The 60,948-nt window shown below is 38.5% G+C and overlaps 1 protein-coding gene and 1 pseudogene across 2 annotated transcripts; one reads left to right on the plus strand and one right to left on the minus strand.

Moving 5' to 3' along the window:
• Nucleotides 1-18,625: 18,625 nt before the first annotated feature.
• On the minus strand, nt 18,626-19,666 carry LOC143583547 (ribonuclease MRP protein subunit POP4-like). Its single transcript, XM_077065829.1, has 5 exons — nt 19,419-19,666; nt 19,267-19,335; nt 19,121-19,179; nt 18,923-19,024; nt 18,626-18,838 (listed from the first exon to the last, which is right to left on the minus strand). The coding sequence occupies exons 1-5, from the start codon at nt 19,664-19,666 to the stop codon at nt 18,741-18,743; spliced, it is 576 nt and encodes a 191-aa protein (XP_076921944.1). The 3' UTR covers nt 18,626-18,740.
• Nucleotides 19,667-52,286: 32,620 nt separating this feature from the next.
• Nucleotides 52,287-54,579, plus strand: LOC143583555 (pectinesterase-like; annotated as a pseudogene). Its single transcript, XR_013144193.1, has 2 exons — nt 52,287-53,288; nt 53,790-54,579. The product of XR_013144193.1 is annotated as a pectinesterase-like (transcript).
• Nucleotides 54,580-60,948: the final 6,369 nt, after the last annotated feature.

Here is a 60,948-nt window from a genome sequence, read left to right on the forward strand (position 1 = left end):
ACCAGATTCCACCAACCACTGCTGAACCAAGTCAAAAACCAAAAATGAGGGTTACAATGCCCCATGAAAAGATAACTTTTCAAGCACCAATCAAGAATCCTTATGAATCAGAAGAGGATCCTGAAAAAGAGGAGGATCCCGAGGAAGAGGAGAACGAGAATCCTGATTTTCCACCATACTTAGGACCAAGACCTTCAATCTCCCAACAAGCAAAAGAGATCCGAGAAGAAGCAAATCTCATCGAGGAGTTTTATACCAACAATATTCCTGATGAAGAAATGCATGCATATGTTGCTAATCTGCATCTCTATCCAAGGGAAAACACTTATCTCTTCCCAGCCGCATCCGCACCAACGGGATATCCGAACCCGCCAAATTCAGTGATGGACGAGCTGAGGAACGAGAAAGTGGACAAAAATAAAATAGGGAAAAAGATAGCTAGGAAATGTGACAAGATGAAAAATCTTGTTACAAAATGGATTAAGGACTAGAAATTGTAGTTGTGTACTGTTGTTAGTTGTTGTGATCTTTTTCTTGTAAGATAAATAATGTAATATAGAGTGTGTCTTTTCTGAATCTTGTTTTATTCATGTTACAGCATGTCTAAAGCAAACAGTAAACAAGAAACTCAATTGAACAATAAAGGAAAGACTATTGAGAAAATCATGCAAGAAAAAGCGACTGCGGAAAATATACAAGCCATACAACAAAATTATGTGCTTGGTATCCGCGATCTGATAAAAGAGGCTGTGCATCCAATATATGAAATATTGAAAAATGACCAAATTCGTATCGCCTCTCATTCTAATAAAAGAGTAAGCCAAATCGAATCCGCTACTTCGAAAAGAGAATCGGAGAAAGAATCCAAAAAGGAATCGGAAAAGAAAGAAAGTAAGAAAAAGGAAAAAGAAACTGAAAGAAAGAAAGAAGCGAGTGATGAAAGCTCGACTGTTGAAAATGATCTCCGTGAGAAAACAAAGAAGCTCAAAATACATGAAGGTTGTGATTTCAAGGTATTCAAGGTGTATAATCCCAAGTAATTTCACCGGGATAAAGGAGCGATACATACCCTTCGATGGCTGGAAGAAATGGAATCAATTGTATTGATCAGTAAGTGTACGAAGAGTGAGAAAGTTCAGTACACCTCTCAGATGTTCAAAGGAGAGGCATTAGAATGGTAGAGCACTCTGATTGGAGTCAAAGGAAGGGAAAATTTGTACAACCTAGATTGGGAAACTTTTAAAGCAATGATCTTAAAGAAATTTTGTCCGATAAACGAAATGGATCAAATTCAGACTAAACTATGGAACCACAAGGTTGTGGGAACAAATCTCAAAGAATATAACACCAAGTTTCTTGAGTATTGTAGAATCGTGCCTCATCTGGTCACTCTTGAAATCAATAAAGTGACACGATACATATACGGATTGCCAATCGAAATCCGTGACTTAGTTCGGTCACATATGCCGTCCTCGACGGAATCTGCTAAGGAGTTGGCCGGATATTTGATTGACGGGATACTAAGAAACAGGGATGAGAAGAAGAAAGATGATGGAAAAGCAAGTGTTGGTGGAAAGATGAAAAAGACGGAAAGGAAAAGAGAAGAGGGATTTGTGTATAGTCGCCCCGTTTGCAAAACTTGCGATAGGAGACATTTCGGTAGATGTCTTCGATCAACCAATACCGTGACATGCAATTTCTGTAAGAAACCAGGTCATGCAGAAACATATTATAAAAGGAAAATGGTAGAATGTTTTGTGTGTGGTGAGAAGGGACATTACAGTAATGAGTGTTCAAAGAAGAAGCCGATGACAAATACGACTGGTGCAGGTGGTAGCAGTACCAAGACTGAGGTTAAGAAGGGAAACGCTCGTGTCTTTATGTTAGACACTCAAAAGGCAGCAGAAATACCGGACTTGATCACCGGTACGTTCCCTATAAATAATGTTTATGCTAGAATATTATTTGACTCGGGTGCAAATCAAAGCTTTATAGATTATAAATTTTGTAGTCTATTAAATGAGTCCTTAGTTAAATTAAATAAACATTATGAAGTAGAAACTGCTGATGGAAGAGTAAGTAAAATAACCGAGGCTTTAGATAATGCCACAATTTCTTTAGCCAATCACGTCATACCTGTACGACTGTTACCCATGACATTAGCAGGTTTTGATGCAGTATTAGGTATGGACTGGTTATCATTTAATCAGGCCCGTATCCTATGTAATGATAGAGCCATTGATATTCGAAGACCTAATAACAAAACCATTCGTATAACCGGAGATAAAGAAGGAGGAAAGGTAGGAATCATTTCCAAGATCAAAGCAAGTCATTGTATAGCTAAGGGATGCCTCGCATTCATGGCCTATGTAACCAAGGAACCCGAACCAAAGAAAATGGAGGAAGTACCGATCATGTCTGAATTTCAAGATGTATTTCCTGATGAGCTACCAGGAGCCCCGCCTGATAGAGAAGTAGAATTTAGAATCGACCTCATGCCAGGAACGTCACCAATAGCAAAATCTCCTTATCGTCTAGCACCAACGAAAATGAAAGAGCTGAAGAAGCAGTTATATGAATTATTAGAGAAAGGATTCATACGGCCGAGTTCGTCACCGTGGGGAGCTCCAATTCTGTTTGTAAATAAGAAGGACGGGTCGATGAGAATGTGTATAGATTACCGAGAACTAAACAAAGTTACAATTAAGAACAAGTATCCACTACCAAGAATCGACGACTTGTTTGATCAGCTTTAGGGAGCTTGTTGTTTTTCCAAGATTGACCTAAGGTCGGGTTACCATCAATTGAAGGTGCAAGATGATGATATAACTAAAACAGCCTTTAGAACCCGATACGGACATTATGAGTTCACTGTTATGCCTTTCGGACTCACTAACGCCCCAGCAGCTTTCATGGACATGATGAATCAGATTTGCAAGCCATACTTGGACAAGTTTGTTATTGTTTTCATCGATGACATTCTTGTTTACTCAAAATCCAAAGACGATCATCAGGTTCATCTTAAGATTATACTTGAAACCCTAACCAAGTGTGAATTTTGGTTGTCCGAAGTATAATTTCTTGGACATGTTTGTAGGTTCCTAGCCGGATCTACACAGGAGTATCTCGTAACACGAGGGTGCGGAATCCCCACGTATACGATACGAGTGTCGAGATAATTAATACGTTGAATATGTATCTAAAAAACACAAGATAATACTGTAAAACTTGATATATTGCAAGAGCCAACACGTGATACTAAAGATCAACAAAACACGTCGTTCAGAAAAACTTAAATAAAATGGCCGAAGTTAAGGGTTTTATAAACCTCGACAACTTCGCCTAACATACTAGGCGAAGTTGTCATAACTTCGCTAATCCCCAAGTTCGCCTAAACATACTAGTGAACATACAATAAACAGTATTCGAACAAACAAACTAAACGATTACAGACACAGACAAACACAAGATACTGAACTACTGACATCATGCACCAACAGACTCCCCCTTGGCAGTAGCTTCATATCTCTATCTTCTTTCTCGTGTCTTGTAATCCCAAAAATCTCGTACCCCTCGTCTTCAAGCATGGACGCCTTGCCTTACACAGACAGAGACCACCCTCTGGTACTTCTTGGCTTCATCCTTCCACGCAGGAATGTAGAATATCTTCTTATCATTTAGTACCTGCAAATCAGCTTGAGACAAATTAACCAAATGCATGGGATCATACACTCTCAGGATCTCTTGTTCATCCTCATCTTCCATAACAGCTTCAGCTGTCTGGAAATCAACGTACCACCACTTGAGATCCTTTAACACGTCCTTGGGCATCATCTTCATCGGCACCTCTTTCAAACAACGAATCGGCTTATACTTCATCACCATCCAGGGCTTACCATCAGCCCTCATTCCTCTTTCCTTGTCTTCAACTAACTTCCCTTTCTGTGGCTATAGCAACTCAAACTTCTTCTCTTTCACACTTTCTTTCCACACAATCCTTCCAACCCATCTAGCAAAATTGTCATCACTTCGATTAATCAACTTCAAATGAGCTAAATCTTTCACCTCACACTCAGGTAAGGTGTTAAGTGATCTCAAGGCCTTCTTAAAATACTGAATCCCATCATAACGCTTAATCACAAACAACTTCAACTGTTCGTCATACAACCAGCAAATGATACCTTTCTTTGACTCAGCGTACCCCTTGATGTTGTAACTCTTCTTAAACATTGTTGGCACCGCGGGCTTCTTTGTCTTGAAAAACCACTGAGCACAGCCTTCTTTCCATCTCGGCTGTTCTTCCCACTCAGACTCATCTGACACATTTGCATCTTGACTCAAGTTCACCTTGTCAACATTTGGAATATCATGCTCTACACCATCATCAACAATCTCCCCTTCTTTTAAATCTCTATCAATCTCTATCTGTTCCCCAATCTTTTCAATCTCATCAATCGTTAACACATCATCAACTAACTCATCATCGTTTCCCAACACTTCCTCATTATCCACAACCACCACATTCTCACCACCTGTACTGCCTGAAGGACCAGCAGACTCCCCCTGAAATGTGAAAGTTCCAAGAGTTTGTTCAGTTCTTGGAAACTCACCACCTGCACCTTTCGATGCATTGGGATCATCGTCTCTGTCTTGCCTCTTCTTGGTTCTCAATTCATCACCCTTGCAGCTCGTCTCCCTCTGAGATGCTAAGAACTGTTTAAGAGCATCAAAGAGTTTACCGTGTTCAAAGAGGAAGGACGATTGTATCTGGTTCTCTGCCACAAGTCGCTGGATAGCTTGAGTCTGGATGAGATTGATTCTTGACTGTTCAGCAACTACCCGTTCAAGAGCCGCTATCCTTTCAGAGTCAGACAAAGTAGCATCAAAATCAAACCGCATGTGAGAAATATCTTGAGCATACGGTGGAGGAATTCCCAAACTAGCTGGTATATCTGAGGTAAGCTGAATAGTAACTGCGGGTGGTATTGAGACAGGTAACCCCGCAGTAGCAACCAACGTCGAGTCAACAAATCTAGCAACAACCTCCGATGGAGTAAGAGTAGGAGGTGGCAAGGAAACTACCTCTGGAGAAGTAAACTGAAACGTGGTTGGAGGAGTACCAAAATATGACGACGTGGTCACCAAAGGAACATTTGTGGTTATCGGCAGTGTTACAGTCGAAGAAGCTGGAAACAAAGTCATACCGGACAAGGATGGTGGAGAAAAACGAACAACTCTTGAACTTTCACCCACTCTTGAACTTTCACCAGCCCTTGCCTTCTTTGATCTTCGTACCATCCGATACAAATCCACCTCATAATCAGATTTACTATCATCTGAATCTTTCTTTCGCTTGCCAAGAATTCTTTCTTGTCTGGCAAGAATTTGTTGAGCTTCAACGATATCATCAGTAGAGGAGTCAGAGTCAATTCTCTCAGAATCTGCCACAGATGTAGTGACTATGGAAACATTTACCCCAGACGCCTCAGCTACTGAGGCTTGAATTTCAACAGCTGGATCAACCCGGTCCATGTCAAAGAACCCTTTCCCTCCAAAGGCAACTTCAAGATCAACCTGTTGCTCTGGAGCGACAACAGGATCTGCCGGCGGTGCTTGCTGTACCACAGGTGGTGGTTGAACCACAGGAGGTGGTTGAGGAACATTGGCCTGTTGCGGTGCCGGATCAAGAAATTCATCTCCTGGAGGAGCGACATAAGCATGATTCACTTAGTAACCAAACAAGTCCGTGTGCCTCGGGCGTAACGCTTCCCTGCTACGTGCACTCGAAGATTTACATTGAGCAAAAATTCTCTTGGAAACACTTTCTACAAAGGAAATGGGACGTCGTTGTGGCAGATTTGGAGCCACATTATTGAGTATCATCTGTAAGAATCTCGGATACATCAAAAACATTTCCCGAGCAACCGCACGCCTCTGACGATCAATCTCATAAAATATCATCTGGCTGAAACTATAGGGCTTGCTGTAGGTTAAAGCAGTCATAGCCGATTGCATCGTCGCACCCATACCATCTGTACCAACTTTACGACCAGACATGCACACTATCATCACGTGCATCAGAAACCTCCACTGATCTAACAAAAATCCCTTCCTTCTCTGAGAATCCGCCAAAAGTCCTGAATACCCCATTCGAACGAACGCACCATTACGCAAAGTGGCAGAAAATTCAGTAGGACCGTCAGTAGTTTCTACCCCAAACTGTAAAGCTACCCTTATTTGTTCGGCCGAGAACTGTACCACTTGATTGTTAACTGTAGCGCGCATAAACGGAGGATCAACTCTACAGTCATATTCAACGGTTCTCCAAAAGTCTTCAATGTTTGGTAATGAAATGGGAAGAGTAGCCGTGATGGCGTGAAAAATACGTGAGCGAACGAGAAATGAAATGATATCACGATAGTCGTCAATTCCTCGAGCATCCGGATCTAAGGTAATATACATGTTGTGACCCGGAAAGTACTGTCTGTTATTATCTCCACCTTCATCACCACCAGCGCCTCCAGCACCTGCACAGCAGCCATATTTGCAAAACAAACGAGCCAAGTCAGTTTTTTGCACCAACAGACTACAACTTCGCCCTGCATAGTACAGGAAAAGTTATAGCCTCGGCGTAGTTAAGTGACTGGCGAAGTTGTATCAACTTCTCCTGAAACCCTAACTTCGCTATACGAATCGGCGCAAGATTGACACCCAGATATAGCAATGAACGGTCGATCCGATAGAAGCACTAGTATTAAGGTAGTGCGATTTAGGTATTAAGAAGCTTAATATGACCGAAATTTCATTCAAATCGGACCGACATTGTGGGAAGGGTTTGGTACAAAAAGAGGATTATAAAAGATAACTATGAACACGATTAATCTTAAAGAGTAAGGATCATAAGTTTCTTCGATCAGACCAACCTGCTTTATGGAACAAATTAACAAACGAGAGGTTCGATTGCACTAGTAACTTCGCCGAGGGTTTAGTAGTATAAAGGTTTTGACAATATTTTGACCATGTATTCCCTTTTATAGTTCGAAAACCCAGTAGCGAAGTTATGATTAACTTCGCCCCTGTTTAACTTCGCCCTAGTCAACTTTAAGGTCAACTTCGCCCTCTTTTATAACTTCGCTTAAACCAAAATTAACTACGCTTTTAAAAGAACAACGTAGTCCGTCGTTATTGTAACAACATTTAAATTAAAAGTGATCAAAGACCAGTAACCAAGAAGTTATGAAGTCCAAACAAAGGTAAAAGACATAAATAAAATACAGATAACTATACGGGATCAAATTTCAGTCTTGACAAGAACCTCGAGAACCTGCATGTTTTAGAAAAGATCCGAATAGGAATCATACTGATTAAGCAGCTGTCACTCAGATCCATGTTCAGCGGTATTATGACATAAAGAAGCAGGTTGTAGGCAGGTATAAAACTTAGTATGGTTTTCATTGCTTCTGTGATACGGATTAGGTTCAATTAAGCTCAAAATTTAGATGGACATCACATGAGAGACTGTGATGCCTCCTATCTATTCTCAAAGCGTATTTGGCTTTCCCCAAGTCACCCCGAGTTGACTTCGACCCGTAGTGTCTGATTAATCAATAAGCACACGTCGATCTTCGGAGTCTTCTTCCGTTTCTTTCTCATACTTTGAAATATTCGTTCTTGCCTCTTTCTAGATGTTTGTAATAAAATAAGCTTCAGAAGGCTTAATAATAATAACTAGAGTTTATTTTTTTTTGTGTTACAAATAAAGACATTAATACAACTTCAAATTGAAGACAACTGCAAGTCCCGAATCTGGATCACTGCAGGTACTTAACACTATCTTCGCGAGAATCAGATGACTCACAGGCTCGTGTATGACTGGGTAATCACTTTTCTGCCTATCATTCGGAAAGATGTATATGGAGACATGCATAACTCAGAATGATTCTCCACATTAAATCGAGAAGATTTAGTTTGTATCACTTCTACTTTTACGCACCATAGAAAGCTACCATAACATACAATGACTGTTCTAGAGTCTTTTAGGCCTAATAACTTCACCAGTTAAGCACACAAAATCAGTTTATCTATCACTTTCCAAGGTTGGATCAATTTTCATTTTAAACACCGTATTGAAACTTCTTACGAAGTTATAGACTTGAAAAATTATATCATCTCCCAAAAAAAATTTAAAATTCTAGCGCCCCGATCAAGTCAAAGTCTTTAGGTAAACGGCTATCCTGAAGATCCAATGGATCAGCCGGACCGACCACATACAAGTATGTGTCCTTCTAACTAAGTATGAACGACTAATTTTAAGAGAAAGAATAAAAACCCACCATAAACCGCCCCGGTCACTTTCAGTCATCTGGTTAATGGCTATCCTTATAATCTACACGTAGAAGTAAGGACCAAACATATCCTAGGATATGTCCTTCAAACTTGAGCAACCGACATAATTTTAAGCGATAGTGATGTTTTTTTTTTGAATAAAAAAAAACAAGGTTACTCGGGATTGATCATCCCTTCAAGCTCAACAAGATTTTGAAAACGGGATCGGTCAAACGCTTTAGTAAAAAGATCGGCAAAATTATCCAGTGAATCAACCTTTTCAAGCACAATTAATTTCTACTCAGCAGAATCTCGTATAAAATGATGACGAATGTCAATATGTTTAGTTTTACTGTGTTTAACGGGATTGTTAGTTACTGAGATAGCAGCAGTGCTATCAATGCAAATAGGAGTTTGAGTGAAATTCAGACCATAATCGCGCAATTGTTGTTGTATCCATAAAACCTGGGAGCAGCAGTTTGATGCTGCCATGTACTCTGCTTCGCAGGTGGAAATGGCTACAGAGGTCTGCTTCTTGCACTGCCACGACACCAATCTTCCTCCGAGAAATTGACATCCACCGGTTGTTGACTTCCTGTTCTGATTGCAACCTCCATAGTCCAAATCGGTGTAAGCAACCAAATCCAGTTCTCCCCCTTTCGTGTACCATAGTCCCAACTTAGGCTTTCCTTTGAGATACCGCAAGATTCTTTTCACTCTCTTCATGTGTGATTCCTTTGGGTTTGCCTGAAAACGAGCACAAAGACAAACTGCAAACATAATGTCAGGTCTAGACGCAGTAAGATACATTAAAGAACCTATGATTGCCCAATATTGAGTGGGATCCACATCTTCATCACTGTCGGAATCAGCACCCAGTTTGTGGTTGACGCAGATTGGAGTGTCAAATGGGGTACTATCATCCATCTTGAAGCGTTTGAGCACATCATGGACATATTTCGTTTGATGAATAAACATGCCATATTTCTTCTGATCTACCTGCAATCCCAAAAAGAAAGTTAATTCACCCATGGCGCTCATCTCAAACCTCTTCTTCATGACTGTTTCAAATTCCTGACACATAGCAACTCTTGAGGCAGCAAAAATGATGTCGTCCACATAAACCTGAACGAGGAGAAAATCTCCCCCTTTTCTCTTTACAAACAACGTACTATCAATCTTTCCTCTCTCGAACCCATTCTCTAGCAAGTAATCTAACAGTGTTGCGTACCAGGCACGAGGTGCCTGATGTAACCCATATAATGCTTTGCTCAGTTTGTACACGTGATCAAGAAAATCTGGGTACCCGTAGGTTGTTCAACATACACCACCTCATCGACTTTACCATTAAGAAAGGCACTTTTCACATCTAACTGGAACACCTTCATCTCTTTGTGTGCAGCAAATGCCAAAAACAATCGGATTGTCTCCAATATCGCCACAGGAGCAAATACTTCATTGTAATCGATTCATTCCTGCTGATTAAACCCTTTCACTACCAATCTTGCCTTGTTGCGTATGATTATTCCCTTTTCATCTCTCTTACATTTAAAAACCCACTTTGTACCGATAGCGTTCACTTCTTGCGGTTTTTCAACCAATTGCCATACTTCCATCATCTCAAACTGTGCCAGTTCTTCCTGCATGGCTTCAACCCATGAGTTATCCTTCAGAGCCATTTCATAATTCTTTGGTTCAATCTGGCTGATGAAGCAGGTGTGCATGCATTCATTTATAATACCCGTGTCTTTAATGCTTGCGTAAACGCATGTGTGTTCATCCAAACTTCTTCTTGTACGTACACCATCAGAAGGATTACCGATCACATTCTCCAAATGATGATTCTTGTGAATTTTGGTGGACTGTACCGGACCGACTTCCAGATTATTCTCAAGACTTGAAGAAAGTTCATCAGTGTGAGACTGAGGTTGAGTGTGAAATGGATTGTAGAATTCATCTTCAATCGAGACAGCAGGAGTTTCAACTGCACTTGACAAGGTTGGTTGATTTTCATCATATTGTGGACGTTGCACAATGGTCTCCTCGTCGTCATACAGTATCTGTGAGGCCATTTTCTCATCAATGTTTGCAAAATCCAAGTAGGGCGTATTAAAAGATTTGAATAGCTTATCATAGTCGAAAGCCTCTGCCGGTCCCATGCTAGGCCTTGGTGGTTTGTAACTAGTAATGTCAGTGTTACAGACCACCTCAACCTTGTTGTTCGATAGATTAAAGACTCTTCCGTTGGGTGTCCCAACATCATAGCCAACTAAGATACCTCCGTCAGCTTTCTCACCAAATTTAGAGTTAGTCTTTAATATCGAACAATGGGACCCGAAAGGTTCAAGACCCTTCAAGTTTGGCTTTCTACCATGCATAAGTTCATAACATGTTTTATTTAATCTTTTAACAATTAAAACACGATTAAGGATATAACAGGCTGTAGCAAAAGCCTCAGCCCAGAACACCACGGAAAGTTTAGCATCTGCCAGCATGGTCCGGGTGCCTTCGATTAGAGTTCTATTCTTCCTTTCAGCTACTCGATTTTGATGTGGGGTATATGGGGCATTGTACTGATGCTCTATCCCTTTCTGTAAGCAGAACATCTCCATCTGATAGTTCTTGAACTCTGTACCATTATCACTCCTGATGTACTTAACCTTTCTCCAAACAATATTTTCCACTTTGGTAATCAAGTTAATTACCAACTGAACTGTCTCATCTTTTTCCTTCAGAAAATAGACCCAAGAGTATCGAGAGTAATCATCGGTTACCACCAAACAATATGAAGTTCCTTCTAGACTCTTTACATTCACAGGACCAAAGAGATCTATGTGAAGTAGGTCCAAGGTGCTGACAATTGAGTTAACTTTCTTGGAGTGATGAGGCTTCTTGTGCTGTTTTCCTTTCTTGCATGATACACATTGGTCTTCAAAATTGAAGTTCTTCAAAGGAACCCCTAGTACCAACCTATTCTTGACTATGTAGTTCATCTTACGAAAATGTATATGACCCATTCTTCGGTGCCACAGTTCTGACTCAGATTCTGTTGCTTTTGACAGGAGACATGATTCTTCTGTCGTTATCTCGGTTGATCTCATATCCATCACACACGTGTTCTTCTCTCTTGGAGCTCTCATTACAACTCATGTCTCTGGTATCTTGAAACCAGGATAAAGTACGAGTGCCTCATCTTTAGTAAAATGAACAGTGTATTCTTTATTACAAATCTGAGATACACTTAACAAGTTATGCTTCAACTCTTCCACAAAATTCACCTTTTCCAACTTTATTCTTCCATTCGTCACAGTCCCAATACCACTAATTCTTCCTCCACTTTGCCCTGCGAAACTAACCCTTCCTCCTTGAACAGATTTCCAGTCACGTAACAATTTCTTGTTACCAGTCATGTGCCGGGAACAACCACTGTCAACAACCCACATATTATTTACAGCCCTGTTTGACTGTTCCTACACAATTAAAGAAATAGATTAAAATCTGGGGACCTAAGACCTTCTGGTCTTGGGTTGATTAAATCTGTTATCCGGCATCCAGTATCTTGGTTGCCCAAAGTTAGTTTGAGGAGAGTTTCTATAAGTTCTGTAGGAAAAAAATTCTAGATGACTGGCTATGAGGCCATCCAAACCTTCGTGAGTTAATTGAATTATAATTATTGGTTTGGTAATTTACTGGGAAAAAACGAGACTGATTTCTTTGAAATCTTGGATTAGACCAATGATTGAAATTTGGTGTGTTAGTGTTCTTACAGCATCATAATTAGTACTCGTTTTATACTCAGTGTTAGTAGGCCTCATATTTCTAGGTTTTCTTTGTTTCAGAGGACAATCAGCGACAAGATGTCCTATTCTGTTGCATCTAAAACAACTTATGTTCGAACTATTCTGGTGGTTTTGAACTTTCGTTTCAAAAGTTGTTGCAGATGTCGAGGTTGCCTTACTATCCGTTTCTCTCACATATAGTGGGACGAACAGATTTAGGGAAGATTTCTTCTCATCAAACTTATAGTCCTCCCCTTGTTTTAGTAACACAACCTCTTCTTTTATCTCACCCGATTCGGACGTCTTGTCCGAATTTGACGAGACAGAACTAGAGATAGTACTTGTGACATTTGAACTTGTCTTACTTGTTTCACTCTCATTAACTTCAATTTCTTTAGCAGAAACTTTTATTGGAACTGTCTGACTAATCTCAACATTCGCAGATTGCTGATTACTAGGATCATAAGTATAGTTGTTATTGTATGGTGGTGGAACTTCCGAAAATCCAATCCCCCCTTTGTTAACCGGGGAACGTTGAACACTTATGATATGATCTAACATAGCAGAAGAATTTCTAAATTGTTCAATTTTTCTGTTCAGTTCCACCACTTTTACCTGGTAATCAGCTATCTGTTTATCTTTTTCAGCAATTAGTTTGGTCTTTTCTTCTAACACTTCATAACTAAGATCAATCACTTGTATTTTTTTTAGCTAGAGTGGCTTTAAGACTTCTGATATCCTTTCCACTAGCTTTATTTTTACCGAGTAGCTATTTTCTTTAGTTTTAGAATAGTGATGTTCTTCTTTTAAGTTTTTAAATTGAGTGTCCAAACTAACAAACTGATCAGTTAATGTTTTCAATTGATCAGACAGGTTTTCACATCGTTCACAATGAAGTTCAGAACTTACCTCAGAGAGCTGATTGTTCACTTTTGCCATGTATGCTTGATCTTCCCCCGTCTCTCTCTCTCACTTCCTCCAGTTTCAATGTTTACCAGATTTTCCTGTTTCGAACACCTCCTCAACTTGTATATTCCAGTTGTATCCACCGTTCTGTTGAGATACCATAGCCCTATTTTCACTACCACCCCCATTCTATTGAGAAGGCTTGTTCTGACTTCGTTCGACTCTTTCATTTGTACTTTCCTTAGCAAAGTGACCATTTTGTTGACAGTTATAACAGCGAACCTTTGACTTATCAAACCCTGGTCTTTCTCCAACGAACTTTCTACCCGTTTTCTTCATAAATCTCTTTACCCTTCTTACTATCATAGCCATCTGCCACTGCAGATCCATCTCTTCCAGATCATCAGCATCGATCTGATCATAGTCTTCATCCAAAGTTGCAGGGTCGACTATTTTACCTTTGATATAATTCTCATAAGATACGATGAAGGATGCATAGAGGGCAAACTGCTGTTCAGCTGATTTTACACTCATTGGCATCTGTGAGTAGTTATTGCTTGGAGCATTGGATGAGAAATTACCAGTTGTAGTTTGAGGTTTTGAGGAATTACTACCTCCTGCTACGAAACATACGTCACCATCCATATTGAGAATCACATGACCATCTGGAGTGGAGTTTGATTCCCCCTTTGAGTAGTAGGCAGTGGATTCTGATTTTGAACTTGAGTTTGGAGTGACTTTCGCACCATACATTCCTGGATCCTGAACCTGATCATTCGGTGTCTCCTTTCGAACTATGTTAAGTTTAAAATTTCGTAACTTATTTACCACTGTTTCCAAATCAATCTTGTCAAAGTCCTTATCTTCTCTCATCAGAACAGTGTACATCTCCCATTTTGGTGGGAGAGCATCAAGAAGTTTCTCTACTATCTCTTCTTCCTTGTATTCAATGGAGTAGTTATTTAGCTCGGTCATCAGATGATAATATCGTGTGATGATATCATCAAGTGATTCGTTTTTCAGATACTTGAATACGGAGAATTGGGTTTTTAGCAGCTTTGTCTTGGAGGTACGTATCCCAACATTACCTTCATATCTATTCTCTAGTGCTTCCCATAGTTCTCTAGCGGTTTTGTATTTTTTTGAAGGTATGGAGAATCTCTTGTGGAAGTGCCATTGTTATAGCTGCATGCGCTTTACTCTCTGCCTCATACATTTTCTTTTCATCATCTTCCATCTTACTGTACTTCTTAATCTGTTCACGACCTTCAAACATGGACGTTGGTGAAATGTACACGTCTTGAATGCAAACCCACATATTTGCGTCTTGATACTTCACATACTGTTCAAACCGATCTTTCCATGCAACGAAATCAGTACCTTTCGGTAGTTTCGGAGCTTTAGTTGCAGAACCAGCCTCAACCTCCATCTTTACCAGTTCTGTGATGTTTATCGAAGTCATACTTGAACGAAACGAGACTTAGAATTTAAAATTAGGATTCTGGGTGCAGTAGGTAGCGAAGTTACTACAACGTCGATAGTAACTTAACTTCGCAGCTGATCAACTTCGCCAAACACTTATATATTCGCTTAAACCCTACTTTTTGTGACGGCAAGTTCGCCAGAAGAATAAAGAGTTTTGCAGGTTTAGTTAGGTCGATTGCGAGAGACGCGAGGGTGATTTGAAGGTATATTTGATGAGGGAAGATGGGCAAAAGACAATAACGAGGTATTTCAACGTAAACTCGTTCCACGAATGGTCAAACGGAACGATCTTAACACCAGTGTGATAATCCTGAACCACACAATCACGAGCAAAATGCTCTGATACCAATTGTAGGTTCCCAGCCGGATCTACACAGGAGTATCTCGTAACACAAGGGTGCGGAATCCCCACGTATGCGATACGAGTGTCGAGATAATTAATACGTTGAATATGTATCTAAAAAACACAAGATAATACTGTAAAACTTGATATATTGCAAGAGCCAACACGTGATACTAAAGATCACCAAAACACGTCGTTCAGAAAAACTTAAACAAAATGGCCGAAGTTAAGGGTTTTATAAACCTCGACAACTTCGCCTAACATACTAGGCGAAGTTGTCATAACTTCGCTAATCCCCAAGTTCGCCTAAACATACTAGAGAACATACAATAAACATTATTCAAACAAACGAACTAAACGATTACAGACACAGACAAACACAAGATACTGAACTACTGACATCATGCACCAACAATGTTATAAATGAAAAGGGTATTCAAGTAGATCCAGCAAAGATTGAGGCTATAACCAAATGGGAGAAACCCAAAACGCCGACTGAAGTCCGAAGCTTTCTAGGCTTAGCCGGATATTACCGAAGATTCATTCAAGACTTCTTCCGAATAGCTATCCCATTAACTTCACTCACAAGAAAGACAATTAAGTTTGAATGGGGACCGCAACAAGAGGAAGCATTTGAAAAACTCAAACAAAAGTTAACTAATGCTCCTATCCTGGCCTTTCCAGATGGATTAGAAAACTTTACCATTTACTGTGATGCTTTGCACACGGGAATGGGAAGTGTTTTAATGAAAGGGAAGAAAGTGATTGCCTATGCTTCGAGACAATTGAAAGTTCATGAAAAGAATTACACCACGCACGATCTTGAACTAGGCGCTATAATTTTTGCGTTGAAGTTATGGCGACATTATTTATACGGTGTAAAGTTCACAGTATATACTGATCACAAAAGTCTGAAGAATATATTTGATCAAAAAGAGTTAAACATGAGACAAAGACGTTGGATGGAAACGCTCAATGATTACGACTGCAAAATTGTATATCATGAAGGAAAAGCCAACGTTGTGGCTGATGCTTTAAGCAGAAAAAAAACATGAAAAGCCAAAGAGAGTACGAGCTCTTAGATTGGAACTCAAAGTTGACTTAGCTGGTCTGATTAAAGAAGCTTAGAAGTTGGCACTGGAAGAAGAGAATATTAAAGCCGAAAAGGAAAATGGTACTATTGACCAACTAATCAAAGGAAATGACGAAATCCTTAGACTTGGTACAAGAATTTGGGTACAAATGGTCGGAAATCTAAGAGACAAAATCCTTGAAGAAGCACACAAATCAAAATACATGATGCATCCAGGAAGCGATAAGATGTATCATAATTTAAAGGAATATTATTGGTGGATTGGTATGAAGAAAGATATTGCTTTGTATGTAGCCAAATGCCTAACCTGTTCTTAAGTAAAAGCTGAACACCAAAAACCGTTAGGATTGTCACAACAACCGAAAATACCAATATGGAAATGGGATATGATAACTATGGATTTCATCATGAAGTTACCAAAAACTTCACGCCAAAATGATGCAATCTGGGTTATTGTAGACAGACTTACCAAGTCTGCTCATTTTATTCCAATTCAAGAAACGTTTAGCATGGATAAGTTAGCACACTTATACGTCGAAAACATAGTATCCTTACATGGAGTGCCACTATCCATCATATCCGATAGAGATTGTCGTTTTACTTCAAATTTTTGGTCAAGTTTTCAAAAGGCTATGGGGACTCGATTAAACCTAAGCACTACTTATCATCCCCAAACTGGTGGCCAGAGTGAACGCACAATTGAAACATTAGAAGACATGCTTTGTGCCTGTGTTATTGATTTAGGAGGAAGTTGGGATACCCATCTTGCTCTAATGGAATTCTCGTACAACAATAGTTATCATACGAGTATCCAAATGCCACCATTTGAAGCTTTGTATGGGCGTAAATGTAAAACACCTGTATGTTGGTCTGAAACAGGTGATAATCAGTTGTCAGGACCAGAAATTGTTCAAAGGACAACTGATCAAGTTATACAAATTCGTGACCGACTGAAAACGGCAAGGGACAGACAAAAGAGTTATGCAGACATTCGTCGTAAGCCTTTGGAATTTAAAGAAGGAGATAGAGTATTATTGAAAGTATCGCCTTGGAAAGGTGTAATAAGGTTCGGAAAGAAAGGAAAACTAAGTCCACGCTTCGTTGGACCATTCAAGATAATTGAAAGAATTGGACCAGTTGCTTACCGACTAGAATTACCCGATGAAATGAAAGGCATTCACGACGTGTTTCACGTATCCAATCTTCGCAAGTGCCGAAGAAACTCTTGCTATGCCATTAAAAGATGTCAAAATCAACGAGAAGCTAAAGTTTGTTGAACAATCGATCCAAATAGAAGATAGCATGATCAAGTTTCTCAAACACAAACGACTCAAGCTCGTGAAAGTCAAATGGGATTCAAGACGAGGACCCGAGTATACGTGGGAGCTCGAGTCAGAAATGAAGAAAAAGTATCCCTATATATTCCAATAAATCTCGAGGACGAGATTATTCAAAAGGTGGGGAGGATGTAACACCACGTCTCAAACCCTATAAGTTTTAGTTTAAAAATACTAACTTAGAAACTATAGGGACCAAAAATGTAAATTCTGAAAATATGAACTCATCGCGATACGCGACGGGGTGAGTCTCAACCCATCGCGTAGCGCGATGGACTTGGTGAGTCACCGGACACATGTCCAACAACGTGTCACCACCGCATAAGGCGGCGTAAAAATGCGGCGCCGCGGTACGCGACGGATCTCAAGGAACCCATCGCGTACTGCGATGGGGTTCTGAATTCGCCTATAAAAGGGGGTGACGGGAATGAGCTTCATTCATCCCAAACACACCTCCATTTACACACACTTAACCTAGAAAGGCGTGCCCCATTGCCGTAACAAGCCGACGTGCCATTTTCTGGAAGTTCGTGCAAGAAGCGAAGTTATAATCAAGTAGCAATCATATAAAAGAGTAGATCAAGATCCTGCCTTTTTTTATTAGCAATCTAAGTATCCGTGTTGAGGTAGGAATTATGTTTAAGTTATTTACATTATAGCTTAGACTATCAATCGAGGCTATGACCTTTAACCTTGATCGTATTTTACAAACATTCATTCACAATCAAGTTTTCATAAACACTACTTCATGATGAAGTAATGTCAAACAAAAGATATATTATGACGGGCATGTAATAACTGGAAGGGGGATACCATGTTTTATTTACATTGTTTTATATCTAGTTTTGGCTTTATTCGTATTTTAAGCTTCACCTTTGGCAATGTGATGCACAAACATGATTAACTAGTTGAATAGTAAAGATGATCGTGTTAATCATACGTTTTGTAATGATGGTGTTGTTGGTATTTGTAGGCAAATACTCTTTCACATGGCAAACAAATTGCTGCACGAGGTATGTACATTGTTTATTGCTTTTAGACATGTAAATGTACCTAATGTTCAGTAGCGGGAAGTTTGTTTAGTGTCTGATTACTTGTGTAGGGATCAAATCCGACCACGTGTTCTTTGTTAATAATTTACGTGATGTATGTCTCTTGTTTTAGTTATGGGATGACCAGTCTATTCAAAACCGCTATGACATTAAAAGAATTTGATGGAAGAATTAGCGGTGCGGATTTGGAATCCGAAGTTTTTTGCTTGACAAGCGAAATTGACTTTGACAAAAGCTTTAATATTATTATTACAGAATATACAAGAATGTAACTAACCAACCATGCATGTTTTAAACAATTACCATAATGTTAAGATTTTACGAAAAGGAAAGCTTGGTAAACATGAAATAAATAACAAACCATGTCCTACGTCTCTTTCTCTCCTAGTCAAAATTTTAAGTTGATTTCGATTAGTCAAATCATTGACCAACTTTTCTGGAGGTCAACTTATCTCCATACAGTGTAATCTTCCAACAATCAACTTGCAGCATAAACACAGAAATCTTCTTCAACACAACTAAACATATGTATAAAAACATTAGTCTACCAATGGTTTTTAGTTGAGCCAATAAGTAAATATTATAAAACAAATGATTGTTACCTTTAAACTTATTATCTTTTGTGATTATCCCAAACGTCTCAGCGGTTTCACGGATCATGATTCCGCTCACACCCTTAAAGACAGCCATTTTGCAATCCACAATTGCAATATTCAAAGATAACAAATCACATATTAATGTAACATAAAGAAAAGTAAATGGATATCCCGTAAATAGAGATTAAATACTATAAATTTAACCTAGAATATGTGCACCATGAAGATCTGCACCAAGAATACATTGAAGCATTTGACTTTTCCTGAAGATTCATCATAATTGCAAAAAGATTCAAACTTTCTTGAAATAAACTCTAAAATCTTAATAAAACCGAAAACAGAATTCTTACCCGACACTTTTTAAAAGTTGGGTCATGTAATCTTTCCACATATCATGCATCGGTTGAAACAATTCAAACCTGTAGCAAAAGACAAACAAAAATGTTTTAGAAGACCTAAAACAACAAAAGGAGGTGAAATATAACTGCCATTCTGATATTACTTATGATTATCTTGAGGCAAATCTAATGATCCGATTTTCTTGTGTTGTTTCATCGACATGTGTTTTTTAGATCTTTTTGAGTGGCTTTGTAAAACTTTTGAAAGTTCCATTTTGTGTTCTTGCACTTTATTATCAAGATTGATCCTATTATCAATTTTCATTTTTCTGGAGCCTTGCATGTAATTTTGCGCAATATCGCCACTTTGCAAAAGTTCATGTAACATCTTGTCCATTACATTTACATGCATAAGTTTATAGCATACTGTTAGTGCACGGTTTTGCGTCTTGAGTCTTTGTAATTATCGTTAACGGTTTTGTTTTATATTTAATGTAATAATTAGTTTAATTATTGTTTAGTTCGTTATGTATAAGGTCTAGTTCGCTAGGTGATGTTAGCGAACTAAGACTTAAGCTTATTCCCTCCTGATTCGTTAGGGGATGTTAACGAATCAGGGGGTGTTTCGTCTTATTAATGTATGTAACGAAGTAGCGTCTGGTTCGCTAGGGGATGTTAGCGAACCAGACCTATCTTCTATATATAGTGAACACTGTACACGTTTAATTTAAGTTTTGAGAAGTTAATTAACGAAACGCTGTCCAGATTCTCTCTCAATCTTCATCCTAACATTATACAAATACTATTATATACATACTGATAATAGATACACATATAACACTGAATCGAAGTTAATTATGAGCTAGATCTATAGTTAATGTATCAATCGGCTTGACACAGATCCGAGATCTGTTGATTGTTATTAGATTGATAATCTATCCGGGTTCCAACACATACTGAAATAATCGTTCAACTCAAGCTATATAATAAACATGATAAAAAAAGTAAAAGATATAAAACCTCAAGATTTGGCATTACTAATTTCTCATGTACAGGGTGACAGAGTGGAAGATATATAGGATGATTTGGTTCCGCATATGTATAATTGAATAATAATAATAATAAATATATGTTTTATTACAAAAGATACATAACACTGTTGTTTATTTGAAGGACAGATAAGCTCACAAATGAACCAAACGAACACGAGAGGAGCATGTTCGTGTTCATTTGCTCAACTTTAACCGAACAAACACGAAATAACGAAAGGAGTTTCTTGTTCGTGTTCATTTGCTCAACTTTAACTAACAGGAGCTGCACTAAAATAGCTACTAAGTCTCCCACCTTTCTCGGTTACATCTTTCTCTCATTTAGTCAATTTATTTAACACTCAATTTTCCTGTATTCGGAAATTTGAGAGGTTAACTAGTGATTTATATCGTGTTATCCAGCCTGGTGATGAATCCCTTAGGGATTTCGTTACGAGGTTCAGAAATGAAGCTCTAGAAATCCCAAACCTTGATATGACTACTGCTGTTGAGGCATTCAAGATGGGAATTCAAAAGAGCTCCCCTTTTTATGATGATTTAGTGATGACTCCATGCAGGAATTTAGATGAAGTCAGAAGCAGGGAATTAAGATACATCCGCTTGGAAGAAGATAAAAAGATCCAGGATCGTCTTGGGGGACAAACAAAACAAGAAACGCCTGAGAAGAATAAAGGATCCTGGAATAGGAACAACAATGCAAAGCCATATGCCAAGTTCAACAATCAGAACGTACGGGCAGTTGAAGAAGGAGATGACGATGAAGACTACCCTTGCATATCCGACTATTGTTTCTCTGTAGATTACTCATGGCTTGATTTGTGCCATGAAGGATCTGGGAGAAAAAACAAGGTGGCCCCGAAAGAATGAGAAGGTTGTTGTTTTGGATAAAAATCTGTTAAGGATAATGTATCCAAATTCGTTTAGTGAGGATTGGTGCTATGGCGATGAAAACAAGTATGTATCGATTGTAAACACAAACAAACGGATTTGTTACGGGGAAAAGCCCTTGATCTGGTTCGGATCGCCGGCACAAAAACCCCGGGTGATGTAGGTTCCCAGCCGGATCTACACGAGATATCGCGTTCTACGTAGGTGCGGAATCCCTACGTAAGACGTTACGAGCGTAGAAGACAAAACGATTAAACACGTTACAATAAACACAAACACGTTATATTGCAACCGTAAACACGTGACACAAAGATCACCAAATACAGACTCTCTCTAACTCGTTCTCTGAATTATTAACTGAAATCGTTAGCCTAAACAGCTTATATAGACACGACAACTTCGCTTGGCATGTTCAGGCGAAGTTGTCCCTAACTTCGCTTGTCTAACAAGTTCGCCCATATCAGCGAACTTGTTAGCAACTTCGCTTACATACAAAACATAAATCTAACTAACACGATTACAGACACTTGACACTGAACTACTGACATCTTGCACCAACAGACTCCCCCTTGGCAGTAGCTTCAACTCTTTATCTTCAAACACGTGTCTTGTAATCTTCAACGACCTTGCATCTTCATCTTCAAGCATGAACTCCTTCGCGTACACAAACTGATACAATTCTTTGATATTTCTTCGCTTCGTCTTTCCAAGCAGGAATATAAAAGATTTTCTTCTCATTCAGCACCTGCAGATCAGCTTGCGACAAGTTCACTAGATGCATCGGATCATAAACTCTTAGCAGCTCTTGTTCATCTTCGTCTTCCATCACTGCTTCAGCTGTTTCACAATCAACATACCACCACTTTAGATCTTTGAGCACATCCTTGGGCATCTGTTTCATCGGCACTTCTTTAAGGCACCGGATCGGCTTATACTTCATAATCATCCAAGGTTTACCATCTGCTCTCAATCCACGATCTTTGTCTTCGATAAGTTTTCCCTTTTGTGGTTTTAACAGCTCAAACTTCTTCTCTTTTATACTTTCCTTCCAAACAATCTTCCCAATAACTGTAGCCATATTATCATCACTTCGGTTTATCAATCCCAATCTGGCTAAGTCTTTCACCTCACATTCTGGCAATGTATTCAATGATCTCAACAATCTTTTGAAGTACTGAACGCCATCATATCTCTTAATCACAAAGAGCCTCAACTGCTCATCATATATCCAGCAAATAATCCCCTTTCTCGCTTCAGCATAGCCTCTAATGTTGTAACTCTTCTTAAACATTGTAGGGACCGCTGGTTTCTTCGTTTTGACGAACCACTGAGCATAGCCTTCTTTCCATCTAGGCTGCTCTTCCCATTCAGTCTCATCATTCCCAATCTCTTGACTCCTATCTGCGTTCTCGACTTGCGGTATCTCATGCTCCACATTCTCCTCTACTATCTCTCCCTCTTCAATATCATTATCAATCACTATCTCTGCACCAATCTTCTCTATCTCATCCACCGGTAATACATCATCATCACCTATAAAGTCATCATCCATCTCCTCAACCTCCACAACCACATTATCACCACCAGCTGCACTTGTCGACTCCCCCTGAGTTGTGGAAGTCCCAAGAGCTTGTACAATTCTTGGCAACTCACCACCTGCACCTTTTGATGCATTGGGATCATCGTCTCTATCATTGCGCTTCTTCGTCCTCAACTCATCGCCTTTACAGCTCGTCTCCCCCTGAGATGCCAAGAACTCCTTCAAAGCATCTATGAATTTGCCATGTTCTACCAGCAGGGACGACTGCATCTGATTCTCTGCAACTAGGCGTTGAATAGCCTGGGTCTGGATAAGATTTATCCTTGATTGTTCTGCCACGACCCGTTCAAGTGCTGCTATTCGTTCTGAGTCTGATAAGGTTGCATCGAAATCAAACCTCAGATGTGATATATCTTGAGTGTACTGAGGAGGGATTTCCGATGTAACCGGGACCTCAGAAGTAGGCAAAGACGTAACCGCAGGTGGTATCGTCACCGATAACCCTGCAGTGGCCACAACAGTCGACTCAATAAAGCGTGCCACGACCTCCGTTGGAGTAAGAGTTGGGGGCGGCAACGGGACAATCTCAGGAGCCGATAGTTGGAAAGTAGTGGGTGGGAGGCCAAATGTAGATGAGGTAGCCATCATGGGAACATTCGTAGCGCTTGGCCTTGTAACCTGTAATGTTGAGGGAACCATTGTCATACTGGATAGTGCGGGTGGGGTGAAACGTACCACCCTCGAGCTCTCACCGGCTCCCGATCCTGCACCTGTCCGTTCCCTTCTTGATCTGCGTATTAACTGTTGTACCTCTTCCTCGTAATCTGACTCGCTATCATCATCAGTTCTCTTTCTCTTCCCATGTAGTCTTTCTCGAGTTACCATAATCCTTCTTGCCTCATCAGAACCAACCACCGTAGCAGCTGTCCTAGTAACATTCACAGTCGACACCCTCTCAACCGAGACTTGCACATACTCTCCAGGGTCCACCCGTTCCTTATCAAAGTAGCCTTGACCTCCAAACTCAGCATCAAGGTCCACGTTTTCCTCCGGTGACACAACAGGTGCAGCAGGTATAACTTGAGGTGCTCCTGCCTGTTGTGGTGCCGGGTCCCGAAACTCGTCCCCACGAGCAGGCACATACCCTGGGTTGATTAAGTACCCAAACAGTGGAGTCTGGCGAGGACGGAGCTCAGGTTTGCTCCTCGCACTCGAAGATCTACATTGGGCGAAGATCCGTTTATTCACACTTTCAACGTATATGATCGGACGGCGCTGAGGTAGCGTTGGAGCAACATGATTCAAGATCATTTGTAGGAATCTTGGATACATGATGAATCTCTCACGCGCCATCGCCCTTCTCTGACGATCAATCTCATAGAAGACCATCTGACTAAAGCTGTATCGCTTGTTGTAAGTCAGAGCAGTCATCGCCGACTGCATGGTCGCGCCCATGCCATCAGTTCCAGCCTTTCTCCCTGACATGCATACTATCATGACATGCATGAGAAAGCGCCACTGGTCAAGCAAAAACCCTTTCCTTCTCTGCGTATCCTCCAAGGGACCAGAGTATCCCATCCTCAAAAACGCTCCATCACGGAAAGGAACCACAAATTCTGTCGGGTCATCCCTTGTCTCATTTCCAAACCGTAAAGCCGCCCGAATTTGTTCAGAAGAGAACTGAACAATCTGATTGTTGACTGTTGCGCGCATCACCGGGGGCTCGACTCTACAGTCATATTCCACGGTCTGCCAAAAATCCTCAATGTTGGGCAAGGATATCGGCAGTGTTGTAGTGATCGCGTGGAATATACGCGAGCGTAACAGAAACGTGATGATTTCGCGGAAATCATCAACTCCGCTCGCCTCCGGGTCTAATGTTATATACATGTTGTGACCTGGAAAGAACTGTCTTTGGTTATCACCTCCGTCATCACCGCCTGCACCACCTGCTCCAGCTACAGCAGCCATATCTGCAATAAATAGGCTAAGTTATATAAACGTCAAAGCAAATCACAAGTTCGCCTGTTACCATGAGCGAAGTTGTGATCTATTCTGTACAGGCGAAGTTAAAGGTGGGGCGAAGTTGGGAAACAACTTCGCTTCAACATGAACTTCGTCTGTTAACTGTCAAGTTAAAAGGTCCAGGCGAAGTTAATGAGAACTTCGCCTAACCACAACATCGCCTCATAAACTGTTTCAAAAACTATTATCAGGCGAAGTTAAACCTCAGGCGAAGTTAGGATAACTTCGCCTAAACTATAACTTCGCCGAATATGAAACGGCAACAGTTAAGGCTGTTCAATCGAATCGATTTGGACAATTTTGAAGATTTCGGCCAGTTAACACAAGTTTTTGAGTCGATTTGGACGATTAATATGTTTACTATCACGTGAAAGTAAGTTTGAAAATCGGGTGTTAAGGTTCGAAAGACCAGGTCGATAATCGAGTCGAAACGACCGATGATTAACCTCAAAAACAATGATTATATGAAACTATAAACCCTACAGACCTTTAATCGACAATGAAATCGAGAAAGAATGAACACAGATGATTGAGATCGATAATACGATAAGTTCGCTTAGGTTTCGGAGGATAAGTTCGCTGGTTTTGAAATAATGAACATGTCTGACCTTAAAACTTCTTTATATAGGGTCAAAATTTGACAGGCGAAGTTATGGATAACTTCGCCTATTGCAGGCGAAGTTATGGATAAGTTCGCCTATATATGAAAATTTTCAAAACAAACCCCTATTATTTGAACAATTTGCAATTAAGTTTTAAAACAACCTTTAAAGAATTAAATGATACGATTAAGACCAAGTAACCAGGTATAAAATCAAACAACTACATAAGCAGAAAAATTTTAAAAATAAAATACACGGGATCAAATTTCAGTCTTGATAGGGACTACCATGTTTTAGAAAAGATTCGAACAGGAATCATACTAACTACGTGACAGTCACACAGATCCGTGTTTAGCTGTATTATGACATAAAGAAACAGGTTGTAAGCAGGTAAATAACCTAGAATGGTTTTCATCGTTTCTGTGATACGGGTTAGGTTCAATTAAGCTCAAAATTTTAAATGGGCAACAACTCAGAGATTATGATACCTCATATCTATTCTCAAAGCGTATTTGGCTTTCCCCAAGTCACCCCGAGTTGACCTCGACCCGTAGTGTCTGATTAAATAGTAAGTACTCTTCGATCTTTAGATTTTGCTTCCCGTTCTCTTTCTTACACCTTGATTGAGAAGTATAAATATTATGAACTCTAGAATGTCTCAATTTTTTTTTTCTTCTTTTTTTTTTTAAGTATTTACACAACTTCAGATAAACTACTGCAAGTCCCGAATCTGGATCACTGCAGTTTCTTGACACGCTATCTTCACGGGAATCAGAACACTCAGGGGCTCGTGTATGACTGGGTAATCGCTTTTCTGCCTATCATTCGGAAAGATATATACGGAGACATGCACAACTCATAAGAAGTTTCCACATAAAATCGAGTAGATTTAGTTAGTATCACTTCTACTTTTACGCACCATAAAAGCTACCATGACATACAATGACTGTTCTAAAGTCTTTTAGGCCTAATAACTTCACTAGTTAAGAACACAGAATCAGTATATCTATCACTTTCCAACGTTGGATCAATTTTCTGTTAAACATAGCAAAGGTACATCTTACGAAGTAGTAGACTTGAAAAATAATTTCATCTCCCGTAAAAATTTTTAACTTCAATCGCCCCGATCAAATTGAAGTTTTCAGGTAAACGGCTATCCCGAAGATCCAATGGATCAGCTGGACCGACCACATACTAGTATGTGTCCTTCTAACTAAGTATGATCGATTAATTTTCAGCGAAAGAATAAAAACACATCATAAACCGCCCCGGTCACTTTCAGTCATCTGATTAATGGCTATCCTTATATTCAACAAGTAGAAATGAGGACCAAACATATCCGAAGATATGTCCTTCAAACTGAGGCAACCGACATAATTCTAAGCGATAGTGACGTTTTTTTTTTTTTTTTTTTTAAAAAAAAACATAAAGCATGGTTACTCGGGATTGATCATCCCATTCAGCTCAACAAGGTTTTGAAATCTAGTTTTGTCAAACGCTTTCGTAAACAAGTCAGCGAAATTATCTAGCGTATCAACCTTTTCGAGCTCAATCAGTTTCTTCTCAGCACAATCCCGTATAAAATGATGACGTATGTCAATGTGTTTAGTTTTACTGTGCTTAACGGGATTGTTAGTTACTGAGATAGCAGCAGTGTTATCAATGAAAATAGGAGTAAGAGTAAAATTCAGACCATAATCGCGCAACTGTTGTTGAATCCAAAGAACCTGGGAGCAGCAGTTAGATGCTGCCATGTATTCTGCTTCACAGGTTGAAATGGCGACTGAGGTCTGCTTCTTGCATTGCCATGACACTAATCTGCCACCAACAAACTGACATCCACCTGTTGTTGACTTCCGACTCTGATTGCACCCTCCATAATCAGAATCTGTGTAGGCGACCAACTCCAAGTCTCCTCCTCTCGTGTACCACAACCCCAGCTTAGGCTTGTCTTTGAGATACCGTAGAATCCTCTTCGCACCCTTCAAGTGAGATTCCTTTGGGTTTGCCTGAAAGCGAGCACAAAGACAAACTGCAAACATTATATCAGGCCTAGAAGCAGTTAAGTACATTAAAGAACCTATTATAGCCCGATATTGGGTTGGGTCCACGTCTGCATCGTTGTCTGACTCAGCACCCAATTTGTGGTTGACGCAGACTGGAGTATCGTATGGAGTGCTGTCCTCCATCTTGAAACGTTTGAGAACATCATGGACATACTTCGTCTGATGAATGAACATACCATCTTTCTTCTGATCAACCTGCAGTCCTAAAAAGAAAGTTAGTTCACCCATAGCACTCATCTCAAATCTCTTCTTCATGACGGCCTCAAACTCCTGACACATGGCGACCTTTGATGCAGCCAAGATAATGTCGTCCACGTAGACTTGCACCAGTAGAAAGTCGCTCCCTTTTCTCTTGAAGAACAAAGTGCTATCAATCTTACCTCTTTCAAACTCATTCTCAAGCAAGTAGTCGGATAACGTTGAGTACCAGGCACGAGGTGCCTGATGTAGTCCATACAGTGCTTTACTTAGCTTGTACACGTGATCGGGAAAGTCAGGGTCAGGAAAACACGGAGGTTGCTCAACGTACACAACCTCATCGACTTTACCATTTAGGAACGCACTCTTCACATCTAACTGAAAAACCTTCATCTTCTTATGAGCAGCAAATGCCAAAAACAGCCGAATGGCTTCCAATCTTGCCACAGGAGCAAACACCTCATTGTAATCAATCCCCTCTTGCTGATTAAAGCCTTTAACAACCAGCATCGCCTTGTTCCTGATAATAATCCCTTTCTCATCTCTCTTGCATTTGAAGACCCATTTTGTGCCAATCGCATTCACATTCCTTGGTTTTGCAACCAAGTTCCATACCTCCATCTTCTTAAACTGGGCTAATTCATCTTGCATGGCTTCGACCCACAAGCTGTCCTTGAGAGCCATTTGATAGTTCTTTGGTTCAATCTGGCTGATAAAGCAGGTGTACAAGCATTCGTTGATTATGCCTGATTCTTTAATGCTTGTGTAAACACAGGTGTGCTCATTCAAGCTTTGTCTTGTTTGTACACCATCGTACAGATCACCTATCACATTTTCCAGAGGATGATTTTTGTGAATTCTCGTAGTCGGAACCGAACTGACATTCAGATTATCTTCCAAGTTCGAAGATAGCTCATCAATGGGTGATTGATGTTGAGAGTGAAACGGATTGATGAATTCCTCTTCAGTAGAGGCAGCAGGGGTATTGACAGCATTTGACGAGGAAGGCTGACATTCATCATACTGTGGTCGTTGCACCAAAGTGTCTTCCTCATCGCATATCATCTTCGTAGCAATTCTTTCCTCAACTTCTGCAAAATCCAAATAAGGCATGTTAAAAGATTTAAAAAGTCTATCATAGTCGAAAACCGCGGCGGGTCCCGTGCTTGGTTTTGGTGATTTGTAACTTGTGATATCAGTGTTACACACCACCTCAACCTTGCTGGTCGATGTATTAAAGACCCGTCTGTTGGGAGTCCCAACAACGTATCCGACTAAGATTACTTCGTCGGCTACTTCACCAAATTTAGAATTGGTCTTTAGTATCGAACACGGTGACCCGAATGGTTCAAGACCACTCAAGTTGGGCTTTCTCCCATGCATAAGTTCATAACAGGTTTTATTTAATCTTTTAACAGTTAACACTCTATTAAGGATATAACAGGCTGTTGCAACTGCTTCAGCCCAGAACACCACGGGAAGTTTCGAATCAGCCAGCATGGTTCTGGCTCCTTCAATTAAAGTTTTGTTCTTCCTCTCAGCCACTCCATTTTGTTGCGGTGTATACGGAGCGCTGTACTGGTGTTCAATCCCCTTCTGTAAGCAGAAGATCTCCATCTCATAGTTCTTGAACTCAGTCCCATTGTCACTTCTGATGTACTTAACCCTTTTTCCCATGATATTCTCAACCTTGGTAATCAAATTCTTTACCATCTGAACAGTTTCATCCTTTGACTTCAGGAAATATACCCAGGAATATCGAGAGAAATCATCAGTGATCACCAAGCAGTAAGATGTTCCTCCTAGACTTTTTACATTCACTGGACCGAAGAGATCCATGTGAAGTAGTTTTAGGGAACTGACTATAGAATTAATCTTCTTGGTGTGATGGGATTTCTTGTGTTGCTTTCCCTTCTTGCATGATAAGCATTGGTCTTCGAAGTTGAAATTCTTCAAGGGAACACCCAACACCAACCCATTCTTGACAATGTAGTTCATCTTCCGAAGATGAATATGCCCCATTCTCCTATGCCATAATTCGGACTCCGATTCAGTCGCTTTCGACAAAAGACACGATTCTTCTGTGGCCATTTCAGTCGACCTCATGTCCATGATATACGTATTCTTCTCTCTTGGAGCCCTCATAACAATCCAATCCTCGGGTATCTTAAAACCAGGATGCAACACAATCGCCTCATTCTTGGTAAAATGCATGGTGTAATCCTTGTCACAGATCTGCGAAACACTCAGCAGATTGTGCTTCAATTCTTCAACAAAGTTCACTTTCTCTAAAGTCATCTTTCCATTCGTCACAGTCCCAATTCCTGTGATCCTTCCACCGCTCTCTCCAGCGAAACTCACTCTTCCTCCTTGAACAGGTTTCCATTCGTGTAACAAATTCTTGTTACCCGTCATGTGCCGGGAACAGCCGCTATCCACAACCCATTGATTGTTTGCAGCCCTGTTCAACTGTTCCTGCACGATTAAAGCAGATGATTAAAATCTGGGGACCCAAGACCTCTTGGTCTTGGGTCGATACACCCCGTACCTTGGCTGTCCAAAGTTAGCATCAGAATAATTTCTGTAAGTCCTGAGCGGATACCTTCTTAGAGATTGACTATGAGGCCATCCAAACCGTCGTGAATTAAATGAATTATTACTTATGGTTTGGTTGTTAGCAGTGAAAAACTGAGATCTATTTCTTTGAAAACCTGAATTAGACCAATTTCTAAATTTTGATGGGTTTTCATTTCTTCCATTATATTGATTACTGTTTCTTTTCTCAGATTTTGAAGGCCTCACACCTCTGAATTTATGCTTCAGAGGGCAATCAACAATTAGGTGTCCTAATTGATTACATCTGAAACAACTCCTGTGTTCAACTTTCTTTTCCATAGTTGTTTTAGATGTTGAGGCTGTATTACTGCCCGTTTGTCTCACATAAGGTGGGACATACGGGTTTAGTGGAGATTTCTTTTCAGTTGTTTTATGTTTCTCCCCACTTTTTGGTAACACTGCCTCTTGTTTTGTCTCACTCGACTCGGAAGACTTGTCTGAGTTAGATGAGACAGGACTAGACACAGAAATTTTCACACTCGAAACAGGCTTACTTGTTTCGCCTTTACTAACTTCTGGTTCTTTAATAGTAACCTTAACCGGAACTGTCTGACCAAAATCAACATCGACAGATTTCTGATTACTAGGATCATAAGTGTAATTATGATTGTAAGGTGGTGGAACTTCATGATAACCAATTCCTCCCCTTTTAACTGGGGAACCTTGATCACTAACGAGGTGATCAAGTATAGCGGAGGAATTTCTAAATTTCTCAAGTTTCCTGTTCAGTTCCACCACTTTCACCTGGTGATCAGCTATCTGTTTATCCCTTTCAGCTATTAGTTTGGTTTTCTCTTCTAAGACTTCATAGCTAAGATCAATAACTTGTATTTTTTCAGCTAATTTTGCTTTCAGACTTCTAATATCTTTTTCACTAGCTTTTATTTTTACTTTATAACTGTTTTCTCTAGCTTTAGTGAAATGATGATCTTCTTTTAACGTTTTAAATTCAGCATCCAAACTAACAAACTGATCAGTTATAGTTTTCAGTTGTTCAGACAGATTTTCACATTTAGTACAATGAATTTTGGTACTTACCTCGGAGAGCTGGTCTTTCACATCTGCCATGTTAGCTTCATTTTGAGCTTCTGCCATGTAAGCTTCATTTTCGCCAGTCACTTTCTTACTATCTGCAGTCTCGATGTTTGCCAAATTGGCCTGTTCGAACACTTCTTCAGCATGCAGATTCCAGTTGTACTCTCCATTTTGTCTGGATATCATGGCTCTATTATCATTGACACCCCCACTCTGTTGTGTAGACCTGTTTTGAGTGCGCTCTACACGTTCATTTGTGTACTCCTTTGCAAAATGGCCATTCTGTTGGCAGTTGTAACACCTAACCTTCGATTTGTCAAACCCTGGTCTCTCACCAACAAACTTCCTACCAGTCTTCTTCATAAACCGCTTAACCCTTCTCACAATCATCGCCATCTGCCACTGCAGATCCATCTCTTCCAGATCATCAGCATCGATCTGATCATAATCTTCATCCAAAGTTGCTGGATCAACAATTTTACCCTTGATGTAATTTTCATACGAAGCAATGAAAGATGCGTAGAGAGCAAACTGCTGTTCAGCAGATTTAACACTCATGGGCATCTTCGAGTAGTTGTTGTTTGAAACACCTGGGGAAAAACTACTCTTGGTTGCTTGAGGGCTAGAAGCATTAGATCCACCAGCTACAAAGCATACATCACCATTCATGTTGAGAGATACATGACCTTCATGTGTTGAGTTAGCGCCCGACTCTCCCTTTGAGTAGTAAGCAGACGAATCAGACTTCGAACTTGAACTTGTATTAACCTTTGCACCATACATTCCTGGATCTTGAACCTGATCAGTAGGTGTCTCTTTTCGAACCATGTTTAGTTCAAAAGTTCGTAGCTTGTTAACTGATGTTTCCAGGTCATAGTCAGCAAAGTCTTTGTCTTCTCTCATCAACACAGTGTACATCTCCCATTTCGGTGGGAGAGCATCAAGAAGCTTTTCAACAATTTCATCTTCTTTGTAAGCAATTGAATAATTGTTGAGTTCGGTTATCAGATGATAATATCTAGTGATGATATCATCAAGTGATTCATTCTTCAAGTACTTGAAGACCGAGAATTGGGTTTTAAGTAGTTTAATCTTTGAAGCACGAATTCCCACATTACCCTCAAAACGGTTTTCAAGAGCTTCCCAAAGCTCTCTAGCATTCTTATACTTTCTGAAGGTGTGTAGAATCTCTTGTGGAAGAGCCATAGTAATCGCAGCATGAGCTTTGCTTTCAGCCTCATACATTTTATTCTCTTCTTCTTCCATCTCTTTGTATTTTTTTTATCTGATCACGACCCTCATACTCAGCAGTAGGTGGAATGTAACCATCTTGTATGCATACCCACATCTTAGCATCTTGGTACTTGACATATTGTTCAAAACGATCTTTCCACGCTACATAATCGGTTTTCTTAAGCATCTTTGGTGCCTTTGTAGCCGAACCCGCTTCCACTTCCATCTTAACTAGTTCCGTAATGTTGATTGAAGACATCTTTCACGAAACACACAGAAACCCGAAAAATAAAAATTTTATTTTTAACAGTACTGTAGGCGAAGTTGTGGATAACTTCGCTTAAGTCTGAACTTCGCTGATTCTGAACTTCGCTTTCTTTTTAAATTCGCCTGTTTGGCGAAGTTGTAGATAACTTCGCTTAAGGTAAGCGAACTTGTGAAGTAGGCGAAGTTGTGGGTAACTTCGCTGGTAAAGGCGAACTTGAGAAGGTAGGCGAAGTTGTGGATAACTTCGCTTAACCTTATATCTTCGCTGAAACCCTACGAACAGTGACGGCAACTTCGCCTGATGAACACGATGAATATGCAGGTTAGATTTCTGGATTTTACGAGGTTTGTGAAGGTGTTATGGGTTGTTTATGATTGTAGGAGGTGAGTATAACACAAAAACTCAGAAAACTCGTCCCGCGAATAGTCGAACGGAACGATTTCTACACCCGCGTGATAATCCCGAACCACACAATCGAGCAAAAGCTCTGATACCAATTGTAGGTTCCCAGCCGGATCTACACGAGATATCGCGTTCTACGTAGGTGCGGAATCCCTACGTAAGACGTTACGAGCGTAGAAGACAAAACGATTAAACACGTTACAATAAACACAAACACGTTATATTGCAACCGTAAACACGTGACACAAAGATCACCAAATACAGACTCTCTCTAACTCGTTCTCTGAATTATTAACTGAAATCATTAGCCTAAACAGCTTATATAGACACGACAACTTCGCCTGGCATGTTCAGGCGAAGTTGTCCCTAACTTCGCTTGTCTAACAAGTTCGCCCATATCAGCGAACTTGTTAGCAACTTCGCTTACATAAAAAACATAAATCTAACTAACACGATTACAGACACTTGACACTGAACTACTGACATCTTGCACCAACAGGTGATGACAAATCGTCTATCACCACTTTATTAATCAAAAAAGGGTGTTACAATTGTGAAGATTATGATCAGTGATACAATAATTCTAAGTGTGTGAGCTGTGATAGAGAGAATACTCAGGTGTGTGTGTATACAATGTGTCCTATAACTGATCATAATCTCAATTATATATAATTGATAATAACTCAATGGAGTTATTAATAATAAAGGCTATTAACTAATTTTTCTAAAAAACCGCCTTTATCTTGAATATACTTGTAACAGCCACTTTGACCACGTGCTCCATCACTCAGGCTGCGAATTAGGGGGGGACCAGGTCTTGGAGCCGTTACACTTGATAAATATCAGCCTTCATATAAGAAATAATTTTTAATAGCATCAAATACCAAGGATCCAGGATCCTGACATAGCTCTAGAACTCTTCAGATGGATAATTGATTCAAACACGTCAATATCTTCTTGACTGCAAGTTAGTACATAGACTGAGTCTTCTAATCGTTACACCTGCTAAATATAAGATTACACATGAGAACAACCGTTAGTAAATAATAAGTACTGTGGATCCTTGATCCTGACGGGATTTGGAACACACGCTAAGGATAACTGATCCAAAACATATGCCAGGAAAACATATCTACGGTGTCAAATTTCTGTGCACTAACAATTGCCCCCAAAATGGCGGTTGTGATAAGATCACAGCTGTCATTTTGCCTTTGAATTCAAACTTCCTACAAAAACATATGAGATTTGACAAGTTGGATATAATGGTCTGTTTTGGATAAAAATCTGTTAAGGATCAAGTATCCAAATTCGTAAATGTGAGGTAAGGTGCTAACTCGATAATATTGAATACGTAATCGTAATCGGGATGAACACAGTGATTTGATCACGAGGGAAAAAACCCTTAACCAAGATAGTCTTACTTCGGTCAAATTTATCAAGGTAATCTCTCGATCGAATTTCCTCAACTAAGGATTAACTAAATAATCGATGGTTGAATCTTTTCGGTCAAGGATCAACAAGGTAACCTTTGGTCGATAAGTATGTGATTATCGTGATCTCCGGCACAAAAAACCCTCGAACGGTGAAAACTATCACCGTCGATTATATTGATAATAAAAGGTGGTTACAAGTGTTTGGAGATTGTGATCGATATTACAACGAAATGCTAGTGTGTAGAGAGAATTATAAGTTCTGCTCTAGTGTGTAAATACCATGTGTCATATAACTGATCACAATCTCAATTATATATAATAGATAATAACTCAATGGAGTTATTGATAATAAAGGCTATTAATTGATAATCCCTAAAACTTCGCCCTTGCCTTCAATATAACGTAACAACCGCTTTGACCACGTATTTGACAAGTCAAATAGCGAGATATCCGGTTGAATAAGTCTTGGAGCTGTTGTACTTGATAAATATCAGCCTTCATATAAGAAACAACCATTAATAACACCAAATACCGAGGATACATGATCCTGACATAGCTCTGGAACTCTTCAGAAGGATAATTGATCCAGACATGTCAATATCTTCTTGACTGCAAGTTAGTGGATAGACTAAGTCTTCTAACCGTTATACCTGCTAAATATAAGACTACACATGAGAACAACCGTTAATAAATAATAAGTACTGTGGATCCTTGATCCTGACGGGATCTGGAACACACGCTAAGGATAATAGATCCAAAAATATGCCAGGATAACATATCCACAGTGTCAAATTTCTGTGCACTAACAATTGCCCCCAAAATGGCGGTTGTGATAAGATCACAGCTGTCATTTTTGTTAGTGCATAGAAATTTGACACTGTGGATATGTTATCCTGGCATATGTTTTGGATCAGTTATCCTTAGCGTGTGTTCCAGATCCCGTCAGGATCCTGTATCTACAGTACTTATTATTTATTAACGGTTGTTCTCATGTGTAGTCTTATATTTAGCAGGTGTAACGATTAGAAGACTCAGTCTATGTACTAACTTGCAGTCAATGAGATATTGACGTGTTTGAATCAATTATCCTTCTAAAGAGTTCCAGAGCTATGTCAGGATCCTGGAGCCTCGGTATTTGATGCTGATAACGGTTGTTTCTCATATGAATGTTGATATTTATCAACATTAACGGCTAGAAGACCTGGTCTACCCTCTTTTTCGCTGCCTGAGTGATGGAGCACGTGGTCAAAGTGGCAGTTACGATTCTATTGAAGGCAATGGCGGATTTTTAGGGATTATTAGTTAATAGTCTTTAATATTAATAACTCCATTGAGTTATTATGTTTTTGTATAAATAGGGGTTGTGATCAACATTAGAACACACATATTCACACGTATTCTAGCTGCTAAGACATCTTGTACTCACACACCTAGTATTTGTTGATCATCAACCCCACAATCCTTGTAACCACCTTTTATTATCAATATAATCGACGGTGATAGTTTTTACCGTCCGGGGGTTTTTTTGTGCCGGAGATCACGATAATCACATACTTATCGACTAAAGGTTACCTTGTTGATCCTTGACCGAAAAGATTCAACCATCGATTATTTAGTTAATCCTTAGTTGAAGAAATTCGACCGAGAGATTACCTTGTAAAGTTTTGACCGAAGTAAAACTATCTTGGTTAAGGGTTTTTTCCCTCGTGATCAAATCATTGTGTTCATTCAGATTACGATTACGTATTCAATATTATCGAGTTAGCACCTTACCTCACATTTACGAATTTGGGTACATTATCCTTGAGTGATTTTTGTCGAAAACAATTTGGCGCCCACCGTGGGGCAATTGGTGCTATAATCCATATTATTCTCATCAAGCTTCATATTTCCATACCCTGAACACTCACAATGGCCTCTCAATCCACCTCTGCTTCATCAACAATGTCGTCTTCGGTTTCTCTCTCATCAAGATCTTTGCCGCCGATGCCTCTTCCAATTACGGGAGCACTAAGGACCACCACGGCTGGAAACAAGACACAAATTCCAGTCTTCCAGAGTTCAGAAACCACTGCTGCCACTTCGGTGGTCAAATCTAACAATGATGTTTCTGCTATGTTTTCACAAGTTAAGGAATACATGGATTAGCAGAACAAAACCAACCAGAGGATCCTACGTGAAATTGAAGATCTCAAGAAAAGAAAGAGGCCAGCGGAGGATCAGACTCCCCTGATGCCTAGGGTGCTGGATTTCACTACTCCAGGATCCGTGGTTCAACATACTCAAGGATCCTCGATCCTTCAGCAAGGATCATCCATCCTTCAACCAGGGTCCATGAGTCAACAAACTTAAGGATCCTCGTTTTTTCAGCCAGGATCATCCATCCTTCAACCAGGGTCCGTGGGTCAACAAACTCAAGGATCCTCGTTCTTTCAACCAGGATCATCTATCCTTCAACAAGGGTCCGTGGGTCAACAAACTCAAGGATCCTCGTTCGTTCAGCCAGGATCATATATCCTTCAACAAGGGTCCATGGGTCAACAAACTCAAGGATCCTCGTTCCTTCTACAAGGATCATCCATCCTTCAACCATCATCCATCCTTCAACTAGGATCCACCGGGTTGTATCCTCAAGGATCCTTCAGCTCTCAACCTCAAGGATCCTTCTGGCAGAATCAAGGATCCTCAAGAATTCAACATCAGCGATCCTCTGAGGTCCATGAAGGAGATATAATCCCCATGCAGACCATTGCCTCTGGTGGACCTGCTACTGTAGCAGATGCCTCTCAACTTAACTACACTTCTAGGATGCCAACGTTCAACCAACCAAGAGGTAACACTTATAATCACATATCCTCAGACGCTAACCTTGGCTCTATGCAGGATACAGCTATCAATCAGGCTATGGCTAAGGAACTTCAGAAGCTTAAGGATATGATATCCAGCGTGCCAGGAGTGGTCCGTCCAATTCCTGAAATACCGTATGGGAGCCACAAGCTGTCCAAATTTGCTCCACCGATATGCGATGCGGAGATCCCGAAACGCTTTCAAACCCCCCAACATGAAGGTGTATGATGGGACCACTGATCCGGAAGAACACGTGGCTCAGTATAGGGAAATGATGGAGATCAATCCAATTCCTGAAAGACTCAAGGAAGCTTGTCTATGCAAGGGTTTCGGATCCACACTAACAGGATCTGCACGTAAATGGCTGCTAAGTCTTCCTCCTTATTTTGTTACATCTTTTTCACATTTAGTTAACTTGTTCAACAGCCAGTTTTCTTGTAGTAGGAAATTTGAGAAGTTAACTAGTGATTTATATAGAGTTGTCCAACCTTATGATGAATCCTTAAGGGATTTTGTTACAAGGTTTGGCAGGGAGGCCCTAGAAATACCTAATCTTGATATGGCTACGGCTGTTGAAGCATTCAAGATGGGACTTCAAAGGGGTTCCCCATTTTATGACGATCTTGTGATGACTCCGTGCAGGACCTTAGATGAAGTCAGGAACAGGGCATTAAGATTCATCCGATTAGAAGACGATAAAAGGATCCAGGATCGTCTTGGGGGATAAACGAAACAAGAATTCCCCGACAAGAATAAAGGATCCTCATACAGGAACAACAATTCGAAGTCGTACACCAAGTTCAACAATCAAAACGTACGAGCAGTCGAAGAAGGAGATGACGATGAAGAGTATCCTTGCATCTCTGACTATTGTTTCTCTGTGGACACTCATGGCTTGATCTGTGCCATGAAGGACCTAGGGGAAAAAGCAATGTGGCCCCGAAAAAAAGAGAAGACAACCGCGTTCAAGGACAAGTCTAAGTGGTGTGCTTTTCACGAAGATTTTGGCCACATGACAGACGAGTGCATCAACTTAAGAAGGGAAATTGGATACCTCTTGAGCAATGGTCACTTTAAAGAACTCTTGAGAAGGAAGAAATCCAAGATCCAAGATCCTGAAGACCTTCCACAGAAAGCGACACCACCACCATAAGATGCTCATGTAATCAACTTCGTCACCAGAGATTATAACATATTTCAAACCTATTGTTCTGCAGAAGTAGAACCTATGGAAGACTTCAAGTTGGACGATGAAAGAAGGCCGCTCATCCACACTACTCGAATAACTGATCAGAGAGTCTTGTTCGATTCAAGTATCCAGGATCCTCACTAGGATGAAATGGATGTGCGAATGGTCAATTACATCTCTGGAGGACCAGACATATGTGGAACTTCCTTCTCGGCAGCAAAGAGGCTCGCTAAAGAAATCAAGTTGGATAACGGAGAACGACCAATAGTATCTACCACTTTGACAACAGATAAAAGGATCTTCTTCGATGAGGAAGATAAACTAAATATCCAGGATCCTCACCATGAAGGTTTGATTATTACTTTATTTATCGCTAACCATTATGTACGCAGGATCCTAGTTGACGGTGGGAGCTCGGTCAACATCATCCAGCATGATGTCCTTAAGACGATGAACATACCAGATTCGGAGATCATCCCTAGAACATCAGTACTAGTCGGTTTCAGTGGAGAAACTAAGAAGACATTGGGGGACATCAACCTCCTAATTTACATTGAAGGGTTAAATTCTTATAAAAAATTTTGTGTTATAGATAACATTTCTTGTTGCAATGTTATTTTAGGCAGGCCTTGGATACATGGAATGAATGTTGTAGCCTCTACTTACCATCAGTGCATCAAACTACCAACTCCTTGGGGAGTAGTAAGGATAGATGGTGACCAAGTGGAGGCCAAGAATTATTATTCTTCATCCATGAAGCCGACAACTAAACAGATGATAGCATAGCAATTACAGCAAAATCCTAGGAATGTACTGGAAGCTCGAGAGCAGGACCTAAAAGAAGTATCCTTAGATCCCGAGGATCCATATGTGAAAGTTTTCCTAGGATCCAGTATCCCAAATGAAATCGAGGAGGATATAGTATCCTTCCTAAAGCGCCGAAAATCTACATTTGCCTTCAGACATGACAGGGGCAACATATCAAACACTAGTCAACATGATGTTCAAGGATCAGCTAGGCAAGACTATGGAAGTATACATTGATGACATGGTGGTAAAGTCAAAGAATGCTGAGGATCACCTTAAAGACCTCGAAGAAGCATTCAATATCCTTGACCAATATAACATGAAATTGAATCCATCAAAATGCCATTTTGGTGTTAAGGCTGGAAAATTTCTGGGATATATGGTGACTAAAAGAGGAATTGAAGCAAGCCTCGAGCAGATCAAAGCCATCCTTAATTTGAAGTCTCATGCAAACGCTAAGGATGTCCAAAGGCTCACCGGAAGGATAGCCGCTCTCAACAGGTTCATCTCAAGATCCTCTGAGAAGTGCAAAGACTTCTATGACATTCTGAGAAAGAATACGAAGTTCGAGTAGACGGAAAAGCATGAGGCTGCACTCAAAGCCTTGAAGGATTACTTATCCTCAGCTCCAGCTCTGATGAAGCCTGTGGATGGAGAATCCTTATACCTATACCTAGTTGTCTCAGGAAACGCTGTAAGTGTTGTCCTTGTGAAGGATCATGAAGGTGAACAACATCCCGTTTATTATGTAAGTAAAAGTCTTTTAGATGCAGAAGCCAGGTATTCTCATTTAGAAAAATTAATTCTTGCACTTATTATGGCTTCTACTAAATTGAGACATTACTTTGAAACACATACTATTATTTTGAGAACTAACTATCCTGTTAAGAATGTTCTTAGAAAGCCAGAATTGTCAGGAAGGATGGCCAAGTGGGCTGTGAAACTAAGTTCATACGATACTCAGTATGAGCCTAGAACAGCCATCAAGTCATACAAGCACTCACAGACTTTGTGGCTAATTTCAGTAGCGACATGCAGAAAGAAGCTGATTTGGAGGTTCAACAACTAGAAGAGAGCAAGGATCCTTGGATACTCTTCACTGATGAAGCTTCCAACGTAAGAGGAACAGGATTAGGTATTCTACTGAAATCGCCACATGGGGACATATTACCCCAGTCTATAGCCTGTGAGTTCCAAGCAACGAATAATGAGGCAGAGTATGAAGCTCTGATCGCAGGTTTGCAATTAGCTAAGTGCATGAGGATCAGGTATCTTCAAGTATATATAGATTCATTATTGATTGCTAACCACTTTAATGGCTCATATGCTGTTAAAGGAGAAAAACTAATCAAATATCTAGATATTGTGAAGGAATTAGCAAAATCCTTCGAAATGTTTAGCATTGTACAGGTACCAAGGGAAGAGAATGCTGGGGCAGATGCCTTGGCAAATTTAGCCTCATCTTTGAAGATTCCAGAAGAGACGAAGATCCCAATCATTCATATACTCTCGCCAGCAATAGGAGAACAAGAAGTTGGAGAGATAACAACTGACAAAAAAATCGTACTTTGGGATCCATCATCCTCAAACAACCAAGGATCCTGGATCCTCCCAATCAAAAAATACATTCAAGATGGAGAAATTCCAGTCACGGAGAATCCGAAGTCTTTCAAACTTAAGGTATCACAATACATTTTATTACATGATGTGTTGTATATGAAATCTCTTGCAGGTCCATACTTGAGGTGCATCGAGGATCCTGAAGTTCAAGAGGTGCTCAAAGATTTTCACGAAGGTGATTGTGGTAATCACACTGGAGGTAGAGCTCTGTTTTCTAGGATTCTAAGAACAGGATACTTCTGGCCAACAATGAAGAGATATGCCATGGAATACTCAAGGAAATGTGATGCTTGCCAAAGGCATGGAAACATCCTACATCAACCAGAAGAACATATTTATCCTATATCCTCATCATGGCCTTTCATGAAATGGGGAATGGATATTGTAGGCAAGCTACCAAAGGCACCAGGCGGAAATGTCTTTATGCTTGCTATGACAGACTACTTCTCTAAATGGATTGAAGCAGAAGCATTCGTACAAGTCCGAGAAAGGGAAGTTATATCCTTTATTAAAAGAAATATTATAAGCTAGGATCAAGAAAGGCAAGTGGGCTGAGGAACTTCCTTATGTTCTTTGGGCCGATAGAACAACACCTAAAAATGCAACAGGTCAATTCTCATTGGTGTTTGGATCAGAAGTTGTAATCCTTACAGAAATAGTGGTTCTTACTGCTAGAAAAAGCATCCGTGATCCTGAGGCCAATAATGAAATCCTTCTCCAAGATCTAGATACTGTTGATGAGCTCAGAGACCTAGCTAAGATCAGAATGGCAGCATATCAACAAAGGGTATATGGGGCATACAACAAAAATATAAGGATCAGAAGATTTCAAGAAGGAGATTTGGTATTGAGAAAAGCCTTCCAAAACATAACCAATCCGGCAGATGGGAAACTAGCACCCAAGTGGGAAGGTCCTTATCTGATCGAGTCGGAAGTAGGGAAGGGGGCATATCATTTGCTCACAATGGAAGGCAACAGGTTACCAAAAGCATGGAATGCTATCCATCTCAAGAAGTATTTTTTCTAGTCAGAATTTAGTATCCTTCGAAAATCAAGCATCCATCTAGGATCAAGGATCCTAAAATTGGTAATATCTATCTGATCACTTATTCATTTCATATTCTTGTTATTTTAAGGATAATGTATTCTTAACATTTATCTTTTCCAAGTTTTTAAGTAACAATGCAGATTTCAAAAAGAGATTCAATGTCTAAGAGGTTAGCCACCTCTCCCTCACGCTTAAGGTACATTGTTATTTTCCTTGGCCTAGCCCACGGTTGGATATGACCCCCGATGGTCATATCCTCCAAGGTTTAAAGGTTTTCACCTTTCTTATAAATTAGAGTTTCTACACTCTCGCCTGGAGCGCACGCTATCCAACGTATAGTCCGGGGCAGCGGGACCAGTACACGCTTAATGGCTGACAATTTCGTTATCTTCGACTATATGGAGGATCCTACGATTTATGGTAGACGTACCATACCACCGGTTTATAACGTTTTCACGTTATCTCAAGACAAAGGTTTCTAACATTTTCATGTTAGCTAAGGTTTATAACGTTTTCACGTTATCTCACGTTTGGGCTAAATCCCGGTTTGGGCGAGTCCCCAGTTAACATCCGTATATTGGGCCAGTCCCCAGTTTGGGCTTGTCCCCAGTTTAACACCAGTTCACGGGCTTGTCCCCAGATTACACGGGCATGTCCCCAAATTAAACGGGCTTGTCCCCAGTTGCACGGGCTTGTCCCCAGTTTATTTTATGGGCTTGTCCCCGGTTTATTGGGTTTAAATCCCAGATAATATCATAAATTATTTGCATCAGGTATCATAAATTAGATTCTGAGGATCACCAAAGGATCAATACTTATGGATTCAGAATCCTTTAATTCAGTTTTATAAGGATTGCAAAAGGATCAATACTTATGGTAACTTAGGTCTAACCAGACCTTACGGTATGAATTCTGTTTATCGGTTTACACTTATTTGATTTCAGTTTATATCTTCATAGATATAAGGATTCATTATTCTCAATCTATTTTTATATGGATTTAAGATCCTGGTTTATTTTTGCAAGGATATTTTATCCTAAAAACTTTTTACTAAAGAATATTATTTATTAAAACTTTCAATGAGACTTAAGCTATATCAGACAAACTTTCAAAATAACAGACAATCAACAAATAGTTAAAAGATACTATTTATTAAACTTACTTGCATTTACCAAAAATCTTAACCCGGACTTCACCATTCATAAAATCTTAACCCGGATGAATGCTGTATCCTCTTGATCAGATGGTTCCATCTGAATTTGTTGAAATCCAGAGGAAGCATCCATAAAGGTAAGCATTTCATGTCCTGTCGTTGCATCCACCATGGAATCTATATGTGGTAACGGGAAAGGATCCTTGGGGCATGCCTTATTTAAATCAGTAAAATCGACACACATTAGCTAGCCATCGAGGATACTTAACCTCTCTGATCATACCGGCCTTAAGAAGTTTTTCAACTTCCTCTTGTATGATCGCGTTCCTCTCAGGAGCGAATTTCCTTCGCTTCTGATGGACGGGTTTAATAGATAAATCAAGGCCTAATTTATGAGTAATTACCTCCTTTGAAATACCTGTCATTTCTGAATGTTTGAAGGCAAATGTAGATTTTCGTCGCTTTAGGAAGGATACTATATCCTCCTCGATCTCATTTGGGATACTGGATCCTAGGAAAACTTTCACATCTGGATCCTCGGGATCTAAGGATACTTCTTTTAGGTCCTACTTTCGAGCTTCCAGTAAATTCCTATGATTTCGCTGTAATTGCTATGCTATCGTCTGTTTAGTTGTTGGCTTCATGGATGAAGAATAATAATTCTTGGCCTCCACTTGGTCACCATCTATCCTTCCTACTCCCCAAGGAGTTGGTAGTTTGATGCACTGATGGTAAGTAGAGGCTACAGCCTTCATTCCATGTATCCAAGGCCTGCCTAAAATAACATTGCAACAAGAAAGGTTATCTATAACACAAAATTTTTTATAAGAATTTACACCTTCAATGTAAATTGGGAGGTTGATGTCCCCCAATCTTTTCTTGGTTTCTCCACGGAAACCGACTAGCACTGATGTTCTAGGGATGATCTCCGAATCTGGTATATTCATCTTCTTAAGGACATCATGCTGGATAATGTTGACCGAGCTTCCACCGTCAACTAGGATCCTGCGAACATAATGGTTAGCTATAAATAAAGTTACAATCAAACCGTTGTGGTGAGGATCCTGGATGCTGGTTTTATCTTCTTCATCAAAGAAGATTCTTTTATCAGTTGTTAAAGTAGTGGAGATGACTGGTCGTTCCCCATTATCCAATTTGGTTTCTATGGCCAGTCTCTTAGCTGCGGAGAAGGAAATACCACATATATCCGAGCCACCTAAGATGAAGTTGATTACTTGAGCATCTGGTGGGGGCGGAGTAGCTTTTTGAGGAACCTCTTCAGGATCCTGGACTTCTATGATATCCTTAGAAAGAACAAGAAATTTGAGTGGACTGCAAAGCATGAAGCTGCGCTTACTGCACTGAAGGATTACTTATCCTCAGCTCCAGCTCTAATGAAGCCTGTGGATGGAGAATCCTTGTATTTATATCTTGTTGTCTCAGGAAATGCAATGAGTGCCGTCTTAGTAAAGGATCATGAAGGTGAACAACATCCCGTCTACTATGTAAGTAAAAGTCTTCTAGATGCGGAGTCCAGATATTCTCATTTAGAAAAACTGATTCTTGCACTTATTATGGTTTCTACTAAACTGAGGCATTATTTTGAAACTCACCCTATTATTTTGAGAACTATCCTGTAAAGAATGTTCTTAGAAAACCAGAGTTGTCAGGTAGAATGGCTAAGTGGGCCGTAAAGTTAAGTGCATATGATATTCAATACGAGCCAAGAACAGCGATCAAGTCTCAAGCATTAGCGGACTTTGTGGCTGATTTCACTAGTGATCTACAAAAAGAAGCTGACTTGGAAGTACAACAACTAGAAAAGACCAAGGATCCTTGGATACTCTTCACTGATGGAGCATCCAATGTGAGAGGAACAGGATTAGGGATCCTACTGAAATCGCCACAGGGGGACATATTTCCCCAGTCTATAGCTTGTGAGTTCCAGACAACAAACAATGAAGCAGAGTACGAAGCTTTAATCGCAGGTTTGCAATTAGCTAAAAGCATGAGGATCAGGTATCTTCAAGTTTATGTAGATTCTTTATTGATAACTAACCACTTTAACGGCTCGTACGCTGTTAAGGGCAAGAAACTAATAAAATATTTATATGTTGTGAAGGAATTGTCGAAATCCTTCGAAATATTTAGTATTACACAGGTACCGAGGGAAGAAAACGCTGGGGCAGATGCCTTAGCAAACTTAGCCTCATCTCTGAAGATTCCTGAGGATTTGAAAATCCCAATAATTCACATTCTCGTGCCAGCAATAGGAGAACAGGAAGTTGGGAAGATAACAAAAGATAAAGAAATCGTGCTCTGGGATCCTTTATCCTCAAATAATAAAGGATCATGGATCCATCCTATGAAAGAGTATTTGCCTACAAATACCAAAAACACCATCATTACAAAACGTTTGATTAACACGATCATCTTTATTATTCAACCAGTTAATCATGTTTGTTCATCACATTGTCAAAGGTGAAGCTTAAAATACGAATAAAGCCAAAACTAGATATAAAGCAATGTAAATAAAATAAGGTTAGCTCAAAACACCTTTCTTAGATGGAGTACTTGCAAAGTTTTCAGCTCGATTTTTTCAAGAAATATTTTATTCGTCTGTTGTAGCTGAAGCTCGTGAGCTTCTCGCCGTGCAATCGCCTCAAACGCAAGATTGGTTGTCATTGCGGCATATGAATATATTTAATATATATCTACATACAACATTACAAAATCAAATCATATTGTTCCAACAATAACTTAATTCATATAGCATCAAAGGGGTTGCTTGGATGTTGGATAAAGATAGTATTTTTGCAATGAATACGGTTGAATTTTAAACAATAACCATTTACAAACACTGTTAGCAAAAATCCTAAACGAAAGAACATGGGTCGGGTTTGGGTATTCCCAAACCCATACCCGGTTATGAAATTCTATCTCAAACCCGTCAGGTTTTAATCGAGTAATTACCCGTCGGGTTTCGGGTTTTCATATCGGGTTTTGACACGCTTGTTTCTACCAGGTTTTGACAAAACATAAGTAATTTATTTCAAAGATGGTTACCATAAAGATGAAATGTATCAAATAATTGACGAAAACAAGTTTCAACAAATAATATATTTGGAATATAGTATGTATATAATATATTAAGTTATACCGGGTGTATAATCAGGTAAATGGGTTTATGTTATCAGGTAATCGGGTATATTAAAAATCCCAAACTCGGGAAAAATTTTAAAACTAATCCCAAACCCCAATGGGTATGTTAACACCCCTAATCTAAGCCAAAATTGATCTCTCAAATAACCTAAAACCCTAATTTGCAGGAACTATGGAAATTCACAATACGTCGATTGTAATCAAAATTGAAACTTTCTGAAGGTAATCCACTAAATCCTATTTCTTGAGTTGTAACTTTTTGCAATTTCTTCATATTTAGGATCTTGAATTAAACTTTCAATAATCATATTTAGGATTTTTGCTAACAGAGTTGTATATGGTTATTGTTTAAAATTCAACTGTATTCACTGCAAAAATACTATCTTTATCCAATATCCAAGCAAACCACTTTGATGCTATATGAATTAAGTTATTGTTAGAACAATATGATTTGACTTTGTAGTGTTGTTGTATTTAGATATATACTAAATATATTCATATGCTGCAATGACAACCAATCTTGCGTTTGAGGCGATTGCACGGCGAGAAGCTCACGAACGTCAGCTACAACAGAAGAACAAAAGTAATAAAAGATTTCTTGAAAAAACCGAGTTGAAGATTTTGCAAGTACTCCATCTAAGAAAGGTGTTTTGAGCTAACCATTTTTTTATTTACATTGTTTTATATCTAGTTTTGGCTTTATTCGTATTTTAAGCTTCACCTTTGGCAATCCGATTCACAAACATGATTAACTAGTTGAATAGTAAAGATGATCATGTTAATCATACGTTTTGTAATGATGGTGTTTTTGGTATTTGTAGGCAATTACTTTTTCACATGACAAACAAACTGCTACACGAGGTATGTACGTTGTTTATTGCTTTTAGACATGTAAATGTACCTAATGTTCAGAAGCGGGAAGTTTGTTTATTTGATAAACAAAAGAAAATGAACAAATCTTTAATTCAAGAACCTAAATATGAAGAAATTGCAAAAAATTACAAGTTAAGAAATAGGATTTAGTGGATTACCTTTAGAAAGTTTCGATTTTGATTACAATCGACGTATTGTGATTGTGAATTTCCTTAAATCCTGCAAATTAGGGTTTTAGGCTATTTGAGAGATCAATTTTGGCTTATATTAGGGGGTGTTACCCGACCCATTAGGTTTTGGGATTACTTTTAAAAATTTTCACGGGTTTGTGATTTCTAATATACCCGAAAACATAAACCCATTTACCTGATTATATACCCGATGTACCCGGTATAACTTATCATATTATTCACATAATATATTCCAAATATATTATTTGTCAAAACTTGTTTTTGTCAATTATTTGAGACTCTTTATGGTAACAATTTTTGTAATATATTACCTATATTTTGTCAAAACCTGGTAGAAACCAAGCATGTTTTGAGCCGGGTATACCCGACGAGTATTTTATCAAAACCCGATATGAAAACCCGAAACCCGACGGGTAATTACCCGATTAATACCCAATAGGCTTGGGACGGGTTTGGAACAAACTTTCATAACCGGGTATGGGTTTGGGAATACCGAAACCCAACCCAAACCCGACCCATTACCATCCCTACCATTACCCTTAGCCTAATATGTTTTTGATAACCGACCATGTAAATTGTATGATAGTAAAAAAAACTACAAGAGCAACAAAAGTGACGTGTGTATACCTAATATTATGAAGGTAGTCTAGTCCACTTGTAAGTTAGACGTAATCTAAAAGCTTAAAGCTTTGTACACCTTAACAGATCAGACATCTCCAAATCCCTTTTCATCATTAATACCTTTGGATCCAACAACAATCACTGTACTAGAAAAAAGAGCCATGGTGCTGAAAATGAGCAGGTAGAGACGGCTTCTTCATGAAAATGAAAGATATGACATCCTTTTAACCTAATGTACAGTTTTGATCTAATTTGTATTTTATGGGCCAAAGGCTTTTCTAATAGACTAAAGAAAAATGTGTAATAGGCCTACTTGAGAATTGGGCTTATGTAAGGGGTTTGTTTTCGTCTAATTGAGTCATATATTATTGAACTAAATAGCCCCTAAATCTAAGATTCAAGTTTATATTCCCTATCTAGCATTATGGTTTATTCGGTTATTAATTTTCGGATTAGTGAATCATTAAGATGGACGGTTCACTATCCCATTTTGTTATAAAAACATTAAAAATTCGTGAGAAAGACGTGAATGAAGAACACCGGTCTAAATGGAAGGACAAAGGTGGGTGACTGGTTGTCTATAGACAAGGACTTACGGTTTCAAACTATGATACGATCAGGGCATATAGTTAGTAGGCTAACATCAGCTTAAAGCGACCACCACACTGTTTTCAAAGCGCTACTGTGTGCTTAAGGCTGTAAATGAACCGAAGGTTTGTCGAATTTAACTAAGTGAACAAACACGAACAAAGATAATGCTCGCTCAATCAATTAGTTGTGTTCGTGAAAATTCGATAATATGCTCATTTACATTCGTATATATAATGTGCGTTTGTTTATACTTGTAAGTATGTTCATTAAAGGTCTTGAATATTTTTTTAATTGCAAGGCCAATTTTTGCATGTTACTTGCCTGTCAAGCCCAAATTAAGTCTTATGTAGCTGTTAGACAAGCCCTCATGTAATTTTCTCTTAACTAATTCCAACTAAAAATATTTCTATTTTTTTCTCAAACTCCTTAAAACAATATTCATGTTTTAACAATTATTACAAAAAATAGCAAACTAATTGCTTCCTAAACATTTACGAGGAAATTATTATATAAATTGTCAGAATTCGTCGAAGCGTTGCAACGTGTTTTTTTATAGAGTGTAGTTTTTCTTCGCTATCTTGTTAAAAATTTAATGTTTTTTTCATTGGAAATTGGTCAGAATTGTATAAGAGTTTTCACTTTTTTTTTGCGTCTGAAACTTTCGTTAAATAAGCCACCTTTTATAGTATTGCTACATCTTAAAAATTAAACCTATTTCTGAAAAGAAAAAAAAACAATAATGGATAATAGGCCTAATGGCCAAATTCAAACCAAAAAATGATTCGTGTAACAAGAACATTACTCCAAACCTGACTACAAAACAACACTATATAACGGGTATTAGGGATGAGCAAAATCGGTACTGGCACCGGTACCGAAATCGATATCGGTTTGGTACCGTCAATACCGAATCCGAATCGGTATCAATAACGGTACGGTACGGTACGGGATCGGTATTTCCCGAATTTTTACCTTCAATCCCGGTACCGAATCGAATATTTCGGTACCGGTACCAAGAATTCGCAAATTTTGGGACCGGGATTTTCAAGACCGAAACCCGTCGGTACCGGTACGGTCCCGATCTCATCCCTAACGGGTATAACATCACAATTTATGAACGCATGTCAAAACCGCACCATGTAAAATAAGTCTTCGTTCCTAGGTGAGAAAAAAAAGAACATAAAAAATCGAATTATATTTAAAATTGTCATTCATTAAGGATAGAAGATAAATATTGATTCAATTTACATTACTCTCAAAGTTAAAAATGAAAAAAACAAAAAAAATGATTGAGGGACAAATGTTAGCTCATCTTTTGTATGTAAGTGTATATCATTTTTATTTCATCATCATATGTAGGTAATAATAATGTAAGTGCGCATGTATATCATATCTTCCCATTTTATCAAATAAATCGTTAGCTAATTTAAGTAATTTATTCTTAAACAAGCTTGTTTAGTTAGGCATACCGATCTTTTGTTTTAGCTAGGAACAAACTTAACGAGTAAGCAGAAATATTTCGGCTGCAGGAAGACCTCATGATCGTAACATCCTAACATAAAAACCACTTTATGGGCAATTCGGTAGCTTGTCAAATACATTAGTCCATGTTTAATTTATCCGTTTTCTAGCTATTGCACAAATAGTATGTGTAGCCATTTTTTGTTGTGTTGTGTCAAAGACAACCTAACTATTACTTTATTCGATGAACTTTTGAGGCCGTGAACCTCCACGTCAGATTTTGCAGGTAAAAATCTCACAGACGCAAAAACCCTAACGGGTATTCCGCCTTTATCTTTCACCTCAACTCATGGACATCTCGAATGGAGAGTCGCTAATTGATTATCAAGATTGTTGCATCCATTAGACGTTAAATACACATGATATTTTATACTTGTAGATGTATAATCTAGTAGTTAGATATGTTTACCTACACTCGTATATGTGACAGAACAAAGAGGAAACCATATATATTTTTGTTAACTTGGTGTCTTGAAAATAGGGATGAGCGTGGGATAGTACACGTATCTATACCCGTACCAAAAATCAATAAAAACATGTATCAATACTTGTACCAAATTTTTCGGTATGATACAGGTACGGGTATTTCGGTACAATACCTGTCTTTGTACCACTTTGGTTTTTGATTTCCAAATTTCCGACGATTTTGAAACCGGTACCAGTACGAGTAACAAACAACTTGAATTAGTCCGGGCATCGATACTTGCACATGTACGCGGCGGGTACCAAATTGGCTGTCGATTTAATTATAAGATAGTACTGAAGAACCCTAATTTGGTCACCGACTTTAAGTGATTTGTTTGTTGGTTCGAGTCTTGGATGTCATATTATTTAATTTTGAAGAAACGTTTGGTACTTGTTCAATAATAACATGGTTGGAAAATTTATTTTATATATTAAATATGAAGAATCCCAATTAAACCTTTATATAATCCAAACATGTACAAATTACCAAATGTACTCGTATATGTACCCGATTGTACCCGTACCAAAATTCAACAAAAATGAGTACCAATACCCGTACCGAATAGGCTAAATCGGTACGAATACGAATACGTGTACGGATACGGTACGGATACAAATACAAGTATTTTGAACAAAATGTTCATCCCTACATGAAAATGGACCTATAAAGAGATGTTGACATGGAGACTTGGCATGTTGCGTGATAGGATATTGACCAAGAAAAAGTATGCAATAATCACCCAATGCCTGTTAGTATAGGTGTACGCTCAAAATCTCACTTTATATTGACAAATATAATAATTATTAATTAATAATCTAACTATTATTGTATTACAAACTTAAGATATTATTGAAAAAAAAGTATATCGTTAAAATTGACATATAACTAGTTTGACAAAATATTATAAAGATATTATTTGACTTTTTTTTTAATTACGAAATTGTTTCACACCTTGTGTTGTAGTCAGTGTTCTAAAAAGCGCTAGTCGGGCTACGAGGTGGAAACTATGGATTAATTGAATTATACTTTAATGTATAATTTCAGTTTTATACACACATACACATATTTTTATATGTAATGTTTAGTTTTATACATACACAAACACATTTTAGCTGGAAATTGGTTGAAATCTCGTCAAAAACCGTTGATTTTGACCAGAATCTCATCAGAAAAAGAAAATTAAGGCCGATTAATCTTGATTTTTGGCCAGATTTGACCATTGACTGATTAACCTAAAATTAATCAATGAAATGGGGACTAGCGATTAATCATGACCTAGTCATGATTTTTGAAACACTGTACATCAGATTCATTAATTTGTTGGCCCTAGCGTAGCAACACGAGTCACTTGCACAATGCATTGATCTCCCGCGCGGGTCGGGCTTGTTTCAAAAATGTGGTGAAGAATGTAACTATTGTGTAGAAGGACGCGTGTTAAGAATAAATATTATTGGGAAATTTATAAATTGCTTTTTCTTATCAAATTATCAATGAAAATGACACTTTGTAGTTTTGCTTTCAAAATAATTAAAAAGTTCACCAAAGAATAATTGGATACTTGGAAGCACAAAAGGTTTCATATCCCGTGGCATCAATGTGTAAATTTAAAGCCTATATAAAGGAACAGGCACTCGTCTCATTTTCATATAACATAAGTACAAAAACCTTTCTTGATAATATGTTTATTAGCTACCATAATATGGCTAAACTCATCACCTTTCATCATATTCTTGTCACCATGTTAATGTTGACTCCTTTTGTTGTTGTTGTTCATGGTGCTAATCCGACTACTATGTTATCGGTTTGCGGTCACGCCCCTTATCCTGAAATGTGCACTTATCTGATTGGAAAGACTAGTATAGAAACCCCTTTAGATGTTCGCAAAGCGACCCTCATGTCCACTTTGGCTCAAGCCAAACATGCCCATAAGCTTGTTATGGCTATGGACTTGACCTCTTTTGAGCCACGAGCTAAGTCAGCTTGGGCTGACTGTTTGGAGCTATATGACAACACGGTTTATCAATTAAACCGTTCGCTGGCTCCACCAATATTCATGATATCCAAACATGGCTTAGTCAAGCCTCTACCAATTATCAAACATGCCAAAATGGTTTTCGTGACTTTAACTTGTCTTCTCATTTTCAAACTTTTAAACCTTCTTTAAGTGGCTTTTCAAAACACCTTAGCAACTCTCTTGCTATAAACAAAGCCTTAACTCCATTACTTACAAGTTCTAAAAATATTAAAGGGAGAAAAGTTATGGAAACAAATAATTTCCCAAAATGGTTGTCTAAAAGTGACCGAAAACTTCTTGCAACGGCCTCAGGCCCCTCGGCCGATCTTGTGGTTGCACAAGATGGGTCAGGTAGCTACAAGACTATATCTGAGGCCGTTGCAGCCCTGTCTAATCATAGAAAGGGAACCTCTAGGTTTGTCATATACGTGAAAGCGGGTGTGTACAAGGAAAATGTAGACATCAAGAGAACGGTGCGTAACTTGATGTTTGTTGGAGATGGTGCGGGCTCAACAATCGTTACGAGCAATAAAAATAACGACGACGGTTCGACAACTTATGGGTCTGCAACCTTTGGTGAGTTAAGTTGTCATCATTTTTTTTAATTTAACCTATTTAAGAAATTTGAGTTTAGGCCTTTTTGAACTAAACGAGTAAATGTCATTCTCATACATGTCTAATATGTCTAGCTTGTCATTTAATAGGTGATATTAAGTGTTCCATGTGTTTAAAAAAGACCAAATAAGACCATGTATATATAATAAAGATAAATACAATATTAGAAACAAACATATTTAACACTAATTGTAATTGATTTTTTTCTTTCAAGTATATTTAAGACAATCCATATTTTGTTTGTGTCAGATATATCAACCCTAACACGACCCGTGTAGCTGATTTATCTAAACATGTTAACCAGGTTGACAGACTGTTTAATAGGTTGTATAAAAACGGGTTAATCGGGTTTGACACGTTCACCTTATAAAATATGTTAAAAGGGTTCACAACTTGAATACAAATAAAGTTTTTTGCATTATATGAATGTTATGAGTCTAATTTATATGTTACATTAATTAGGAGTGTCCGGAGCGGGGTTCATCGCTAGAGACATGACGTTTGAGAACACGGCTGGACCTCAAAGCACCAAGCCGTGGCCTTTTGGTCCGGGTCAGACATGTCAGTCGTGTTCGGGTGCACTTTTAAAGGCTACCAAGACACATTATATGTATACTCCGGACGCCAATTTTACCGCAACTGTCAAGTAATACGGGACACTAGATTTTATATTTGGTAACGCAGCCGCGGTTCTCCAAAGTTGCAACATATACGTGCGAAAAGGTAGTCAGTGGAACGCAATCACGGCTCAAGCCCGAAGTGACCCAAATGAAAATACTGGCATCATAATACATAACTCGGGTGTCATGGCTGCTTCGGATTTTAAAGGGGGCTCGGTCAAGACCTATCTAGGCCGGCCGTGGCAAAAATACTCAAGGATCGTGTACATGAAGTGTTCGCTCGATAGTTTAATCAGCTCGGCCGGGTGGATCGAGTGGGATGGTAGTTTTGCTCTAAGTACATTATACTATGGTGAATATATGAACACGGGTCCTGGTGCGGGTACAGGCGGTCGAGTGAAGTGGCCGGGGTATCATGTTATCACGAGTGCAAGCGACGCAATGAAGTTTACGGTTGGCGATTTCTTGGACGGTGGTTCTTGGATCCCGGGGACCGGACTGCCGTACACAGCCGGACTATGAAGATGCACATAAGTTTGATATGTTAAAGGTTCATACTTGTCAATATTAATGTTACATTTGTCATGTCATAAACAAAATGTACCAAAAATATGGTACCTTTTGTTAAATGAAAATGGCTTGTGGTAAATGGGATTGTGAATGTCTTACTTTACCAATTTGTTTTGTACTATTTGTATATATCAAAGTGGATTGATTATGCTTTTGGATTTATATATTTAACATATGTGTTTACAAATGAACTAGAATCAATTTTATTACAAGGCTAAACACACAAAATTCATAAATATGTCACGTCATATATTAAATCAGATTTCAAACTCATTCTTTAAAATAATACATATATTGTTAGAATCAAATATAAATCACTTTTAACATGTCATCACCACTTTGGTGAGATGGTAAAGGCTTTAGCCTTTGGGTGAGAGGTCCAGGGTTCGATTCCTGGCATTGGCGGTATAATGTAAATAGTAGGAGGAAAGCTTGAACATTCAAAAAAAAAAAAAAAAAACTTTTAACATGCAAATGGTACGGAATGAAAAAAAAGTTCACTCACGCAATGGCAATTTCGTAATTACTTTGAATAGAGTGTTATTTGATTAGCTTTATTATTTTAACGTTATTTGGATCATTAATATATCATTGATCCACCCTGATCATCTCGAAAAGAAGCGGTTGTTGAATCTCCATGTTCAACATATCTTTTTTAAAACAGATTGTACGTCTCCCTTAGAGAATATGTCTGTCAATGCAATAATAGTCAAAGTAGTGTGTATTGTCCTCTGTCGCAAAACACTTAAGGGCTGATATTGTTGTAACACCGCGTCTTATACCCTTTATAATTTAATTTAGGCCTAATATACTAACTTAGAAAGTATAGGGATCAAATTGCAAATTCTGAAAATCTTATCCCCTCGCGCTACGCGACGGGGTAATACTCAACCCATTGCGTAGCGCGATGGACTTGGTGAGTCACCAGACACGTGGCACGATATGACAGGCCACGTGTCACCACCGCATAAGGCGGCGCAAAATTTCGGCGCCGCGGTACGCGACGGGTCACAAGAACCCCCTAGCGTACCGCGACGGGGTACAAAATCAGCCTATAAAAGGGGGGTGACGGGTTTGAACCATTTCATCCCAAAACACACCTCCATTTACACACATTTAACTTCGAAAGGCGTGCCCCTTTGCCGTAACAAGCTGACGTGCCATTTTCTCGTAGTTCGTGCAAGAAACGAAGTTATAATCAAGTAGCAATCACATAAGCGAGTAGATCAAGATCCTGCCTTTTTCTTATTATTAATCTAAGCATCCATTCTAAGGTAGGAGTTATGTTTAAGTTATTTACATTATAGCTTAGACTATCAATCGAGGCTATGACCTTTAACCTCGATCGTATTTTACAAACAATCACAATCATGTTTTCATAAAACGTTACTTCATGATGAAGTAATGTTAAACAAAAAGATATATTTTGACGGGCATGTAGTAACTGGAAGGGGGATAGCACTAGTAGTAAGTTTCTTGCTTAAGGAAAAGTAATTCGTACAAATCACAATCAACCGAGGGACCCGTTTACTTACCTGGAGAAACTTACCAACGTGTTAGAACCTATTAGGCCAAAGCATGCTATATCAAACGTCACATAAAACCAAGTGTTTTTATTCACCATCAAAGATAAACGATTTCAAGGTTAAGCTTACAATCATAGCTTAATCATCATTCAAAACATTCATACAACCCTATTTGTGTATAGGTTAAGTATCATTCATAATCAATCAATCAATTAGTCAAGGTTTTCAACACCGACGGTACAGGTGAATACGTTAACCTTTTTAATCAGTCAAACATATTTATACGTCAATGAGATAAACGGGTGTTTGTCTTAACGAGTCAATCAATGTCTACATGAGATCGAGTAATCTTTAAAACATTATAATACAAAGTAGAAAATAAAATCAACTCGGACCGAATACGCATGTGTCTGGATCCAAACATAATCGTTAAGCCCAATCAATCAATCAAAGGCAATGAAGCCGCGGGCAAAACGATCATGACCGGTTCTCTGTTCAGGGCCGTGTTGCTCGGAGAATACCGTTATGTGTGTAGGGCAGTGGTACATATACCGGAAGTAGAAATGCTTCCGCTGAGTTGTCAAGAAAACTATGTTTGTATTGTAATCGTCATTCAAAATGTTTTATTGAGTCATTCGTGTTCACAAGCACATAGCTGACGTATTTTTCCAACCCATTGCAGGTAATTAAGCATACGTAAAGATAGTAAGGATTGGAGTCTATATGAAGATGGAAACGCGTACAAGATGACTCCGTTTTTTTATAAACAAATCCTTGTATTATGAAACATATATTTTGTAAACTTATACTTGGGTATTTAATTTCCAAGTAAATTTTCAATGTGAATTAATATTATATTCAAACCTAAGTCTTTCGCTAAAATTAACCCATAAACTCTTATACATTTACAAAACAGGTACCAACTTGTGATCACACGCCTAGGCCCTAAGTCGAAATGTGACAATTGTACTATAAACGAACAACGTGAAGAAACCATGTTATTTTGCCGTAAAATTTTAGTTTTTAAAGTATCTCCAACTACAAAGCACCTTAGTTTTACACCCCAAAACCAAATATAAAAAAAGATTATTTAGGTAAGAGATAAATGGAAATTAAATTCTATTAAATGTCTTTAATTGATTCTGATTGAAAATAGCTTCCTTTCTATTTCAAGTGCTTAGTGTAGTAATGGGTGTCATAAGTGAGAATGAGTAGTCAAAACTTCCTAATAGCAACCTGCATCATTAGTGGGAACTACTCGTCTACTCGGTAGCAAAAACAACCGGTTCGTCATCAAAACGACACATTACACGCACTGAACATGTCATCAGAGTTTAGCTCCTTTGAAATTTTTTTTTATTCTATATATCTAAGGAAATAATATCTATATAATATAATTCTCTCAAATATATACCACTCTAAGGTTATATCCACCTTCTATGTGGACAACTTCGCACCCATTTTCGTAGTTTTAAACATTATAAACACAAATTAAACATCAATATCTTATTCATCTTATTGTTTATTACACAGTTTGACTCGTTACGAGACTCATGCATAATAGAATGCAAAGCCCCTAAACAATAACATTATAGTAAAGTACATGTATTATATGATTTATGAACAGTGATTAGTGATTAACTGTTTTTTATAGTTTCATTTTAACTATACTATCAATAATATATGTTTTTAAACCATTCATTTAATAATTATCATGCAGTTTGATTCTTATCTAATAACTTTCGCTGGCTAATTTTTTATAAAAGTTGAACTTGCAATTATGCATAAATTTTCTCTCTCGAAATTACGGTATAAATATTGTTGAAAATAAAGTTGTATTCAAAATAAGGCGAGGCTATAAAGGTGTTGATACCGTGCTAGTATCGTGACGAATTAAGCAGATTCCGACCACACAACATCAGAAACACAACCGATATTTCTTTTATGGGTTTTGCAACCGTGTTTAATTTTTTCCGTAAGTTATACAAGTGGCGGTACCAGTACCGGTATTAGTGGAACCAATACCAGTATTTTGTTGAATTTTGATTCAAATATGTTTTATTGCATTTAAAGTGTGTTTTGATTTTTCAACTTTAAACCGCAGCCAAAGAAAAGACATTTAATTCCATAACCTAATAATACACTTTTTGAATGAAAGGTACAAATTAACACAATAGGGTTAACATATTATTGAGTTTAGTGACATGATTAGCTACCAAATTATTATGAAAGAAAGCTACAAAATAACAAAGTAGGGTTCATGCATTATTTCGATACATTAAGTACGTGTGCGTCCTATTCTAAACACATGAAACCTCCAGGTTTCACAAGTCTTGCAAGTTTCGTGCAAACAGTTAACTCCGTCTATTTTCTAACTTAAATGAGGGACAACTTTGTGTTTTTATAACCGTTACAATTCAAGTAAGACAAAATTAAGGTAAGCGAGATAACAAGTCCGATGTAAAGTTAAATGCCCATTATTGTTTGAAGACTCAGGCCAATACATTTTGATTTACAGGTTGGCAATGTCTTTCTCAAATGAGAGTGGCAATTGACGTGGTCGATAAATGATCGATAGTATATATCGTGTATCATACCATTCGTACAACATCTCGATATCACATCACACAATATGTTAATTAGTTTGTCTTAGAAGGAAATGTGTACTCCCCTATATGCTTGTGGATATTGGGTTAGATTACTTGTTTTATTACTTATTAATCAAACTCTAGAAAGAGTTATATGCATTGATCATCATTAACCGTTTGAGACCCGTCTTGTTCTTAACGGGTCATAGGAATAAACTGAAAGATTTAATAAAGACAATAAATTCCTGATTGAATCTTCTTGTTTTAATGTTTTTGTATCTTTTTTGTTATAAGTTTAAGCACAAAGGAATGAGATGAACACACAACACATGAAAACGTTAGTGATTTTAGTGTAATTGGAGATTAGTACTTGTTGATCAAGTTATGTATATAAATGATTCTACGGAGGTGCACACTGATCTTATTATAATTTATATACTTAGGGGAATCCCCCCCCCCCCCCCGGCGGGGGTCCAGGGCCAGCGCCTTTGGTAGCAGGGTCCAAAGGGCATATGTTGCTTTATAAAAAAAATACACTAGAATTTTTTTTTAATTTCGCATGTAACTTTTCAGTTGAAAAAAGAGCGTATGTTTAATGTATTTGAAACTCAAATACATGATAATTGCCATCTGACCCCAACCTTAATAAACAGTGGCTTGATCAAATGATTCATTCTTTGGTTCATCAAAATCTCTCACAATATCCATACTTGATTCTGTCTCTCAATTCTGAGTTTTATTTGATCAATTCATTTGTGAACCATAAATAGTTTTAATCTGAAAGGGTGATCACGCTCTAAGAAATCCTAGATACTCGTTTTAATACAAAATTCCCCAACAAAAAGTATGGTCGGTAATAGGATGGGTGGAAGACTGAGTATGATATTAATTTTAATTTTTATATAGGTTGGAAACGGGAATTGTATTAGTGATATTCACATGATTACCTGAAGTTGTTCTCATACCCGTTTATCTGCATCAAAATTAAATTCAAATATACTAAATGAGTTATTGTAGATAAAGTTAGTAGAAGTATAGTTGAATATTTAATATTTTAAGTCGGTCTTTTTGGATGAGTTTACAAGTAAGTGTCGGGTAATAAAATTCTAATGGATAAGACGTGATCCCGACGGGGAAACCATAATAAGTAGTATAAAGTTTAGATATTGTATTAGGATTATTAAAACAAGTCTAAGATAAGATAAGAGATTAATATAAAGTGTTCTTAGAAAGGACCTACCGGACCAAAAGTGTCTAACCTGACCCTGATAGGACATTTTGGACCCCAAAGGCTGGTCCTCAAAGCATGAAAAGGTCATTTAGACCCATTCTTATTCGGTCTTATTGCTCTTAAAAATATGGATACCATTTAGTCATGTGTTCCTTTCTTAAGCAGTTGAGCCCACATTATGTAAATTAATGGCCCGAGGTGACATTTTCTTTCAAATAAATGGCTATGAAGTTGCAATATATCTATCACTTTTATTTCCAACTAATAATACTTAACCAATCATATTATTGATAATATAATTCAATACAAGATGAGGGAGACCCATAAGACTCCCTTAACCAAGCATGTTATAAAAAGTTAATGACACAATTCAATACAACGTGACGTCTCAAAAGTAAAGACCTTGATGATCATAACCGGTTCATGATAAGCTGTATCAAAGTATTTGCGGCTGCATTTCTCTTATGTGTTTTGAGAGTTGCCTCAACCTTGAATTTAACATAAGCATGCTTTAACAAAAAGATATCATGTGTGATACATACATAGTTTACTTTACGGGTTAAAACAAGTTGTGTTATTTAAAATTCTTTTTCTATAAAGTTTATTTGTAATAAATAACAAATTGGTAGTTATGACCTCAAAAACAATATGATAAAGTGATTCATGAGGTATGTATGTTCGGAATACACACACATTTGATGACTTATAACTCGTTTATTTTTAAGCTATTTATATATCTAATTTACTCATTTGTGTTGATATATATAGATGAAACTTCCCATAGGTGAATATGTATTTGTCATTCATTATCTAAAATGATAAATCTTGTTCAAAACACATAAGGAACTTCTCAATTAGTCAATTACCTAGTTTTTATAACACTTTATGAGCTTTAAGTTTACATAAATTATGCAATAAATGATTAAGAATTTAACCACACAATTCGGATCAATATTAAAGGATCTATATCCACTAAACCCAAAATATATACTCAATACACCTACAAAAACCATAGTATTTGACCTCCAAATTTTTAAAGGGCATGGTAACAAAGGACGTAAGTGTCATTTAAGTTGTTCTGTAACG

Source organism: Bidens hawaiensis, unplaced genomic scaffold (genome assembly GCF_021521415.1).
Source record: "Bidens hawaiensis isolate Kalapana, Puna unplaced genomic scaffold, B.hawaiensis_p1.1 tig00032454_1, whole genome shotgun sequence".
In the NCBI taxonomy this organism is placed as follows: domain Eukaryota; kingdom Viridiplantae; phylum Streptophyta; class Magnoliopsida; order Asterales; family Asteraceae; genus Bidens; species Bidens hawaiensis.

Coding starts and splice junctions, on each gene's coding strand:
- LOC143583547 (XM_077065829.1), bottom strand. CDS start 19,666: ATGCATGTAAATGTAATGGACAAGATGTTACATGAACTTTTGCAAAGT. Junction 19,336..19,418: donor TTGCCTCAAGATAATCATAA/GTAATATCAGAA, acceptor CTTTTGCTACAG/GTTTGAATTGTTTCAACCGA. Junction 19,180..19,266: donor CAACTTTTAAAAAGTGTCGG/GTAAGAATTCTG, acceptor ATGAATCTTCAG/GAAAAGTCAAATGCTTCAAT.